Here is a 72089-nt window from a genome sequence, read left to right on the forward strand (position 1 = left end):
ACTGCAGCAATCCCAGACAACAACAGGGAGGAACAGCACAGCCATTTCCTGGTTTCCCAATGTGGTGATGTGATTGAGAGAAACTCTTGCACAGCTCCGCTCGTGCTTAATTAGACGTTTTGATAACATGTGTAACATTGACTTCAATCATGGCTTTTGAAAGAACGCATAAAAATACAGTACCTGTCAAAAGTTTGGACACACCTACTCATTCAAGGGTTTTTCTTTATTTTTTAAATGTTTCTACATTGTAGAATAATAGTGAAGACATCAAAACTATGAAATAACATCTATGAAATCATGTAGTAACCAAATAACTGCTAAACAAAAAGATTCTTCAAAGTAGCCACCCTTTGCCTTGACAGCTTTGCACACTCTTGGCATTCTCTCAACCAGCTTCATGGGGTAGTCACCTGGAATGCATTTCAATGAACAGGTGTGCCTTGTTAAAAGTTCATTTGTGGAATTTCTTTCCTTCTTAATGCGTTTGAGCCAGTCAGTTGTGGTGTGACAATGTAGGGGTGGTATACAGAAGATAGCCCTATTTGGTAAAAGACCAAGTCCATATTAATGGCAAGAACAGCTCAAATAAGCAAAGAGAAGCAACAGTTCATCATTACTATAAGACATGAAGGTCAGTCAATGTGGAACATTTCAAGAATTTTGAACGTTTCTTCAAGTGCAGTCACAAAAACCATCAAGCGCTATGATGAAACTGGCTCTCATGAGGACCGCCACAGGAAAGTAAGACCCAGAGTTACTTATGTTGCAGAGGATAAGTTCATTAGAGTTACTGCACCTCAGATTGCAGCCCAAATAAATGCTTCACATAGTTCAAGTAACAGACATCTCAACATCAACTGTTCAGAGGAGACTGCTTGAATCATGGTTGAATTGCTGCAAAGAAACCACTACTAAAGGACACCAATAAGAAGACACTTGCTTGGGCCAAGAAACATGAGCAATGGACATTAGACCGGTGGAAATCTGTCCTTTGGTCTGATAAATCCAAATGTGAGATTCTTGGTTCCAACCACGGTGTCTTTGTGAGACGCAGAGTAGGTGAAGATTATCTCTGCATGTGTGGTTCCCACCGTGAAACATGGAGGAGGTGGTGTGATGGTGTGCGGTTGCTTTGCTGGTGACAATGTCAGTGATTTATTTAGAATTCAAGGCACATTTAACCAGCATGGCTACCACAGCATTCTTCAGCAATTCTCCATCACATCTGGTTTGCACTTAGTCCCACTATCATTTGTTTTAAAACAAGCTGTGTAAGGGCTACACCTCCAGGCTGTGTAAGGGCTATTTGACCAATAAGGAGAGTGATGGAGTGCTGCATCCGATGACCCGGCCTCCACAATCACCCGACCTCAACCCAATTGAGATGCTTTAGGATGAGTTGGACCGCAGAGTGAAGGAGAAGCAGCCAACGAAGGCTAGAGCCAGGGATTTAAAACCCAACCCATGTCTCCGCACTATCACTTATCCAAACTGCAGCACGATAAAGAAGCCAATTTTTTCCATCACAGAGAGATTGTTAGCACTCAAAGTCACCGGATGAATATCATTTGGAGTGGGAGACATTAAGCTTGGTGAAACATTGTTAATGTTACTATAGGACATCCCTGCCAAACTCAGGCCTGACGCGCGAGACTCCGGGAGGGAGTCTCGTTGGACACGGAGAGGCGCTGGGAGAGACGAGGCTGTCGCTTCAGCTGTTTGTCTGTCCCTTGCGAGGAAGGCGAGAAGGGCGAGACTGGGTGCCCCTAACGAGCAGGTCCCTGAAGGCCCGCCGATTACCCTAATTAAGCCGTGTCTGATTCAGTTTACTAGGCCCACACTGACACGCCCACTGCACATCACATCACCCCCCCCCCCCCCAACATAGATACACACTCTCACTCCCAAACAAACTCACGCCCCAACCCCGCACCTTCACACATGTACATACACATTTCCCCACAGACACACACCCTAGTTCCATTGCAACCCCCACCCTCCAATAGATACAGAACATACACTCGCCCCCTCACCCCCGCCGCCTCCCTAAAGCTCACACAAACACGCCCAACCCTGTTACTCCTCCCATGAAGCAACCCAACTCATTAGAGCTATTGATTTAAGGCACCAGGCCTGTCGTTTTGTCTGAAGGACATCGTCACACACATAGCCTATACAGTAACCGTGAGGACACACACATACACACACACACATACAGAGTGCTCATCTAGTCCGTCCTGTTGTCTGGCTGTCACAACCCCATGGCTGGGCCTGCTGCTCAGTCAGACAAGCCCTCTCTGGGCAGATCAAGTTTAGCCAGATTAGAGAACCCACGTCCAGCTGTCTACATCAGCAAAACACTGCCTCTGTGATCTTTTAACCCGATACGACCCTTTCTCTCCCTTTCTCTCTGTCTCCCTCTCTTTCGCTCTCTGTCATCACATCCTGTCTTTATTTGTGTTGGCTTTACCATAAGAATGTAATTTGGTGTTGGATGTTTGTCGACTGCTGTCAGAGAGGATTTTGCTGCTGAATTAGATGAAGTTAAGGGACTCCCAGAGATCAGTAGGTTTTTCTGTGCACGCTGTATAAGCCTTTTTTCCCTCTTTCAAAAAGCATTGAAGAACACAAACCGTTTTTCATGTAAAGAGAGAGAGAGATTGATGATCTAAACCTATTTCCCTGTTATGGTAAATGACAACGTTTGTGCATCTGTGTGTGTGTGTGTGTGTGTGTGTGCTTATGCATGTACCTGAGCATGTTTGTGTCAGTATGTGTGTGTTGGTGTATGCCTCATGCTTGCCTATAATAAAACGTTTTCCCCAACCCACAAACTGTAAATGTACCATAAATATCTAATTATCTCTGCTTGTTTCTGTTTACATAAGACCACTTCCCCGTTGGAGCCAGAATTAAAGAAGATTTTACAGGTTACTATCCTCAGGGACTGCTGAATGGGAATGAGCCTCCTGTCAAAAGCCAAAAAGGCTGCCGTCTGCGCTGGTGAATGAAACAGATCCCCCCTGTCAGGGAAGTGTGTGATGGCTGAGGGCTATTCTAGTAAATGGAGCGAATCCCCCTTGCTTAAACCTTTGTCACAGTACCCCTCCTCCATAGAGTTCTAATGGCACAACAAGCGCTCTGAAGGGGGATTAGAGGTGCTTATAGTACATGGGTGCTCAATAGACCTCCACTTTGCACCCCCCCCCCCCCCCCCCCCCCGTCGTTATCTGCCTGTATGTATAGCAGGTGAAGAGATGGGGGAGGAGGGAAGCTTATAGGCCCCACGCTCCCTCCTCAGAGAGGAAGAGAGTGACAGAGTGCAGAGCGACAGGTCTGTGTAGGTTGAGCCCATTGAAAAGACGACGACATGAACAAAACACAGCCCTATGTAAGGCAGCATATGCATTTCTCTGCTGGAAATGTATTTTGGTAGTTTGTTTTCTCTCTTACTGTGTTGTTATTTACCTCACATGACAAGTAGGCGTATCCAAGATGACACAACTTACTTTTCATTAGGCAGAACACGGCACACACACACAAGCCTCCCAGGCTTTCTCAGAAAGAATGTTTTGATTTTCAGCCTGAAGTGAGAGGGAGGGAATGTGGTGAGAGAAGCAGAGGAGGGAAGGAGAGAAAAAAAGGTATGGACGAGTGGTCTGCACCCTCCAGTGCTGTTGAGAGAGAGACCTCCCACTGCGGGCGCCAGATTGGCAGGATATTCCCTGCAGAGAGGAGTGCCTCTACGGAGAGACACTCCTGCCACGGTTACCATTGTTGTGACTAATGTATGGATCTATATCTCCTTGTCCTGACACACTTAGTCACACTTAAATACAGTGCATTCGGAAAGTATTCATACCCCTTCTCCACATTTTGTTACATTACAGCCTTATTCTAAAATGGATTAAAAAACAACAACTCATCAATCTACACACAATACCCCATAAAGACACTCCAGAGTTCCTCTGTGTAGATGGGGGAACCTTGCAGAAGGACAACTATCTCTGCAGCACTCCACCAATCAGGCCTTTATGGTGGTGGCCAGACGGAAACCACTCCTCAGTAAAAGGCACATGACAGCCAGCTTGGAGTTTGCCAAAAGGCACCTAAAGGACTCTCAGACCAAACATGACATCATGGTCTCCAGGTCACCCTGAGCCTCCACACACATACAGTACTTCAGATAGAGAACGGCATCATGGCCTCCAGGTCACCCTGAGCCCGCACACACATACAGTACTTCAGATAGAGAACGGCATCATGGCCTCCAGGTCACCCTGAGCCCGCACACACATACAGTACTTCAGATAGAGAACGGCATCATGGCCTCCAGGTCACCCTGAGCCTCCACACACATACAGTACTTCAGATAGAGAACGGCATCATGGCCTCCAGGTCACCCTGAGCCCGCACACACATACAGTACTTCAGATAGAGAACGGCATCATGGCCTCCAGGTCACCCTGAGCCCGCACACACATACAGTACTTCAGATAGAGAACGGCATCATGGCCTCCAGGTCACCCTGAGCCCGCACACACATACAGTACTTCAGATAGAGAACGGCATCATGGCCTCCAGGTCACCCTGAGCCCGCACACACATACAGTACTTCAGATAGAGAACGGCATCATGGCCTCCAGGTCACCCTGAGCCCGCACGCACATACAGTACTTGCACACACACAAACACAAAGAAAATGTATCATACAGTCACATGGCCTCCACGTCATTGACTTCCTCAAGTCATTACCATCTCCTGCTAAGAGTTATTAAATAGTCCCCCGCCATCCCAACTGAGCCTCCTTGACATAACCTTAACCAAGCCTGTCACATAAATAATAGAGAAATGAACCGGCAATGCAATCCAAAGTGGAGTAACTCCTTTTAATATCTAAAGGACATGGACGGGCACCCACATACATACAGTACTTCAGATAGAGAACGGCATCATGGCCTCCAGGTCACCCTGAGCCCGCACGCACATACAGTACTTGCACACACACAAACACAAAGAAAATGTATCATACAGTCACATGGCCTCCACGTCATTGACTTCCTCAAGTCATTACCATCTCCTGCTAAGAGTTATTAAATAGTCCCCCGCCATCCCAACTGAGCCTCCTTGACATAACCTTAACCAAGCCTGTCACATAAATAATAGAGAAATGAACCGGCAATGCAATCCAAAGTGGAGTAACTCCTTTTAATATCTAAAGGACATGGACGGGCACTCACATACATACAGTACTTCAGATAGAGAACGGCATCATGGCCTCCAGGTCACCCTGAGCCCGCACGCACATACAGTACTTGCACACACACAAACACAAAGAAAATGTATCATACAGTCACATGGCCTCCACGTCATTGGCTTCCTCAAGTCATTACCATCTCCTGCTAAGAGTTATTAAATAGTCCCCCGCCATCCCAACTGAGCCTCCTTGACATAACCTTAACCAAGCCTGTCACATAAATAATAGAGAAATGAACCGGCAATGCAATCCAAAGTGGAGTAACTCCTTTTAATATCTAAAGGACATGGACGGGCACCGTATGTCCTAACACCTCTCATAGTTCCTAAAGGGAAATCTAAAGATAGAATGTTCCCATTGGGAAAGTTTTTCCTTTATTAATCAGAAGAATACATCTCAGCTTGGGAAGGAGGAAGAAGATGATGGTGAGGATGAGGGGGAAGAGGAGTAAAACAAAGCAGGAGACAGAGTACAGGATACAGTAGTACAGTAGCTATAGCGTGTGGAAGACGTATCAGATCGAGAGAGGTATCCATGTCTCTTATTATTCTACAAACAAACATAAAGTCATCACCGGGAGAGGAAACACTCCAACACCTGATGCTCCGGCTCGTCCCTTACCTCCCAGCTTAGGTTACCCAGCAGGCCATTCTGCTGTCCGCGAGACAATAGCCGCGCAAAAAGACGACACCTCTTCCCCCTCTGGGTGTTCCGAGGCGCCAAAAAAGAAGAAGCAACACTATTGTTTGCGGAGATTAAAACATGTCGCAGTCTCTACCTCCCTGTTCTTTCCCCGATGGTAACTGGATCTGGCGAGAGATGAAAAACAGTCAGTGAACTCGCTCTCTCTTTCTGTTCATGCTTTTTTTTTTTTTATGAATGTGATTTTTTTTTTTTGTCCCGTTTACTTTTGTTTTGGGGTGTTATTGTGTCTCGCGACGGTACGCTTAGCGGCTTAGTGCCTTAGTAGCTTGGCTCAGGCTGAATGGGGTAGCATGTCCTTTCCCTGCATGTCTATGTAATACAGGTATAAGGTTGGTGTTATGACCACCTCTGTGTCCCATCTCGATTGTTACTGTGTGAAAAGAAATAGCTTCAAGTTATAAAAGAATCACGGGTGTCCCTTCCTTGTGAACCTACACTGGGAAACCTTATGTGGACAATATCATGCTGTGGGGATGTTTTTCAGCTGCAGGGACTGGGAGACTAGTCAGGTTTGAGGGAAAGATGGACGCAGCAAAGTACAGAGAGATCCTTGATGAAAACCTGCTCCAGAGAGCTCAGGACCTCAGACTGGTGTGAAGGTTCACCTTCCAACAGGACAATGTCCTAAGCACACAGCCAAAACAACACAAGATTGGCTTCGAGACAAGTCTCAGAATGTCCTTGAGTGGCCCAGCCAGAGCCCGGACTTGAACCCGATCTAATATCTCGATAGAGACCTGAAAATATTTGTGCTGCAACACTCCCCATCCAACCTGACAGAGCTTGAGAGGATCTGCAGAGAATAATTCGAAAAACTCCCCAAATACAGGTGTGCCAAGCTTGTAGCGTCATACCAAGAAGACTCGAGGCTGTAATCGCTGCTAAAGGTGCTTCAACAAAGTACTGAGTAAAGGGTCTAAAGACTTATGTAAATGTGATATTTCAGTTCTAAATATGTTTTTGCTTTGTCATTCTGGGATATTGTGTGTATATTGATGAGGGAAAAAAAACAATTTAAGCAATTTTAGAATAAGGCTGTAACGTAACAAAATGTGGAAAAACTGAGGTGGCCGAATACTTTCTGAATACACTGTATAAACTAAAAGCATAACAACTGGTTATAAAGTGGCAGAATTGTCCTTAAATCAGCCCATCTCTATTTCAAATCAGTTTCTTCTGGGTCCACTGGCCCTGACTGCTGTGTCCTACAGAATCTAGATGTACAGATTCAGGCCTAGATTCAATCAGATCAAGCGTTAAACTTCGATAGCCGACTCCCACATAGCTGATGTTTTGGCGATGTTGGATGTATTACTGAGTTGGAGCTGTCAAATTGGTGAGCAAGTATTGTTGACCATTGTCGCAGAGCCACACCCGTAACACTTGCGTTAGAAGTCCATAAAAAGAAAGTGTAGGCTATATAGAAATAATGATGCTCAAATTCAAAATGATGGAATAAATGAATGAGGATTTCTGTCAGCCTAATCGAGGTGTAGATTAAGTCTCACATTCCAGTCTTTGAACTTGTAAACAAGGCTGCATGGGATTTCTCTTAGGGCGCTATTCAGTCTGTAACGCTGAAGAGTTCCAGATTCCGTTATAGAACGTTTAAAGGTCATTTCTGATTGAGCCGACATATTACCGGAAATGCAGTCTACGCCAAAGCGGGAACGTTGCCTTTAAATTTCAATCACACATGAACTTCCGCAATGCGGATTGAATAGGAGCCTTAATGCATTTCCGTGTTGCCAATGGCATTGTACTCTTTAGGTATAATTCCAGGAGCCGCTTGTGGATTTGACAGCTCTAACCCAGTTCCCACCCGACACTGCGGCTAAAGAGGATCTGATTGAATAGAGCCCCTAAAAATCCAGAGACAGGACTGTCACAGGTGTGACTTATTTTCATGTTTAACCTAACTAACAGTCCTATCGGTTCATTTTTGTCTTCTAGGCAGCCGCCCACAGGAAGTGAATGCAGTCCGGAGGCATGGTGGAACCCAGGTTGTGGTGGCGGTCCTCTGCTCGGACGTTGCGTGCATCAACTAATGGTTGCGTGCCATGTCATCGACAGTGCCGCCGGATTGATAACATATGATGTGCATAAATACCTATCCAGGCGTTGTAAGATCTGGCATGTGTCAGCAACGCCTGGGCACAGGAAGGCATCCTTTTTCTGAGCATGCAGCGGCTTCGTTTGGTGAGAGCAAATGGCGTTTGTGCTAAATGGAGATCTTGAAAAAATGGAAGGCTGCCTCCTGGGCTGCACCACTTCCTGCGCCACGTTTTTTTTTGTATGTTTGTCATTTTAACTATGATGGTTTTTAAAGTTACAAATGTACCCACCATAAATTCATGCCCTATTAAAATATGTTGTTTGTTGAAAATGTTGTCTTCGTCTACTTCACTAAGCCTTCTCAATCCAGATCACTTTTCCACCTCGTGACAGGTCCGCCACAAACTTGAGGTACAGCATACAGAGAATGTGAGCACGCCAGGGCAGATGATGGCCAATTAGGCTTGAACGCTGCAACCACTGGTTATATTTGTTTCCCATTCATCATGAACAAGATCACGGCTACTGTACACATCATTACAATGAGTGGGGGCTTGAGGTGCCTGGATAAACCTTTTATATCCCTCAAATTCAAATCTGGACCTCGGCAGACCTGGGACACCAGGTGGGTGCAATTAATTATCAGGTAAAATAGAAAACCAGTACTCCGGACCTCATATTGTAAAATGGGATGCAGGTAGCATAGCGGTTAGAGAGTTGGGCCAATAACAGAAAGGTCTCTAGTTCAAATCCCTGTAGCTGACTAGGTGAAAAATCTGTTGATGTGCCCTTGAGGAAAGCACTTAAACCTAATTGCTCCAGGGTTGCTGTTGATAATGGCTGGCAAGCGACCCCACTCTCAGAGGGAGTTGGGATATGCAATAAACAACATTTTCTTACCTTTATTTAACTATTTAAGTCAGTTCAGAACAAATTCTTATTTTCAAGGACAGCCTAGGAACAGTGGGTTAACTGCCATGTTCAGGGACAGAACGACATATTTTTACCTTGTCAGCTCAGGGATTTGATCTGGCAACCTTTCGGTTACTAGTCCAACGCTCTAACCACTGGGCTACCTGCCACCCCACAAGTCCAAATATAAGCACCCACCAAATCATTATCAGACTTAAATACCCCTGCTTTATATAAGACATTTTATGGACCCTGCTGTTGACTTTCGAAAGCGAGAAAAGTTTCACATTTACCTTTTAAGGTGTATTCATTTGAAAAACAATAGTTATACTGAAATGAAGAGGGACCTGAAAAAAAACAATGTCTTCATAGTGAGTAACAACAACTTGTTACCACACTATTACCAAGTTGGTATCGTGCTGTAACGTAAAGCGCTACCATTTTAAGAATGCAGAATGCCACCGTGGCTGTTACCTTATCTTGACGAACAATCACTGCACTCCTATGGCTAATCAGTGGAACCCATGCACTCAGGAAACCTTGACTGTGTATAGAGCTGAGACAGCAGATACTGTGACTGTGAGAACCAGAATCACAATGGCTGATCGGGATGTAATAGGGTTGGAGCCTGCCTTGCAGAACAGAGGCAGGAGCCACAGCAGGGCTCAGATTCTCATTAGCTAAGGCCTGAGGAGTAACCCTAGCCGTGGGGATGGATAAATACTGTAGCAGCAGTGGTGTCTTCCCTTCCCTCTGAGTTGGCTCTCTTACCATGTGGATGACAGTGCATACAGTGTGCAGCACAGATCACATGACTGTAGCGCCGATCTCAACATGATGTACATTCCGTTACTAGCCTCTCCAGCTAGGGTGATATCTCTTCTGGTGAGAGACAAGTGGCCCATGGAGGTCATCGAAGACAGACATTTCAGAATTGGGAGCATCACAGGATGGTCCAGTCCTACTGTTCACTGCTCACCCTAATTTTGGTAGTGCAGGCCTAGCTGGCGCTTTCTTCTTATTATATCTGACCATGTTCCATTTCAACTCTGCTACTTTACTGGAGGAATTTAAAGAGATTGATGCACAAAGTAAACAGCAGTATCGGTCCGACTTCCGCAACAACTAAGGGATGGATTCAATCGGTATCGCAGAAGTATTGCGGAAGATCCGGGTTATACCTCGATTGAAAAATAAAGGCAATGTCCCTGCGTTCCATGGAGACTGGATTCACTGCATATGTCGGCTCAATGGGAAATGACCTTTACATTTGAATGCATTTCAGAGACATGGACTGAATCTAGCCCTAAGAGAACAAAACTAAACTTATTGGCTTTTGTTGACTTGCAGTTATCACGTTGCAGCAGAGGTGAACCTGTGCACACGTGCAAATACTCTGTGTGAGTCAGTGGAGGCTGGTGGGAGGAGCTATAGCAGGACGGGCTCATTGTAGTGGCTGCAATGCAATAAATGGAACGGAGTGAAACGTGGTTTGATATCGTTCCATGATTTCCATTCCAGCCACTACTATGAGCCCGTCCTTCTATAGCTCCTCCCACCAGCCTTCACTAGTGTGAGTGCATCGTCGTGCATCGCGCTCACCTGCAATATCTTCGGTTCCTCCTGATGATTGTAGCAACATCATCACGCTGAGTTTCAGTTTAATCTTCAATTCACAACTTGGAATTTACCCATATTGGTTTCAATGAGTTGAAGTCAGATTGTACAGACCCCGGAATCTGTCCAGTGTGTAGTAAGAACAGCTGAACATATGCATTCAAGTAGAATCCTAAATTCCATAGTCATGCCACTTGAACAGTAGTAATTTTCATAAATAATCTGTACTCCCTGACAACATAATCAGTAGCTGTTTTTAGAGGCTGACTCTAATCTGCATGAATATCCCATTGAGAGACAAAATATAGCAGTGTGTCGGCGATAGCACCATACCTTCCACGAATGCACTTACGAAACAATACAAAAGGGAGACATGCTTGGTCTATGGCGATGTGTTCAGTACTGGGAGCTAGTATGCATAGTGAAGTACTACTGTAAAAAGTGATGGAAGCTGGTCTGTAGGGACAAATCCAATAAAGAGGGGCCTATAGAGTCCTTTCTGATGGGTGGAGATGTGACAAGCTGCCAGCTCATATGCTGTTGTGGTTGAGTCACTTCACTGTGGGTCGCGGGTCCCTCTCGCCCCCATCCCTGGCCTCACCCCACTTCGCTCACAGCCTCGTTTGAGCCATTAGGGCCATGGCAGAAGACGCCCCATGTTTTAACCCACCGCTCCACTCGCCCAAACCCCCACCCGCCTCTTCCCTCTGCTACTCCATCCCTTCACCCTCTCTGCATCTTATAGACAACCTGCCATGACACGTTGGCTGAGGGTTAACTGCACCACGCCACGGTGTTTAAGGGTGTGTTGTGAAAAGCCCTCGCTGACAATGTCATGATTACATGTCTGTCCATCAGCCAGCGCGGTAGGAGCTCCACGGCTCTACGAAGACACACCAGGAATTTGAAGGGGTTAGCTGCATTTGCATGAGTGATTGAACTGAAGTGATTCACCAGGAAACTCAGCCTCACATTGATAAAGCTCAAGGGAGTCGAATGAATAAGCATCTGTGAGTCGTGTCTTTGTGTTGTGCAACTTTGATGTATCCGTTTCAGTTTCAATACTTCCCAGAGAATCTAATATTTGATCGTGTTATGCCATGCCCTTTTAGCTGGCAAGGAAACAACATTTCTTGGCTGGTAGGACTGTTTTGTCTGGACTTTCTGCCTGCTTACCTACAATGCAGAGGCAGACAAGTGTTGGGTTTCCCCCATATCTGGCAAATAACACCTGTAGTAAATACAAGGATTACAACTGGTTTGAAACAGCCAAATTAGGCATTGTAATGCTCCAACAGTGTTGTAATCCTGCAGGAAACCTGAACACGGCACATGTAGTGATACCATCGCTCCAAGTTGAGTTTGAATTTAAAAGGGTCTTTTGTTTAGATGGTCATTCGCTTAGTTCTTGTTCTCAACACCTGTGTTTTCATTCTTCGACAGTGAGAGCCCAACATAATCAATGTGGGTTGAGAATGTCTATACCACCTGTGTTTTCTGAGAAATATCAATGCTGTAGCTGGAATGTGATGAGTGTGTTTCATGAAACAAGGGGAGCGGTATAGGAGGAGAGAGATGCAGGTTGACTTGGCTGAGGATTCACCCTTAGGGCAGATGTGCTAATGGGAGACGATGGGGTCTCTCTCTCTTTCTCGAACACACACACACACACACCAGAGCTATGGTTATCAGGAGGGCCCAGATGTAACGAGATCGTGATCCAAAGTGATATAGGGTGGATATATGGGAGGCGTGTGTGAGGAACTCCTAATTGTGTCCCAAGATTTGGCATGGTGAAATGGTTAGCCTAAATCCCATTCAGTCACTGGATATAAATGGGTATGATATACCGGTGTTACATTGATATTAAAGCTAGACTCCGCGAGTGCGGCGTCGCCTCGCTAAGTAACAGTGTCAATTTCCGCAACAACTAAGAATGTTGAAGCAGAGCTAAGCGCCGCAGCTGTTTTGGCCCCACAGCTACGTTGTAGCAGCGTGAAGCACACCCATGCACATCGCGCTCATCTAAACAGCATAGTCTACCTTTAATGTTATGCTTCCATCTTTACAGTTTACAGGTATTGACTGTGATTTCTTTTTAGACTGATGCCAAAGTACTGGTATTAAAAATGGGTAGGTTCAGGTAGATATTTTTTTTTTTTTTTTACAGGATATGACATTACTACAGTGACAAGCAGACATACACGGCGGCACGTAGACATTTGGGTAGCAGCTTTATTTTTGTGCAAGTCTCTCAGCACGTGTCAGAGACGGGGGGGGGGGGGGGGGGTGTGCTTTGCAACAAATGCTTTACATTAGAGTGGGCTTGGCTGCATTGGTCACAGTGACCATCGCTATTCATGCCAATTCATAACATGGCTGCTCTGGTTCTATGTCCCCATGGCTGTCCCTATCTGAAACCGCCTAGGTCCTGTGTCACCTCCCTGACCTGTCATCCCTGTGACTATCTGTTATATTATCATTCAGCCATCACAATGAGAGAGATGGTCATCAGAAGACAGACGGTATTCGATCGGTGTGAGGCATTGGCTGAGTATTTGCGTTGCTTTCCCAGTAGATGCCTCTCGCCTGTCCAATGAGCCGTTCGTAAACAAAAAGCAGGCACCACAATGTAAGTTGCTTCAGCAGGTGTATGTTTCAAGCCCACTAAAAAGTGATTCGATAAGGTGTGTGTAATTTTTAATGACTTTACACATAACAGAAGCAAGTAATATCAGCAGGTAGCTGAAAAACAAGCAGCAGTAGTCTATGTAACATAAAAAAATACGTGTTTTTCCCCCTCCAGAATCCATAAAAACAATACCTGAATCCATAAAAATAAAAAAAATCCATCCAATCCTTGATAACTTGCCACCATGCATTATGTAAGGCTTTAGTTCCCTAATTGCGCTAACAAACCTAGACTAGATGACGCTGTGTAATGGTTTAATCTAGCTATCTCTAATCAAAATCGTACTCGAGCTAGCAAATGTTGTACTATACAGCTCACTAGGCTTCTGCATGTGTTAAACAGAGGTAGTAGGGATTGGTAAACGTCGCCACAGAACTAGTGCAATGGCAAACTGATAAGACATATAGAACCTTCATCGCTGGTTCATCCCTGGATAAGTATTACTGCTGGCTTAAGTTTTATTGGTGGCTTGGCATATATGAAAATGCCTCAGATGGTATGTCCTCCAATAACCCCTGAACAGCTTTCCCCTATATTGCTATCCCTATCCCTTATGCTACTGATCCAATCCTTCAACTCCATACAACTACTCATCGGTGTCCTGGAAAAATCTCCAACCCCACACCCACCTTGTTAAACGACTCAACTGATCATCGACACCTCGAATAGCTTGATCAGACATGTTAGCACTGGGCAATTAAAAACTGCATGCACACAGTATTACTCTCAAAGACCAGGGGGTTGGGGACCACTGAGTGAGAGGGATTGTGTTGGCATGGATCATTGCTGGTTTGGATGGGGGGGTGCTAAAGCAGTTACATAAGGGGTGGTTGAGCTGTTGGGGAAGAGCTTGGGCTGTTCTTTCAGCTGTTCCCTGAGGGCCCCGGTATCCGTGGCCCTCCAGACGTGGAGGGCTGTACCGGCCGAGAGAACCAGGAAGAGGAGGAAGGCGGTGGGGTAACCCACCCAGTCCACCAGACCCCCCGCCAGGGCACTGAACATCAGCTTCCCCAGTACCTCCAGGGTGGACAAGAAACTGTAGTGGGTGGCCTGTCGGGAGAAGATGAGAGGGGAGAGAGGAGAGGGTTAAGTAGGGGCGAGGGCAGAGAGAGAAAAAAAAACTGGACTCGGGTGACGTCTCGGGTATGTGGTCATCTGCTTGTCTTTTAACTGGTGTTCGCAAGAAAAATCAGTGGGGAGACTAACTCCCACAAAAAAGGAGGAGGGACAGGAGACAGAGAAAATGAAGGAAATACTACAGAAGAAGAAAGGAACCAAAAGAAGAATTGAAGAGGGAGCCAGAATGATAAAGCTTGAGATTTGTGTCTCCAATGTGTGGATGGAGGCCAGCTCGTGAGGGGTATCTGGGTCCAGGCCTGCAGGCTCTTAGAGGGAGAGAGGAGAAAGAGAGAGAAATAGTGAGAGAAAGAGCAAGAGAGAGACAAGACCAACACAGATTACCTAACATCCCAGACTCTACCTCTCAGGCCCACAGCAACACAACATAACTAACGCAGATTCATGGGTCTCCACCCTCTACTGACACATACAGTGCCTTGCGAAAGTATTCGGCCCCCTTGAACTTTGCGACCTTTTGCCACATTTCAGGCTTCAAACATAAAGATATAAAACTGTATTTTTTTGTGAAGAATCAACAGCAAGTGGGACACAATCATGAAGTGGAACGACATTTATTGGACATTTCAAACTTTTTTAACAAATCAAAAACTGAAAAATTGGGCGTGCAAAATTATTCAGCCCCCTTAAGTTAATACTTTGTAGCGCCACGTTTTGCTGCGATTACAGCTGTAAGTCGCTTGGGGTATGTCTCTATCAGTTTTGCACATCGAGAGACTGACATTTTTTCCCATTCCTCCTTGCAAAACAGCTCGAGCTCAGTGAGGTTGGATGGAGAGCATTTGTGAACAGCAGTTTTCAGTTCTTTCCACAGATTCTCGATTGGATTCAGGTCTGGACTTTGACTTGGCAATTCTAACACCTGGATATGTTTATTTTTGAACCATTCCATTGTAGATTTTGCTTTATGTTTTGGATCATTGTCTTGTTGGAAGACAAATCTCCGTCCCAGTCTCAGGTCTTTTGCAGACTCCATCAGGGTTTCTTCCAGAATGGTCCTGTATTTGGCTCCATCCATCTTCCCATCAATTTTAACCATCTTCCCTGTCCCTGCTGAAGAAAAGCAGGCCCAAACCATGATGCTGCCACCACCATGTTTGACAGTGGGGATGGTGTGTTCAGCTGTGTTGCTTTTACGCCAAACATAACGTTTTGCATTGTTGCCAAAAAGTCTTGTTGTTGCCATCTGACCAGAGCACCTTCTTCCACATGTTTGGTGCGTCTCCCAGGTGGCTTGTGGCAAACTTTAAACGACACTTTTTATGGATATCTTTAAGAAATGGCTTTCTTCTTGCCACTCTTCCATAAAAGGCCAGATTTGTGCAATATACAACTGATTGTTGTCCTATGGACAGAGTCTCCCACCTCAGCTGTAGATCTCTGCAGTTCATCCAGAGTGATCATGGGCCTCTTGGCTGCATCTCTGATCAGTCTTCTCCTTGTATGAGCTGAAAGTTTAGAGGGACGGCCAGGTCTTGGTAGATTTGCAGTGGTCTGATACTCCTTCCATTTCATTATTATCGCTTGCACAGTGCTCCTTGGGATGTTTAAAGCTTGGGAAATCTTTTTGTATCCAAATCCGGCTTTAAACTTCTTCACAACAGTATCTCAGACCTGCCTGGTGTGTTCCTTGTTCTTTATGATGCTCTCTGCGCTTCTAACGGACCTCTGAGACTATCACAGTGCAGGTGCATTTATACGGAGACTTGATTACACACAGGTGGATTGTATTTATCATCATTAGTCGTTTAGGTCAACGTTGGATCATTCAGAGATCCTCACTGAACTTCTGGAGAGAGTTTGCTGCACTGAAAGTAAAGGGGCTGAATAATTTTGCACGCCCAATTTTTCAGTTTTTGATTTGTTAAAAAAGTTTGAAATATCCAATAAATGTCGTTCCACTTCATGATTGTGTCCCACTTGTTGTTGATTCTTCACTAAAAAAAATACAGTTTTATATGTTTATGTTTGAAGCCTGAAATGTGGCAAAAGATCGCAAAGTTCAAGGGGGCCGATTACTTTCGCAAGGCACTGTACACACGGTGCAACCCTATTCCATACACTCGTGTTTACGCCAACAGACATACAGACTTCAAGTGTGCCAATGTTGGTATTTCAAACCATTATTAGTATTTTCAAAAAGTGTAAAAAAAAAGAATGAATTTTAACCACTTTAAAAGTGGACATACGTGCCTCCCGGGTGGCGCAGTGGTTAAGGGCGCTGTACTGCAGCGCCAGCTGTGCCATCAGAGTCCCTGGGTTCGCGCCCAGGCTCTGTCGTAACCGGCCGCGACCGGGAGGTCTGTGGGGCGACGCACAATTGGCCTAGCGTCGTCCGGGTTAGGGAGGGCTTGGTCGGTAGGGATGTCCTTGTCTCATCGCGCACCAGCGACTCCTGTGGCGGGCGGGGCGCAGTGCGCGCTAACCAAGGTTGCCAGGTGCACGGTGTAGCCTCCGACACATTGGTGCGGCTGGCTTCCGGGTTGGATGCGCGCTGTGTTAAGAAGCAGTGCGGCTGGTTGGGTTGTGTATCGGAGGACGCATGACTTTCAACCTTCGTCTCTCCCGAGCCCGTACGGGAGTTGTAGCGAGGAGACAAGATAGTAGCTGCTACAACAATTGGATACGACGAAATTGGGGAGAAAAAAAAAATTATAATAATAATAATTTAAAATAAAATAAAAGTGCATTAAATACATTAAATTATACAATTTAAAAAGCCCATTTCATTGAGAATGTCACAAACTGGACTATCTTTAGCAACTTACTTGGAGGAGATGGTGATTGGGTCTAAATAGCTGTATGGTGTTTGGTAGTCTAGAGGTTAAGAGCATTGGGCCAGTAACCAAAAGGTTGATGGTTCGAATCCCTAGCCGACTAGGTAAAAAATCTGTTGATCTGCCCTGAGCAAGGCTCTTAAACTCTAACTACTCCTGTAAGTCGCTCTGGATAAGAGTGTGTACTACAATATAAATTCAGTAAATTCAGTGTAATTTCTCCCAAAAGTCAGACTCTTTTCGCATACAAAGACAATTTTCTCAGATACATCTGCATTCACCACATTTAGTGTGGTTATCCTTAGATATATTCTCCGTAATTGTTGATATTTTGTCAATTTTTTATTCTAGATAACATTTTCTTTGAAAAAAAGCACTTCAGCATTAAACAGATAGAAAGATGAAAAAAGTATTTATGGACAGGTCAGGTCCTGGCGTGTCTTAACAGAATGTAACAAAAATATTTAGGCATACTTCATCCAGCGTCCAGAATTTTTTTTGGGCGCGATATGCAAATATGTGCATATTTAATGAGACATTGCCTCATTTGCATATCTTAATAAAATATTTCAGAAAAAAATGGAAATACAAAAAAAGTATTGGTGTTTGTACATTCTGGTAAAAGTTGATTGTGATATCATTAAGGGTAAACAAGTACCCTATGAGTGTGGTGCCTGGCCTTAAACCACCTCCACAAACGAAACTATGCAAACTACTAACCACTTAACAAAATTGATTTATTTCAGCACAAAACACTAAAGCATCTGCTGTGGCATGCAGTGCTGGCTACGCCTAAATCCACATGATCAAAGTGAAAGGAACCTAACTCAATAAGAGGAGTAGGTTGCCATGGAAAACATTGTTGAGTGATTACGGTGAGCAGATGACTTAGATTATTCAAACTTTGTGCGGTGAAAAGGCCTTCGTTCGTTGTGCCTTTGACGCTGTGTAATATAGCTCCTGTGTGGCTATGAGAAACTTAGCCAGTTACCCGACTCGGACAAATGCCACTGGTGGCAAAATGGGTGAGCTGTAAAGGAGACATTTCCCAGGCATCTTTGCTGGGTCTCAGTAGAGTCCAGTGCTGGGTTGAACCGGGTTCACACAGTCGGAGCGCCTGTAGACCCGAGTTAAGTGAAGTGCTTTTATTCGAGCGAACTTGTTTAAGGGATTCCGTTTCTCTCTCCTGGGCCCTCGACAAGCACTCATGGTATCAGCTTTCCGTCACTGGATATGACCTTAAAATAACAGGCAGCTATATGTGTCATGAGAACATTTCAAATTAACCCCGGAGGTTATCGCCTGTCTTTATCATCAAGGATTTGTGATGAGCTTTGTTTCATTAGCTTTTTCTTCCTTAATTGCTCAGACACAGCCCTGTATCCTCCTTGGTGTAGCTTTCCTAGTCGCCGACTCCTTGGTAGAACCGAGGCAACTCATCACCTTCAGAATTGATTGAGTGATGTTTGAGAGGCTGCAAACGGATCACCTCCAGGCAGCGATGGCCCAGTTTGAGTGGGACAAAAAAAAAGTTATGTCAAAGAAGAAGGGGAGAGAGAGAGATGAAAAAGGAGAGAATGAGAAAAAGACAGAAAAAGGGAGAGAGGGAGTGAAAAAGAAAAGGGCTTGTCAGTCCCAGATGACAGGTGGGTGTTGTTGCTTTGAGGAGGGCTACCTGTCCTGCCTGTTGACACCACAGGATATGACCTAACTCCATAGAAGGAGCACTTTAAAAAGAGAACAGTGGGGAAAGCAGAGAGGGAAGAGAACAGAGCAGGTTAGCCTGGTCTCTTTGTTGCGTTTGTTCACAGCCAGGAGTTTCTGTTTCGATGGCTTACATAACAGAGCACCCCTGTGGCCGCGACGGGGTTCGGACAAACCCTCGTCTTCTTAGGTAGAAGCCTCTCCTCCAAGCTGAGGTAAATGGCTGAGAGCTCCACTCTGTAAATGTGTGCATGACCTTCAAAATGTGGGGCACCAACAAAAATGTAAACAATGGAGCAAATGCATCCCTATGACATTTTAACATTCCATGAGAATATCTTTATGTATTAAAACATGATGTCAAGCTGAATATAATTTGTTTCTCACACCTAGGACCTGACTTGGCCATGGGAAATGATGTTCTAGGTGTTACTTTTCTTTACATCTGAACGGTGTAGCTGGGAACAAACGCGTTACATTCATTTCTGGAACTAGGTATCTTTTATGTGTTTTCTTTAAAGATTCCACCTACGCCTCTGTGAAAATGTCGCCTTTCATCTAAACCAGCTTTGGCAAGGACTAAAGCATGAATATTCTATTGTTGTCCAACACCAAACTTGTCCTTGTCGTTATGAAAAAGTATAAACACTAAAAACGACAGACTAAGTCTGCATGACATCGCAGCAGCCTGGTCCAAATAGCATAGCTACCTGCTCCATCTTTTCACCCCCCCCCCCCCCCCAAAAAAAACTTGACTTTAAAAATGTCAATCTACCAAGCAAGGTAACTAAAAAAATAGGCAGAGCAAACCTGTTTTGGTTATTTCTGGTACACTATATGACCAAAAGAATGTAGACACTTGCTTGTCGAACATCTCATTCCAAAATCATTGCCATTAATATGGAGTTGGTCCCCCCTTTGTTGCTATAACAGCCTCCACTCGTCTGGGAAGGCTTTCCACTAGATGTTGGAAAACTGCTGCGGGGACTTGCTTCTATATAGCCACAAGAACATTATGCTTGGTTCGCAGTCGGCGTTCCAATTCATCCGAAAGGTATTTGATGGGGTGGAGGTCAGGGCTCTGTGCAGGCCAGTCAAGTTCTTCCACACCGATCTCGACCAACCATTTCTGTATGAACCTTGCACATGGGAGTATTGTCATGCTGAAACAAGAAAGGTTGCCACAAAGTTGGAAGCACAGAATCTTCGAGAATGTCATTGTATGCTGTAGCGTTAAGATTTTCCTTCACTGGAACTAAGGGGCCTAGCCAGAACCATGAAAAGCAGTCTCAGAGCATTATTCCTCCTCCACCAAACTTTACAGTTGGCACTACGCATTGGGGCAGATCTTGTTCTGTGGCATCCACCAGAACCCAGATTAGTCCGTCAGACTGCCAGATGGTGAAGTGTGATTCATCACTCAAGAGAACACATTTCTACTGCTACAGAGTCCAATGGCGGCAAGCTTTACACCACTCCAGCGTCGCTCTGCATTGCGCATGGTGATCTTAGGCTTGTGTGCGGCTGCTCGGCCATGGAAACCCATTTCATGAAGCTCCCGCCGAACAGTTCTTGTGCTGACGTTGCTTCTCGAGACAGTTTGGAACTCTGTAGTGAGTGTTGCAACCGAGGACAGACGATTGTTACACGTGCTTCAGTACTCGGTGGCATCCTATTACGGTGCCACATTGAAAGTCACTGAGCTCTTCAGTAAGGCCATTCTAATGCCAATGTTTGTCTATGGAGATTTGCATGGCTGTGTGTTCAATTTTATATACCTGTCAGCAACGGGTGTGGCTGAAATAGCTGAATCCACTAATTTGAAGGGATGTCCACATGGGGCGGCAGGGTAGCCTAGTGGTTAGAGCGTTGGACTAGTAACCGGAAGGTTGCAAGTTCAAACCCCTGAGCTGACAAGGTCGTTCTGCCCCTGGCAGTTAACCCACTGTTCCTAGGCCGTCATTGAAAATAAGAATTTGTTTTTAACTGACTTGCCTAGTTAAATAAAGGTAAAAAAATATATTTAAAAAATACCTTTGTATTTCGTGTATATCATTAAAAAAAAAATGTTGGACTCATTCAGCAGTTTTGACGTTTAACTACAATACCATTGGAAATTGCTGTTGAAAGTTCAATTTATATTCCTAAAACTTCAGTTGAAAATGATGACGTTGCTGCTTCCTGTTGATAAGACATATTGATAATGTAAAAACAGTTTTAATGTGTCCAAATTAATAAGCGATAAACGATGATTCCGTGAAGCTGCCATCAAGGAAAGGGAAACAAATCTCTTTTTCTTAGTTAACTTCAACAAATCAGGACCCGCCATAGGATATCACCAGTGTCAACGGTTGGCTCCTATTTAAGTGAGAGTTTAACTGTCAAGTCCGCTTATTGGTGTGTGGTCAGCAACTTTTATAGAGAGATCGTCCCAAATTAAACGTACCATTTGTGAAAGTCCTGCGACCCCCAGCTAATATGACAGAAATCAGCATTACAAAACCAAAGATATTGGTTTTGTTTTAAGCTACTGAACTTGTGTCATCGTGCTGACTATAAACTTTTATAATAGCATTACCCATCTGAGGTAAAAAGGATGTGGTTAAGACGTCAGCTTGTGTAATGTAGTAACACATACTGTCCACATGGAAAGCAGCGTCATTTACATTAATTAGACATGGCAAAATATTTCAATGTCTTAATTTAAGATCGTAAATGAAGCAAATTCACATTTGTTCACTGATCAAATATTTCTCACTAGTTTAACCATTGAGAGAAAAAAAAATTTCTCACAACTAAACCAGGCGCTCTAGACTAGAGCATCCATAGGATCTGTGCAGCAGCCAGAACCTTTGACGTCCCTACTACATTTTAAGCAACTTTCAATCTAGACAATGTTTTGGTTCGGATTCAATTGAGATTTTGTGCCACTGGTCTACACACAATACCGGACAATGTCAAAGTGTTTAGGCATTTCTTACAAATATATATTTAAAAAAAAGCTGAAATGTCTTGAGTCAAGAAGTATTCAAACCCTTTGTTATGGCAATCCTAAATACATTCAGGAGAAAATTACAGTGCATTCGGGAAAGCATTCAGACCTGTTGACTTTTTCCACATTTTGTTACGTTACAGCCTTATTCTAAAATGGATTCTTTTTAAATTCACCCTTATGAATCTACACACAATACTCCATAATGACAAAGCAAAAACTGGTTAAGAAATATTTGTAAAATGTACAACAAATATTACATTTACATAAATATTCCGACCCTTTACTCAGTACTTTGTTGAAGCATCTTTGGCAGTGATTAGTGCCTTGAGTCTTCTTGGGTGTGACGCTACAAACGTGGCACAAATGTATTTGGGCAGTTTCTCCCATTCTTCTCTGCAGATCCTTTCAAGCTCTGTCAGGTTGGATGGAGAGCGTCGCTGCACAGCTATTTTAAGTCTCTCCAGAGATGTTTGATCGCGTTCAAATCCAGGCTTTGGCTGGGTCACTCAAGGACATTCAGAGACCTGTCCCAAAGCCACTCCTGCATTGTCTTGGTTCGGTGCTTAGGGTGGTTGTCCTGTTGGAAGGTTAACCTTCGCCCCAGTATGAGATCCTGAGCGCTCTGGAGCAGGTTTTCATCAAGGATCTCTGTACTTTGCTCCGTTCATCTTTCCCTTGATCCTGACCAGTCTCCCAGTCCATGCTTCACTGTAAGGACGGTATTGGCCAGGTGATGAGCAGTGCCTGGTTTCCTCCAGACGTGACGCTTGGCATTCAGTCCAAAGAGTTCAATCTTGGTTTCATCAGACCAGAGAATCTTGTTTCTCATGGTCTGAGAATCCTTTAGGTGCTCTTTGGCAAAATCCAAGCAGGCTGTCATGTGCCTTTTATTGAGGAGTGGCTTCTGTCTGGCCACCATACCATAAAGGCCTGATTGGTGACCTGCTGCAGAGATGGTTGTCCTTCTGGAAGGTTCCTGGTCACCTCCCTGACCAAGGCCCTTCTGCCACGATTGCTCAGGTTGGCTGGGCAGCCAGCTCTAGGAAATGTCTTGGTGGTTCCAAACTTCTTCCATTTAAGGATTATGGAAGCCACTGTGTTCTTGGGGACTTTCAATGCTGCAGACATTTTTTGTACCCTGCCCTAGATCTGTGCCAAGATACAATCCTGTCTCAGAGAATTCCTTCGACCTCACGGCTTGGTTTTCGCTCTGACATGCACTGCCCACTGTGGGGCCTTACATAGACAGGTAGATGTCTTTCGAAATCATGTCCAATCAATTGAATTGACCATAGGTAGACTCCAATCCAGTTGTAGAAACATCAAGGATGTTCAATGTCTCAAAGCAAAGGGTCTGAATACTTTTTAAAATAAGGTATCTGTTTTTAATACATTTGCTAACATCTCTAAAAACCTGTTTTCGCTTTGTTATTATGGGGTAGTGTGTAGATTGATGAGGATTTTTTTTTTTGTATTCCATTTTAGAAAAAGGCTGTAACGTAACAAAATGTGGAAGTCAAGGGGTCTGAATACTTTCTGAATGCACTGTGTCTGCAATGTCCCTCAGTCGAGCAGTGAATTTCAAACACTGATTAAACCACAAAGACCAGGAAGATTTCCAATGCCTCACAAAGAAAGGCACCTATTGGTAGATGGGTAAAAATAAAAAGCAGACATTGAATATCCCTTTGAGCATGGTGAAGTTATTACACTTTGGATGGTGTCTCAATACACCCAGTCTCTACAAAGATGCAGGCGTCCTTCCTAACTCAGTTGCCAGAGAGGAAGGAAACCGCTCCGGGATTTCATCATGAGGCCAATGGTAACTTTAATACAATTGCCAGAGTTTAATGTATGTGATAGGAGAAAACTGAGGCTGGATCAACAACATTATTGTTACTCCACAATACTAACCTAAATAACAGTGTGAAAAGAAGGAAGCCTGTACAGAATAAAAATATTCCAAAACATGCATCCCGTTTGCAATAAGGCACTAAAGTAAAACTGCAGAAAATGTGGCAAAAAAAAGAATTTTATGTCCTGAATACAAAGCATTATGTTTGGGGAAAATCCAACATAACTAATCACCGAGTACCACTCTTCATATTTCCAAGCATGGTGGGGGCTGCATCATGTAATGGGTATGCTTGTCATCGGCAAGGACAGGAGTTTAGGATAAAAGGAAACAGCCAAGCACAGGCAAAAATCCTATCCTCAGTTGGCTTTCCAACAGACACTGGAAGACAAAATTACCTTTCAACAGGACAATAACCTAAAACACAAGGCCAAATATACACTGGAGTTGCTTACCAAGATGACATTGAATGTTCCGGAGTGGCCTAGTTACAGTTTTGACTAAAAATTGTCTTGAAAATCTATGGCAAGATTTGAAAATGGCTGTCTAGCAGTGATCAACAACCAACTTGATGTGAAATTACTGTATTGTACAATCCAGGTTAGAAAATCTCTTAAGAGATTTACCCAGAAAGACTCACAGCTAACATGTATTGACTCAGGGATGTGAATACTTATGTAAATGAGATATTTCTGTATTACATTTTTCAATAAATTTGCAAAAAAACTAATAAAAACTTGTTTACACTTTGTCATGGAGTATTGTGTGTAGATCTGTGTGGCTCTTACCTGTACACTCTCCTCCGCTCTCTGTGTGCAGTGCATCATGGTCGTGAAGGTGAGCGTGGTGATGAGGCCGCCCAGGAAGTGCTGAACGCTCAAACTCAACACAGCCATAACTGAGGGGCACAAACACAGCCTGAGAAACTTGACACGTCTCAATGTGAACACTGTAGCACAATGCTGCGAGACATTACGGCACATCCGGTTCTAATTTAGCGCCATTTAAATCTCCCTTTTCGCTCAGAAATTCCTACTGGATGGATGGTGTGAGGAGAGCTCTGTGGCACAACGTGCATCAGAGGAGACTGATTTGTTGCTGAACAAAGGTAGAAGTGTGGGGGGGGGGGGGGCGTCTCCTCGCGTTCCCCCAATCAAGTCGTTCCCTCTCAGGAGAAGAGAGCAGAACACAGGCAACACAGAGCATCTCTCAGCTCCCACTGACGGTGAATTATTCACCAGAGATGTCGAGTTTTGCTGAATAAGACTTCTCCATTTCATAAGATTCAGAGAGCGAGACACTAACTCAGCTCATCAGAGTGAGAGAAGGGGGCACTCATGTAATATTAAGAATTTTGCGGCAAAACATTGTCACATTTTTGGATCTTTGACATCACAAGAGGGAGGCCTCCACTTCGAGGTTTCCAGAGTGAACAGCTCAACAAAGGTTCAAACAGGTCACACAGACAGCTTCTGTTCTTCGTTCAGCTTTCCTTCATTTGCATGAGATTAAAACGGAGAGAGCAGAGAGGGGGGGATCTGAGATTTGTAGATCTACAAAGATATTCTAGTGTATCCTAGCAGTGAATCCATTTCATTCTTTTTTGACAACAATAATTATTTGAACCCATTTCTGCTTGGCTGGGGAGCACGCATGGCTTATGCAACAAACTGAATGGACTTTGGGACGGCAGGTAGCCTAGTGGTTAGAGCGTTGGGCCAGTAACCGAAAGGTTGCTGGATCGAATCCCCGAGCGGACTCTGTTCTTCTGCCCCTGAACAAGGCAGGGGCAGAAGAACACTGTTCCCCGATAGTCCGGCATTGTAAATAAGAATTTGTTCTTAACTGACTTGCCTACTAAAGGTTAAATAAAAAATAATATATAAAAAAATGGAGTATCAAATTTTATGTATAGACCTAAATGTGGATGGTCACACATGACACAACGTGTTATTTGTTTTGCCATGGGGACATGGCATGTGGGGTTAGAGGATGCAACCTGGACATCCATGAATCGACATATGCGAACGTGAGTAGGTTACCTTGAAAACAACGGTCGGACATCTTGGACGCAGTCCCCAGTTCTGTATACCCCAGTGGGTTAGAGTGCCGCAGTTGTGGACGCATGTATGGGTATCCGGTAAAGTCCATCCCATGCAGCTTTCATGTACAAAAGCGGATCGATCTGGGAGCCCTGTGGGTCTGTATATTCTGTGGGTCTAATATTTATAGCTAGCTACCTGTATGAGTCAGTGAGGTTACAGAGGTGCCTGCCTTCATTCATCAGTCCCACAGTCACCTGCTCACACATCGTAAAAGGAAAAAAAGATATTGAGCTACGGATGGACAAATAGATGTTGCTAGAGGGGGACCAGGGACGCGCGTGTAAGTCGAGATCAGTGGCTAAGGACAGGCTGGTTAGAGTCAATGATGTACTTGTATGTCCATGGTTAAGTGGGTGAACCGATGCCTATGCTGCCTAGTCAAGAGTGCGGCCGGGTCTTCTCTCACCTTTCATGAGTGGGGAGGGTTCCAGCACAGTCAGGAGGGAGCTCTGGAACACCATGCTGACCGTCCGCATTACAAACACCCGCCTCATCAGAGAGCCAATACTGTGGAGACACACAAGACAAACAACGAGTCACACTCTTAGAAATAAAAAGGTTCCAAAAGGGTTATTTGGATGTCCCCAAAGAGGAAACATTTTTGTTTCCTGGTAAAAAAAAACATTTTTGGCTCTGTGTGTGGAAAGGGTTGTACATGGGGAACCCAAAACGGTTCTACTTGGAACCAACAAGGGCTCTCCTATGGGGACAGCTGGAGAACCCTTTTAGGTTCTAGATAGAAAAAATTGTGCTAAGAGGAGACAAATGCAATTTGACACACACACACACACACACACACACTGATAAAGAATACTGTGAAGTATGTGCATGCTAACAAAAACAAACACAATATTTCCCCTCTACAGTAGCTCACACGAGTGAGCGCATGCACACACACGACGTGTCGCCAGACGCTAATCGATTCCCTGATAGTCTAAGAGCTTTGTCTCCCGGTGGGCATGGCTCATGTGGTAATCAATAACCTAAGGACCTCCCCAGCGTGGAAGTGAATTAATGACCATCAGGACACTCGCCCTCTTAGAGCAGTGTGCGTTGTGTGTGTGTGTGTATGTCACCTAGGGATTACCACAGTGGCAATCATTCTCCAAAAAGGTCCCTGTCAATCAGACGAACCTGGCCCGTGTCACTGTCTGATATCTGAAATCTATACAACCCATCTGACATTGACCTTACCACAGCTTAGTTTGAACTCAGGCTAATGTGAGCATACAGTCGGTTTCATAACAATTCACCCCCCTTTGGATTTCTTCACATTTGATTGTGTTACAAAGTGGGATTAAAATGGATTTAAATTGTCTTTTTTTTTGTCATCTACAAAAATACTTTGTAACTAACATGTAAAAATGTGTAAAATTAAACACTAATATAGTTTGATTAGATAAGTATTCACACTCCTGCGTCAATACAAGTTAGAATCACCTTTGTCAGCTGTGAGTCTTCTTGAGTAAGCCTCTAAGAGCTGTCCACACCTGGACTGGGCAATATTAGACTATTATTATTTACAAAACTATTCAAGCTCTGTCAAGGTGTTGGTGTCACGGTTAGAAAGTCACTTTCACGTCAAGCCATGGATCGTCAAGCAGATTTACGTCAAAACTGTAACTTGGCCACTCAGGAACATTCGTTGTGTTATAGGTTATTGTCCTGCTGAAAGGTGTATTCCTCTACCAATATCTGATTAAAAGTAGGTTTTCCTTGAGGATCTTGCCTGTGCTTAGCGCCATCTTGGTTTATTTTTGTCTAGCATCTACCAATCACTATCCTTCTTCATGAGGCTTCCGATATGCTCCCTGTTTTTTTTTAGTTGAATCTGTGCTGTATGTATGGGGGACAGAGGAAGGGGTAGTCATTAAAAATCATGCCAATCCCTGTTATTTCACACAAAGTGAGTCCATGTATATTATGTGGTTAGGCAAAATGTTACTCCTGAAACTAGTTTAGGCTTGCCTAAACAAAGGGTGTGAATAATTATACTATATTACAGTTATTTCATTTTTATTACATTTGTAAACGTTTGTAGAATTTTCTTTTCACTTTGACATCATGGAGTATTTTGTGTAGATCAACGGGGGAAAAAAGGCACAATTAAATACATTTCTATACCACTTCGTAATGCAACAAAATGTTAAAAAAGAAAGAAAAAAGGAGACAGGCCTACAAACTATCCCAAAATGGTATATCAAATAGAATCTGTCTCCTTCTGTCCATTCTCAGTCTGTAAGCCTACAGGACCTACAGGGTCCTTCCAACCTGAAAAACAATCTGCTATCATTCACATGCTAAAGACATTCTTTCCCTTCGTTCATTATTCCCTCCCTTCTCAATGACACTCTTTGAAATCTGGCTCTCTGGGGAGTTGCCGTAGTGATGGGGCGAGAGAGGAGAACCTGCCTCGCCACTGACACCTCACACTGGCTAGGCCCCGATACCATATAGGTTCTCAGGTTGCCGATGGCGATCTGTGTAAGGGGGTCAGTCTCTGGCCACTCAAGCGTTTCTGATGGGGCCCAGGATAAGCGTCCAAATGAGCTTTTAGAGCATTGAAACGGCCTGGTGGATAGGCTTTGTGTAATGGGTGTGTGTGTGTAATGTGTGTGTGTGTGTAATGTGTGTGTGTGTGTGTATGCGTGTTGGGACATGGGGGGAGAGGGATGGGAATCACTCTGTGGGAATCTGGACTGAGTGTACAGTGTCAGGTGAACGCACCTCCGTGTGTGAAAATGTGACAATTCTGCCGGAGTCCTTTACAAGAAAGAAAGACGGAAGAGAAAGACAGACAGAAAAGAAAGAAGTACCCTCAAAAATATGAGAGAACTTTGGTGAAAGAGATTTCAAACAAAAAGTATTTGGACTTATTTTACAGGTAGTAAAGGTAAAAAACCTCAGAGCAAGCTGTGCAGACTTCTTAATACAAAGACAATATATTGGTATTCTTTTCATATAGGGCATATTTCAGATCGACGCTAATGGTAGTATTAAGCAATAAGGCCAGAGGAGGTGTGGTATAGGGCCAATATACCACGGCCAAGGGCTGTTCTTAGGCACGACGCGGACACTAATAACGTAATTAAAGGAAATGTTTTGTCATACCCGTGGTATACGATCTGAAACACCATGGCCTTCAGCCAATCAAAATTCAGGGCTCAAACCACCCAGTTGATAATTATCATTAACCCATCTAGCTTTGTGAGTGCTATAGATGGACATGGTGCTGTGTGATCCACGCTAAAGCCTTGTGTGGGAAAATACATACGCAATGTTATTTATAGATTGCATTACATCTCATGTGCCGAGGGCGGAAGCTATAAAGTGAAGCTATGGGCAGATGTATGGTCTTATGCAATGCAGGATGAGTTAGGGTACTGTATGCGCTGTAATGGTACTTGCTGAAACTGTAAGGTTAAGTAGCAATTGAAAGGAGTACTCAAAGCTCTACAGCTGAGGCACGGTAGTGATATTGTGTGTACAGTGATAACCGCTTAATGACTTCAGCCCGGCTTTGATGTGCAGGTGCTTTATTTCAAAACGCACACCACATGGCCAAAAGTATGTGGACGACCCTTCAAATTAGTGGATTTGGCTATTTCTGCCCTGCTAGAGATGCCCCGGTCAACTGTAAGTGCTGTTATTGTGAAGTGGAAATGTCTAGGAGCAGTAACAGCTCAGTTGCGAAGTGATAGGCCACACAAGCTTACAGAACAAGACCACAGAGTACTGAAGCGCGTAAAACATTGTCAGTCCTGGGTTGCAAACACTCACTCCCGAGTTCCAAACTGAGCTTCATGAAATTGATTTCCATGGCAAAGCAGCCGCACAAAAGCCTAAGATCACCATGCAACAATGCCAATTGTCGGCTGGAGTGGTGTAAAGCTTACCGCCATTGGACTTTGGAGCAGTGGAAACATGTTCACTGGAGTGATGAATCACGCTTCACCATCTGGCAGTCCGACGGACAAATCTAGGTTTGGCAGATGCCAGGAGAACACTACCTGCCCCAATGCATAGTGCCAACTGTAAAGTTTGGTGGAGGAGGAATATTGGTCTGGGTCTGTTTTTCATAGTTCAGGGGAGGCCCTTTAGTTCCAATGAAGGAAAATCTTAAAAACTACAGCATACAATGACATTCTAGACAATTCTGTGCTTCCAACTTTGTGGCAACAGTTTTGGGAAATCCCTTTCTTGTGCACAAAGTGAGGTCTGTATAGAAATAGTTTGTTGAGATCAGTGTGGAAGAACTCTGGCCTGCACAGAGCCCTGACCTCAACCCCATCGGACACCTTTGAGATGAATTGGAACACCGACTGCAACCCAAGCCTAAGCTCGCAACATCAGTGCCCGACCTCACTAATGCTGTTGCGGCTGAATGGAAACAAGTCCCAGCAGCAATGTTCCAACATCTAGTAGAAAGCCTTCCCATATGTAGAATGATAGTGAAGACATCACAACGATGAAATAACACATATGGAATAATGTAGTAACCAAAAAATATATATCTTTAAAATATATCTTATTTTTGAGATTTTTTGCCTTAATGACAGCTTTGCAAACTCTTGGCATTCTCTCAACCAGCTTCACCTGGAATGCTTCTCCAATAGTCTTGAGTTCACACATATGCTGAGCACTTGTTGGCTGCTTTTGCTTCACTCCGCGATCCAACTCATCCCAAACCATCTCAATTAGGTTGAGGTCGGGTGATTGTGGAGGCAAGGTCATCTGATGCAGCACTCCATCACTCTCCTTCTTGGTCAAATAGCCCTTACACAGCCTGGAGGTGTGTTGAGTCATCGTCCTCTTGAAAAACAAATGATAGTCCCACTAAGAGCAAACCAGATGGGGTGGTGTATCGCTGCAGAATAATGTGGTAGCCATGCTGGTTAAGTCAGTGTCAAAAGCAAAGCACCTCTCCTCCATGCTTCACAGTGGGAACCACACATCTGGAACCAAAAATCTCAAATTTGGACTCATCAGAACAAAGGACAGATTTCCACCGGTCTAATGTCCATTTGCTTGTGTTTCTTGGCCTAAGCAAGTCTCTTCTTATTATTGGTGTTCTTTAGTAGTTTCTTTGCAGGAATTTGATCAGAATCCTGGAAAGCTTTGTAGTCTAGTCAGATCTGCTTGTGTGGAATCAGAACCTTAGGTCCTGCGATATGTGGACTGCTATACAGGGCATTCTGCCTGATTCATGCAGTCTTCTCTGAATAGTTCATGTTGAGATGTGTCTGATGCTTTAACTCTGTGAAGCATTTATTTGGGCTGCAATTTCTGAGGTGCAGTTAACTCAAGGCAAATGGTTGCTACTTTGAAGAATCTCAAATATATCATAGTTTTGATGTCTTCACTATTATTCTACAATGTAGATAAAATAAATAAATAAATAATAATAAATCCTTGAATGAGTAGGTGTGTCCAAACTTGTGACTGAACTTCAGGCTATTGGGAGAAAAAAAAGATGAGGTCAAAGAGAGTTCAACTTACACTGAGTGACATTTTGCAGAGTATATAAAAAAAAAAATCTATGAGTTTTTGATCTATGATCTCTTTAAATAAAAAATAAAAAAATACTATTTCTATTGACCTAAACAGAAGTTGTTGATTATTGGTGGATGGTTTTGCATTATCAGATGTAGAAGTTACAGGGCCTAGTGTTTCTGTTGGGGCCTGTCTCCTTACCTCTCTAAGAAATATTGGAGGCTACACAGCATCTCCCCATGCTACTATCATACCACACATCTCACACTGGGGGGCCACACACAGAGACAGAGAGAGAAAGAGAGCGAGAGAGAGGGGCTACACAGCTCTGAGGGCTGTGTTCACTTCCATTAAAACACACATACGCAAATGCACGCACACATATACACCCCAGTGTGTGAAGTGGAGGTGATGTGATATCTGTGCCACAGAAAGGGATGCTTCTGAGACATGTGAAGCTGAAATAGGCACTGTAGATAACAGACAGATGATTTGAAAACAGCTGGTGAGTATTTCAAATGAGTTACAAAACAAGTCATGGAAGCATGTGAGTTAGGTAAAGCTGAAATCAGAGTGTTGCCTCTGAACGCTACCTGAACTGGAAACGCTACCAGGGGCGTGTTGCCCCTGAACACTACCTGAACTGGGAGAGCAGCAGGCCGCCGAGGGAGGAGCCACAGATGGAGAAGCCCATGGCGATCACGCCGTTCCAGAACCCCAGCTCGCGTGCTGTCATGTGATTGTCTAACAGGAAAAGAGGGAACATGGTCACCGCTCCCTGCTCACCTATGGGTGGAGAGAGAGAAAGAGAGAGAGAGGACACCCGTTAGAGTTAAGGTTAGACAAGCGAGAGGCTTGTCGCAAATCAGTTCATCTGTAATTCTATCTACGACACAGTCCTGTGTCAACTACAATGGATTAGCCATTGTAGGGGGAAAAAAAACACACACAAACATCTACAATCCACCTTCCTGTGACAGAGCTATTCAAACGATAAGAGGAAGAAGACAATGGTGTATTCCTTCCATGTGAACGTAAGACAACTCCAATGTTCTTGAACACGGTGACAGTGCACAAATTAGTTAACCTGCTTAATAGACTGACTGGACACTGTTATATTAGTGCTAATGTCTTTTCTAAATGAAACAGCACACACTAATCCTAGATAGTGTCAACAATAGATGTTTAACAGGAAAAATAATATCCTCTGCCATTTTTCTAAAGGGGGGGGGGGGGGCGACAGAAAAACGCAAAACTTCCTCACACAACACAAGTCTCAGTCACAAGAGCTCTCGGTTGAAATAAAAGTTTTGCCAGGCAGACAATTGTCTTTCTGTCGCTGTGTGGCGTCAAAGACGGGATAATGTACTGCCGAGCGACAGCGTAAAATATTCAGCAACACCGCCATTATTAATGGAGAGTGACTTCACAGAGACAGGAAGACTGAGCACTGAGTGACAGCTCAGAGACTACTGTCAAAGAGACGACACACAGCCACAACTTGGCCAGGAGAAAAACAAAAATAGACGGAGAGAGAGAGAGAGAGAAAGCCCTTCACATGAAATGGAGAAGGAAATCAAAGAGTTCAGAGAAGCTGCTGAAAACCTCCCGGCGCGCGGGAACGCTGCGACGACGCACGCGTAAACGTTCTGACAATGCTGTGTGACAGCCCAGCTAAATGTGTGTCAGGAGAATGAGTGGGATAAACAGAGGTTGCGATGATGACATATTCATCACATTCAGCATCTACATCTCCTGTGTCTGTCTCTACGAGGCAGATCTAAGATCAACAGCTATTCATCTACATCTCCTGTGTGTCTCTACGAGGCAGATCTAACATCAACAGCTATTCATCTACATCTCCTGTGTCTGTCTCTACGAGGCAGATCTAAGATCAACAGCTATTCATCTACATCTCCTGTGTGTCTCTACGAGGCAGATCTAACATCAACAGCTATTCATCTACATCTCCTGTGTCTGTCTCTACGAGGCAGATCTAAGATCAACAGCTATTCATCTACATCTCCTGTGTGTCTCTACGAGGCAGATCTAAGATCAACAGCTATTCATCTACATCTCCTGTGTGTCTCTACGAGGCAGATCTAACATCAACAGCTATTCATCTACATCTCCTATGTCTGTCTCTACGAGGCAGGTCTAACAACAACAGCTATTCATCTACATCTCCTGTGTCTGTCTCTACGAGGCAGGTCTAACATCAACAGCTATTCATCTACATATCCTGTGTCTGTCTCTACGAGGCAGGTCTAACAACAACAGCTATTCATCTACATCTCCTGTGTCTGTCTCTACGAGGCAGCTCTAACATCAACAGCTATTCATCTACATCTCCTGTGTCTGTCTCTACGAGGCAGATCTAACATCAACAGCTATTCATCTACATCTCCTATGTCTGTCTCTACGAGGCAGATCTAACATCAACAGCTAGTCATCTACATCTCCTGTGTCTGTCTCTACGAGGCAGGTCTAACATCAACAGCTATTCATCTACATATCCTGTGTCTGTCTCTACGAGGCAGGTCTAACAACAACAGCTATTCATCTACATCTCCTGTGTCTGTCTCTACGAGGCAGGTCTAACATCAACAGCTATTCATCTACATCTCCTGTGTGTCTCTACGAGGCAGGTCTAACATCAACAGCTATTCATCTACATCGCCTATGTCTGTCTCTACGAGGCAGGTCTAACATCAACAGCTATTCATTTACATCTCCTGTGTCTGTCTCTACGAGGCAGGCCTAACAACAACAGCTATTCATCTACATCTCCTGTGTGTCTCTACGAGGCAGGTCTAACATCAACAGCTATTCATCTACATCTCCTATGTCTGTCTCTACGAGGCAGGTCTAACAACAACAGCTATTCATCTACATCTCCTGTGTGTCTCTACGAGGCAGCTCTAACATCAACAGCTATTCATCTACATCTCCTGTGTCTGTCTCTACGAGGCAGCTCTAACATCAACAGCTATTCATCTACATCTCCTGTGTGTCTCTACGAGGCAGATCTAACATCAACAGCTATTCATCTACATCTCCTGTGTGTGTCTCTACGAGGCAGCTCTAACAACAACAGCTATTCACCTCCAACTCTACGCAGACGACACCATTCTGTATACTTCTGGCCCTTCCTTGGACACTGTGCTATCTAACCACCAAACAAGCTTCAATGCCATACAACACTCCTTCCATGGCCTCCAACTGCTCTTAAACGCAAGTAAAACCAAATGCATGCTTTTCAACCGTTCGCTGCCTGCACCCGCACGCCCGACTAGCATCACCACCCTGGATGGTGCCGACCTAGAATATGTGGACATCTATAAGTACCTAGGTGTCTGGCTAGACTGTAAACTCTTCTTCCAGACTCATATCAAACATCTCCAATCTAAAATCAAATCTAGAGTTGGCTTTCTATTACGCAACAAAGCCTCCTTCACTAATGCCGCCAAACTTACCCTAGTAAAACTGACTATCCTACCGATCCTCGACTTCGGCGATGTCATCTACAAAATAGCTTCCAATACCCTACTCAGCAAACTGGATGCAGTTTATCACAGTGCCATCCGTTTTGTTACTAAAGCACCTTATGCCACCCACCACTGATGACCTGTATGCTCTAGTCGGCTGGTCCTCGCTACATATTCGTCGCCAGACCCACTGGCTACAGGTCATCTACAAGTCCATGCTAGGTAAAGCTCTGCCTTATCTCAGTTCACTGGTCACGGTGGCAACACCCACCCGTAGCACACGCTCCAGCAAGTGTATCTCACTGACCATCCCTAAAGTCAACACCTCATTTGGCCGCCTTTCCTGCCAGTTCTCTGCTGCCTGTGACTGGAACGAATTGCAAAAATCGCTGAAGTTGGAGACTTTTATCTCCCTCGCCAACTTTAAACATCTGCTATCTGAGCAGCTAACCGATCGCTGCAGCTGTACATAGTCCATCGGTAAATAGCCCACCCAATTTACCTACCTCATCCCCATACTGTTTTTATTTATTTGCTTTTCTGCTCTTTTGCACACCAATATCTCTACCTGCACATGACCATTTGATCATTTCACTCCATTGTTAATTTGCTAAATTGTAATTATTCGCCTACCTCCTCATGCCTTTTGCACACAATGTATATAGACTATTTTTTCATTTTTCTACTGTGTTATTGACTTGTTTATTGTTTAGTCCATGTGTAACTGTGTTGTTGTCTGTTCACACTGCTATGCTTTATCTTGGCCAGGTCGCAGTAAATGAGAACTTGTTCTCAACTAGCCTACCTGGTTAAATAAAGGTGAAATAAATAAATAAAATTTAAAAAAAATCTACATCTCCTATGTCTGTCTCTACGAGGCAGCTCTAACATCAACAGCTATTCATCTACATCTCCTGTGTCTGTCTCTACGAGGCAGCTCTAACATCAACAGCTATTCATCTACATCTCCTATGTCTGTCTCTACGAGGCAGCTCTAACATCAACAGCTATTCATCTACATCTCCTGTGTCTGTCTCTACGAGGCAGCTCTAACATCAACAGCTATTCATCTACATCTCCTATGTCTGTCTCTACGAGGCAGCTCTAACATCAACAGCTATTCATCTACATCTCCTATGTCTGTCTCTACGAGGCAGCTCTAACATCAACAGCTATTCATCTACATCTCCTATGTCTGTCTCTACGAGGCAGCTCTAACATCAACAGCTATTCATCTACATCTCCTATGTCTGTCTCTACGAGGCAGATCTAACATCAACAGCTATTCATCTACATCTCCTGTGTCTGTCTCTACGAGGCAGGTCTAACAACAACAGCTATTCATCTACATCTCCTGTGTCTGTCTCTCCGAGGCAGGTCTAACATCAACAGCTATTCATCTACTCTACTACTCACCATCATCAGTTTAAACCTGGGAAACGTTTTAACATCCAACGGTGTAGGTAGTTTGACCATTTGTAATTACGGCAAGACTTTACATAAATGGGCAGTCTGATTTCCTCATCCATTTTTTGACTTGTAAATGATTGATATACACCCATTGACTCCTGAAGAATATAACTGATAACTCATGGGCTTAGTTCAATTGTCGTACCCCATCAGATCCCAAAATATAAGCTTGATTGACTTCTTTGTTTGTAGGCAATGTAGGTCTTCAACACTGTTTAGCCTCAAAATATGGTTATAATTATAAATGTGGAGCTCATGGATGGTCAGTCCTTGTAATTCTATACATTTGAGAGTGACTACATTTCTCCGAACCCCATCGCTCAGCTATTTAACAAAACAGGGTGAACGCTTTACTGTTAATGGAACTGCAGATTGCCCTTAAAGAGCCTGCAGGTATAATGGTTTAAAAACACATTATAAGCCTTTATAATGTCTAATAAACCACAGACTACTGTTGCAGTTCATACTTCCTACACCCATGTCTTGATTCTTTACCGGTGGTTCGGTCTTCACAGTGTTCAGTGCTGAAAATCCATGCAGACAAACACAACAAGGCTGATTATTCATTTATATAAATACTCTCAAAAGCAACAATTGTCATTTTCAGAGGATATTTCGTTAGGCATCCACAAAGAAGAAACTAGTTGAGAGGGGGAGAAACAGACGGACAGAGACAGAGAGAGAAAGGGGGTAAGGCAGAAAGGGGGTAAGGGAGAAAGGGGGTAAGGGAGAAAGGGGGTAAGGGAGAAAGGGGGTAAGGGAGAAAGGGGGTAAGGGAGAAAGGGGGTAAGGGAGAAAGGGGGTAAGGGAGAAAGGGGGTAAGGGAGAAAGGGAGAAAGGGAGAAAGGGAGAAAGGGGGAAAGGGGGAAAGGGAGAAAGGGGGAAAGGGGGAAAGGGGGAAAGGGGGAAAGGGAGAAAGGGGGAAAGGGAGAAAGGGGGTAAGGGAGAAAGGGGGTAAGGGAGAAAGGGGGTAAGGGGGTAAGGGAGAAAGGGGGAAAGGGAGAAACATGGACAAACAGAGAGAAGGGGTAAGGGAGAGAAACAGACATGGTTTGAGAAAGGAAAGGGAGAAATAAAGAGTGAGAGATTCAAGCGAGAGAGGGTGAGGAATTTGGTGCAGGGGGGCGGGCAGAGGAGGGCTGACAGGTTGCTGATGGAAAATGAGAGGTGTTTGTGTGTGTACGAGCGAGCGAGAGAGAGAGGAGAGGAAACTGAGCTGCACTTCCTAACCTCCTGCCCAATGTATGACCATATTAGAGAGACATATTTCCCTCAGATTACACAGATCCACAAAGAATTCGAAAACAAATCCAATTTTGATAAACTCCCATATCTACTGGGTGAAATTCCAGTGTGCCATCACAGCAGCAAGATGTGACCTGTTGCCACAAGAAAAGGGCAACCAGTAAAGAACAAACAGCATTGTAAATACAACCCGTATTTATGCTTATTTATTTTCCCTTGTTTACTTGAAACGTTTGTACATTGTTACAACACTATATGACATTTGTAATGTCTTTATTGTTTTGAAACTTCTGTATGTGTAATGTTTACTGTTCATTTTTATTGTTTATTTCACTTTTGTATATTATCTTCCTCACTTGCTTTGGCAATGTTAACACATGTTTCCCATGCCAATAAAGCCCCTTGAATTTAATTGAGAGAAGAGGAGGGGGATCAGCATGAGAGGGGAGGGGGGGTTGAAGGGTCAATGAGGACACAGAAGGATCACAGAGTGGTCACATGAAGCTCAGACAGAAGAGGCCAGGATCAGAGGGGATCACAGACACTTGGGAGAAAACAACAAGCCACAACCCACCCTGGGGGCACGATACAGAGAGAACCAGTAAAACACTAAATCTACAGTACATAAACCATCCATAGGGAATAGAGACCCCACACACTCACATGACCAGCCCTACGGACACACTAACAGCTATCCCTACAGGTATGCAGGGTGTCACAGAGTTTGTTGACCCCCTAAAGGACTAGGGTGAAGCATGGGAAAAAATACTGTGTGTGGCTATTGACCAAGGGTAAAAGCAAGGCAACTTGAACCCCAACCCCCAGATGGGTCACTTTGCTACAATGCTCTTTTGTTACCAACTACATTTTACTCCCATAACCACATGAACTATAACCAAATGTTCCCTCTCATTTTCTTCAGCACGGGGGCAAATTTCAGGTCTGCTGAAAGCAAACTTGAACTTCATGAAAATGTTGTGCCACTTCCGGTGGGCATTTACTGTGAACACTGAGGCTGTACCCGCTTTAAGTTATACGTTTTAACAGTGGCCAAGTAGGCTATTTGATCATAATGTAGGTCGACCAGAGAGGCCAACCATCAAAAACAATGGAGAAAATGCATCCTATAACATTTTAACCTGGAAATAGCTGTTCTATCATTCAGCCTACAGTAGCAGCCAATGTGTGTTGTTCAATGTAGGCCTACAATTTACTTAGGGCTTGACAATTGCCAGGTCGCAGTTTTAAATGAGAACTTGTTCTCAACTAGCCTACCTGGTTAAATAAAGGTAAAATATATATATATATTTTTTAAATAACCTGTTTATCCACTTGTGTTTCAGACAAGGTGACTGGAAATGTGTTTGCTGCAAGATACCACTTTACAAAATAAAATGCATTATTATTCCCATACCATTATTACAGAGAATCAGACAAATGATGCAACGCTCTGCCTATTGGCTACTTAGCTTTTTCAAGATGTCTCAAAATACAACATTGCCCCTTTAAGAAACCAAAAAAAAAATCGCTTTCCGACTTGCTTTTCAACAACGACTAGAAATGCACAAATTTTGTGCTCTTGTTGGAAGCAACCACTCCCTCGTTATTGACTAGAAATTGGCTATAAGTGAGCTAATAACTCACTAACTAACAAAGAATATGAATAAATGTGCACGTGCCTACATGCATCTCTCACTTTGATCTCAGTTAGCCTAGTGGTTAGAGCGTTGGACTTGTAACTGAAAGATTGCAAGATCGAATCCATGAGCTGACAAGGTAAAAATCTGTCATTCTGTCCCTGAACAAGGCACTGTTCCTAGGCCGTCATTGAAAATAAGAATTTGTTCTTAACTGCCTTGCCTAGTTAAATATAAGGTAAAAAAAAACAAAAAAACAAGCACATCTACTCTCAACCCCTCATACTGTAGCCTAAACGCAGTCCAGTTCAAAGTGAATGGCACAGATACAGTGGGGCAAAAAAGTATTTAGTCAGCCACCAATTGTGCAAGTTCTCCACTTAAAAAGATGAGAGTGGCCTGTAATTTTAATCATAGGTACACTTCAACTATGACAGACAAAATGACGGAAAAAAAATCCAGAAAATCACATTGTAGGATTTTTAATGAATTTATTTGCAAATTATGGTGGAAAATAAGTATTTGGTCAATAACAAAAGTTTCTCAATACTTATTTCTTATATACCCTTTGTTGGCAATGACAGAGGTCAAACGTTTTCTGTAAGTCTTCAAGGTTTTCACACACTGTTGCTGGTATTTTGGCCCATTCCTCCATGCAGATCTCCTCTAGAGCAGTGATGTTTTGGGGCTGTTGCTGGGCAACACGGACTTTCAACTCTCTCCAAAGATTTTCTATGGGGTTGAGATCTGGAGACTGGCTAGGCCACTCCAGGACCTTGAAATGCTTCTTAGGAAGCCACTCCTTCGTTGCCGGGGTGGTGTGTTTGGGATCATTGTCATGCTGAAAGACCCAGCCACGTTTCATCTTCAATGCCCTTGCTGATGGAAGGAGGTTTTCACTCAAAATCTCACGATACATAGCCCCATTCATTTTTTCCTTTACACGGATCAGTCGTCCTGGTCCCTTTGCAGAAAAACAGCCCCAAAGCATGATGTTTCCACCCCCATGCTTCACAGTATGTATGGTGTTCTTTGGATGCAACTCAGCATTCTTTGTCCTCCAAACACAACGAGTTGAGTTTTTACCAAAAAGTTCTATTTTGGTTTCATCTGACCATATGACATTCTCCCAATCTTCTTCTGGATCATCCAAATGCTCTCTAGCAAACTTCAGACAGGCCTGGACATGTACTGGCTTAAGCAGGGGGACACGTCTGGCACTGCAGGATTTGAGTCCCTGGCGGCGTAGTGTGTTACTGATGGTAGGCTTTGTTACTTTGGTCCCAGCTCTCTGCAGGTCATTCACTAGGTCCCCCCGTGTGGTTCTGGGATTTTTGCTCACCGTTCTTGTGATCATTTTGACCCCACGGGGTGAGATCTTGCGTGGAGCCCCAGATCAAGGGAGATTATCAGTGGTCTTGTATGTCTTCCATTTCCTAATAATTGCTCCCACAGTTGATTTCTTCAAACCAAGCTGCTTACCTATTGCAGATTCAGTCTTCCCAGCCTGGTGCAGGTCTACAATTTTGTTTCTGGTGTCCTTTGACAGCTCTTTGGTCTTGGTGGCCATAGTGGAGTTTGGAGTGTGACTGAGGTTGTGGACAGGTGTCTTTTGTACTGATAACAAGTTCAAACAGGTGCCATTAATACAGGTAACGAGTGGAGGACAGAGGAGCCTCTTAAATAAGTTACAGGTCTGTGAGAGCCAGAAATCTTGCTTGTTTGTAGGTGACCAAATACTTATTTGCCACCATAATTTGCAAATAAATTCATTAAAAATCCTACAATGTGATTTTCTGGATTTTTTTTTCTCATTTTGTCTGTCATAGTTGAAGTGTACCTATGATGTGAATTACAGGCCTCTCTCATCTTTTTAAGTGGGAGAACTTGCACAATCGGTGGCTGACTAAATACTTGTTTGCCCCACTGTATATAGTGCATTCGGAATGTATTCAGACACCTTCACTTTTCCCATATTTTGTTATGTTACAGCCTTATTCTAAAATTGATTACATTGTCCTCCCCCCTCATCAATCTACACACAATACCCCATAATGACAAAGAAAAAACAGGTTAAGCATTTTTGAACATTTACTAAATTTAAAAAAATTAATTATCACATTTACATAAGTATTCAGACCCTTGACTCAGTACTTTATTGAAGCACATTTGGCATTGATTAAAGCTTCAGGTCTTCTTGGGTATGACGCTACAAGCCTGGCACACCTGTATTTGGGGAGTTTCTCCCATTCTTCTCTGCAGATCCTCTCAAGCGCTGTCAGGTTGGATGGGGATTGTTGCTGCACAGCTATTTTCAGATTGGATTCATGTCCGGGCTCTGGCTGGGCCACTCAAGGACATTCAGAAACTTGTTCCGAAGTCACTCCTGCGTTGTTTTGGCTGTGTGCTTATGGTCGTTGTCCTGTTGAAAGTTGAACCTTCGCCCCAGTGTGAGGTCCTGAGCGCTCTGGAGCAGGTTTTCATCAAAGATCTCTCTGTACTTTGCTCCATTCATCTTTCCCTCAATCCTGACTAGTCTCCCAGTCCCTGCCACTGAAAAACATCCCCACAGCATGATGCTGCCACCACCATGCGTCACCTTAGACATGGTGTCAGGTTTCCTCCAGATGTGACGCATGGCATTCAGGCCAAAAAGTTCAATCCTGACCAGAAAATATTTTTCTCATGGTTGGAGTACTTTAGGTGGAGTTTGGCAAACTCCAAGTGGGCTGTCATGTGTATTTTACTGGGGAGTGGCTTCCGTCGGGCCACTCTACAATTAAAGGCCTGATTGGTGGAGTGCTGCAGAAATGGTTGTCCTTCTGGAAGGTTCTCCCATCTCCACAGAGGAACTCTGGAGCTCTGTCAAAGTGACCAACAGGTTGTCACCTCCCTGACCAGGCCCTTCTCCCCTGATTCCTCAGTTTGGCCGGGCGGCCAGCTCTAGGAATAGTCTTGGTGGTTCCAAACTTCTTCCCTTTAAGAATGAGGAGGGCACTGTGTTCTTGGGGACCTTCAATACTGCAGAAATATTTTGGTATAATTCCCCAGATCTTTGCCTCGACCCAATCCTGTCTCGGAGCTCCATGAACAATTCCGTCGATCCCCATGGCTTGGTTTTTACTCTGACATGCATTGTCAACTGTGGGACTTTATATAGACAGGTGTGTGCCTTTCCAAATCATGTCCAATCAATTGAATTTACCACAGGTGAACTCCAATCAAGTTGTAGAAACATCTCAAGGATGATCAAAGGAAACAGGATGCACTAAATTTCGAGTCTCACAGCAAAGGGTCTGAATACTTATGCAAATAAGGTATTGGTTTTTAATACATTTGCAAAAATGTCTAAAAACCTGTTTTCGCTTTGTCAAATATAAAAAACATCAATTTTAGAGTAAGGCTGCACGCAACAAAATGTGGAAAAAGGGAAGGGGTCTGAATACTTTCCAAATGCACTGTATATATGGCAATGGTTATTTGCATATAGGCTTACTTGAGCTCTGATTGGTTTTGGCGCACAGGTCTGTGTAGAGTACGGGTCTGAGTCATGCCTGTCGATGCAATAGAACCCTACTTCAATGTCAAATTGGGTATCAAATGAAAGCTAAGAGACTATATTTTTGAGAAACGAAGGCATATAGTATATACATTTTTCAACCATTTTCATAACCAAAAATTAGGAATAAGCAACGGCTTTGATTTATGGTCAAACAGATGGAAAAGGGGTCTTGGACAACATCTACCAGAAAAAGTCATAAAAGGTATTATAAATACATAATAATGTTTAGAACCCCTGCCAACTAATATCAACACTTAGATTTAGTTTTGTAGAAATTATTTGCTTTTGGTAAGTTTAGTTAACATTGCCATATGCCTTGTAATTCTGTTTAAATACGTTTTTCCTATTTCTCTCCCTCATGAGAAAGCATAATGAAAGTTCACAGAAGTAAAAGGTAAACCTACCAATGAGTTGTGTTTTTACTGATAACAAGTTTGTTTATGAAGTGATTCAAAAGTAATAATTCTTAATAAAAAACAAACCAGTAACGGAATTACTGCAATTGGACAGAGTAGTCACAAACCACAGTTGGGTCACCTGCTATACAGTCCTCCCTTCCACTGGCATACTGCTATGTTCAGCTCATTACCGGTTTCTTTTCGCTTTTTGTCATCTGGTGGTCAAAGCATGTCACCTCTCCCGGCTCTTACTGATACCATGACACCTACCACCCATCCTCTTTCCATTTCTTGTAACAAGCATCCTCACCCACTGAGTAGCGACTGACACGGACGGCCATGGACGTTGAAAAGTAGTTGACATTTGGTCAGTCCACCCTGGGGGACCAAATCTGAACCAATCATAGACGTCTATGTTTCACAAGTTTGGACAGCACAGTAATGTACAGTATTATACAACGGGTGGTTCTAATCCTGAATGCCGATGGGTAAAAACCGCATTCCAGCCGGTGTATATTCCACAAGTTAATACCAGCTAAATCGATGACATTAAAAAGCCTATTTACTCGGTTTCATCTGACTGCGCAATCCATTGTCTCATCAGGGCAGCCAGGCACTTTATAAAATTGGTCCACAATAAAAAGCATCTAGACATGATCTCATTTCATTTAGACTAACATTTGGTTTTCAACAGTGGAGATTTGTATAAACGCTGCTGTCGGTCTGTCCGACGTTTGCAACACGGTTTCAAAATTCTAGATGGATCTCCAGGTGTCCCATAGTAATGAATGTTTCGGGAGTCGGGACGAGACAGGCAGGCAGCTTTTCTCAGCCAGTCGAAATCATGAATCAGCGCAGCTAGTTTGCGGTCTTTCCAGCTTCCGTTTGATGTGATTGTGTTCGTTGTGTTGTTAGCAAGCTCCTCTTAACAAAAGTGTCCTGATGAGTGAGCACATTTTCTATGCCGGGCGAAATCGTGCCCAACTAGCTCATTATTATGGATGTATCCAAATAAATGTCACTAGAAAACAGCTTAAACATGCAGCTACTGTTGTCATTCTGTCTGCACTGTTTGACGTGACTGTAAGTTAGCCGTAGTTGACTAGCTAGCAACCAAGGGATAAGAACGTTGCCAGCCAGCATGGCAATGGAACATTTAGAACAAACGACTGGGTCGCGTCCCTAGATACAGAACAAAAAGAAAACGACAGGGTCGCGTCCCTAGATACAGAACAAAAAGAAAACGACTGGGTCGCGTCCATAGATACAGAACAAAAAGAAAACGACAGGGTCGCGTCCCTAGATACAGAACAAAAAGAAAACGACAGGGTCGCGTCCCTAGATACAGAACAAAAAGAAAACGACAGGGTCGCGTCCATAGATACAGAACAAAAAGAAAACGACAGGGTCGCGTCCCTAGATACAGAACAAAAAGAAAACGACAGGGTCGCGTCCCTAGATACAGAACAAAAAGAAAACGACAGGGTCGCGTCCCTAGATACAGAACAAAAAGAAAACGACAGGGTCGCGTCCATAGATACAGAACAAAAAGAAAACGACAGGGTCGCGTCTGTGGCAAACGACCAGTAGGCTTAGGAAGCAACCCTAGATGTGTCGGGACTATACCTTGTGGAAGGATGAAATATATTTATTCAGACTATCAAATAAACGTTAATTAAAATGTCAAATCATTATTTGAACATGTTGGTAACCCGTTGTATAAAAGTGATAATAGCCTCCAAGCCAGTGTTTGCAGGAGATATTGGCAAGGTTTGCCGACCCGAGACAACACCATTGCCAATATATCCTCCAAACACCAGCTTCTCGGGCATTATCACTTAAGCAGAGCACAGTCGAGAACAGTACAGTACTGCGGGGGAGGGGGGGGGGACCCCTGCAGTAGAGCACAGTAAATAAAAGTACAGTACTGTACAGTAGAGATCACTGTACAGTAAGGCATTGAGTATACAACATAATGTAGGGAAGGGAGTTTGAAATAATTTCACTATTCGAATAGTATCATGAATTTTTGTTGGATATCCGAAACGCATGTAGTTTGAAACGTATGTTTTTAACCTATTAACCTAAGCACTGCTGCGCGAGGGCTAGAGGCTGGAGCTCTATTGCTGCAGCTGCAGTGTGTGAGAGATGGGAGTGAGCAGACGGGGAGAGACGCCAAGGTAACTTGGCTACAGCCGAGACGAGCTAACTTTTAGCAGCCACAATGTTGTTTATCATCCCAGTGCCCGTCTTGACTGGAGTAGCCTAGAGAAGCTAATTGAGGCCACATGCTGCGCTTTCTCTCAAACCCCCTTCATATAAAACAGTCATTTTATTCCATCTTGCATTGCATTAGTGAACTCTCACTCCACTTCCAAAACATTGAGCCCATTTATCCCTTTGATTGGCCAACATAAGCAACAAGCTACACACATCTACTGGTCGGCTACTGATTTTTTAAAATAAAAAAATATGTATATCATTTTTTTTAATGGGGCGCACTGTGCACGTCATAAAAACTACACTGAAAAGTTTTTTTATTAAATCAAATCATTTGAAATGTCATGGCATATCTTTGTGTGTAACAATGTCACATGGATGTTTTAATTTAGAAAAAGCCTTTGTGTTAAAAATAGGCCTATAATTGTATTGGAAAACAAACGCCTGTTTGATATTCGACTAACCGTACCCATCCCGTAGTATAATGTACTGTATTGTACTGTAAAGTACACATCTACTTTACTGAACTCCACTGTGATGTCCAAACTTGTGAAACACAGACGTACGTCTATGATTGTTTCAGATTTGATCTGGTCCGGACCAACCAAAAGCCAGTGAGTATAATAACAGTCAAATATGCAAAATAAGGATATTGCCGATTTCTACCTTTGTGTACCTATTCAGGATACATCACCATGAAGAGAATGATATTCATAATTATGCATTTCTATAAAGTACAGATCAGAGACCCATGATGTAATTCTGTTACCGGATGTAAATCCACTTCACCTACTGTAGTTCAATAACCAAAACAAAAAAATATCAAATTCGAAGTGTCATAGCTTACACCCCATTCTTCCTACAGGCATTTTTTAAAATCTTAATTCAGAGCAGATGGATAACAGTTTTCTGGAAACGTGGTCGCATAAACGTAGGGAGACATTACCGTAATTCTGTAATCAAACATTGCATCTGCAAAGTTCTTACAGTAAATGTGTTTTTGTGAAATGTGTGTAAATTGTTCAACATAATCTTTGTGCATAGAGTTGTATGGTTTGTTAAACTTTGAAATCAATGGTTTTTGTTTGGCAGCCCTACTAATGTACTGACCAATAATGTACAGTACCAGTCAAGTTTTTTTTATTTTAATTTGACTAATTTTCTACATTGTAGAATAATAATGAACACATCAAAACTTTGAAATAAACACACATGGAATCTATGTCCCTAGAATTTCTAAGCAAACAGCTGGAGGCAGGGCTTTCTCCTAGAGCTCCATTTTTATGGAATGGTCTGCCTACCCATGTGAGAGACGCAGACTCGGTCTCAACCTTTAAGTCTTTACTGAAGACTCATCTCTTCAGTGGGTCATATGATTGAGTGTAGTCTGGCCCAGGAGTGTGAAGGTGAACGGAATGGCTCTGGAGCAACAAACTGCCCTTGCTGTCTCTGCCTGGCCAGTTCCCCTCTTTCCACTGGGATTCTCTGCCTCTAACACGATTACAGGGGCTGAGTCACTGGCTTACTGGTGCTCTTCCATGCCGTCCCTAGGAGGGGTGCATCACTTGAGTGGGTTGAGTCACTGACGTGATCTTCCTGTCTGGGTTGGCGCCCCCCCTCTTACAATCTCCACCCGGCACAGCCAGAAGAGGACTGGCCACCCCTCATAGCCTGGTTCCTCTCTCGGTTCCTTCCTAGATTTTGGCCTTTCCAGGGAGTTTTTCCTAGACACAGTGCTTCTACGCCTGCATTGCTTGCTATATGGGGTTTTAGGCTGGGTTTCTGTACAGCACTTTGAGATAGCAGCTGATGTAAGAAGGGCTATTTAAATACATTTGATTTGATGTAGTAACCAAAAAAAAAGTGTTAAACAAATCAAAATATATTTTATATTTGAGATTCTTCAAAGTAGCCACCCTTTGCCTTGATGAGAGCTTTGCACACTCTTGGCATTCTCTCAACCAGCTTCATGAGGTCGTCACCTAGAATGCATTTCAATTAACAGGTGTGCCTTGTTAAAAGTTAATTTGTGGAATTTCTGTCCTTCTTAATGCGTTTGAGCCAATCAGTTGTGTTGTGACAAGGTAGGGGTGGTATACAGAAGTTAGCCTTCTTTGGTAAAAGACCAAGTCCATATTATGGCAAGAACAGCTAAAATAAGCAAAGGGAAATGACAGTCCATCATTACTTTAAAACATGAAGGTCAGTCGATGTGGAAAATCTCAAGAACTTTCTTCAGGTGCAGTCGCAAAAACCATCAAGCGCTATGATGAAACTGGCTCTCATGAGGACCGGCACAGGAAAGGAAGGCCCAGAGTTACCTCTGCTGCAGAGGATAAGTTCATCAGAGTTAAATGCACCTAAGAAATTTCAGCCCAAATAAATGCTTCACAGAGTTCAAGTAACAAACACATCTCAACATCAACTGTTCAGAGGAGAATGTGTGAATCAGGCCTTCACAGTCTAATTCCTGCAAAGAAACCACTACTAAAGGACACCAATAAGAAGAGACTTGCTTGGGCAAAGAAACACGAGCAATGGACATTAGATCGGTGGAAATCTGTCCTTGGTCTGATGAGACCAAATTTGTGATTTTTGGTTCCAACCGCCGTGTCTTTGTGAGACGCAAAGTAGGCGAACAGATTATCTGCACGTGTGGTTCACACAGTGAAGCATGGAGGAGGTGGTGTGGGGGTGCTTTGCTCGTGACACTGTCTGTGATTTATTTAGAATTCAAGCAATATTTAACCAGCATGGCTACCACAGCATTCTGCAGCGATAAGCCATCCCATCTGGTTTGCTCGTAGTGGGACTATCATTTGTTTTTCAACAGGACAATGACCCAACACACCTTCAGGCTGTGTAAGGGCTATTTGACCAAGAAGGAGATTGATGGAGTGCTGCATCAGATGACCTGGCCTCCACAATTGGTTACTACATGATTCCATATGTGTAACAATAAAGAAAAACCCTTGAATGAGTGAGTAGGTGTGTCCAAACTTTTGACTGGTATTGTCAACAAGATGGGTTGACAAAGCAAGCGAACACTGAGAAGGCAATCCAGGGGAGCAGTGTTATGGACAACCAAACATGGCCACTGGTGGGATTGCTTTACAAATAAAACCTCTGGGGGAACCCCACCCACAGTATTGGAAAAGTAATGTTATACCATCCTAATACTGTCCTCTCTCTTTAGGCCTCTTTGCCTTTATCCACCCCTTTCTATGTATCTCTCTGGGCACCATGTGGTGGTTCTTCATTAATTCATCGCCCCCTCCAGCCTCCCTGCAGTCCTCTTTCTCTCTGGAAATTAAACCCCACACCCTGCACTACTCTCTCCCCCACTTACCAACCTCAAACCCTCCTCTCGCCCCCTCATCACGCTCTGCCATCATCTCTCCTGTGTCACACAGGCGATCCTCCTAATCCAACCTACGGCTGTGTATGGCGGGGAGAGGACGGGACGGGGGCAGTCTCATCTAATCCCACCCCCCCATCCCATCCACCCGGTCACTTCCCAGAGGAATCGCCCATGCTGTCTTCTCACAGACACACGCAAAAGACTGATTCCCTGACCTATCAATGTTTTTAATTTGCTGTTTTTGATTTTGTTATACTCTTGTGAATTCTATGGTTTTTACTAGATAGAAGCTTTTCATGTTGTTTGTCTGTAATTTTTGTAATGACTTGGTGCTGCCTATCTTGCCCAGGACGCTCTTGAAAAAGAGATTTTAAATCCCATTGAGCCATTCCTGGTTAAATAAAGAAAATTAAAAAACACACTGTCTCTCACCATCACTCACATCTCCTCATGCCATCCCAGCACCAGTCCTGCCTCCACACTACAACATCCATCCACAGAAAACTCACTGTGTTCATTAAGAGTGTGTGGGAGAGAGGGGTCTGAGAGGTGTGTGTGTGTTGGGGGGGGGGGGGGGGGGGGGGGGGGGCATGTAGTTAGACACACGAACACACCCTTGCACATACATAATACCATCTCACGTTCACACGCATTGTCGAGTCTCACTCGAAAGTCGCACACAAACACAAAACAGTCTGACCTTTCAGTCTGAATAGAAGAGCGAACAACTAAACTAATATGATGATTACTAGGGCTGTGACAATACCAATATCACAATATTTTTTCCATGGCAAAAAATTTAAATACGAAGCAGACCAAATTCTTTGAACCTGCATGATTTAAAATATGTGTTACAGCTTGTAAAATAAATACATGTGACTCTGGATGACAACATGTTTGTTTCCAACATTAGAGCTGTTCTCCTAAAGAAGTTAAATACGCTTTGTGTTTTCTTTCCTTGACACGATACTAATGACTATTGTGATGATGGTATCATCCTGGGCCTAATGATGACGTTAACGATAATGGCGATGATTGCGATGGAGAAGTTGACAGTGGTGATAACGATGATATGGAACTGATGCTGGTGAACCCTCATATGGATTAGTGTCATGGAGGGGTCCTGTCTAGAGTCTGCCTGGGCACATCTGATTACCATGCCAACCCTACCACACTCTCTCGCTCGCTCAAACACACACACACACACACACACACACACAGGAAAAAAACAAACAATTGCACACACAAGCAAATGTAAAATAGCATGTTTTCCCACCACCCACACAAACACCAGTGTGATGCTGCGTCTTCCATTTCATTTTCCGTGAACAAAAAAAAAATGAGCCACAGACACAAAGACACTCCAGGCCTAATCCTTACATAATCTCCTTCTGTTACCAAACACCAAACTCTGTTTACCATAAATATTTGTATCTTGCAAATATGAACTACAAAACGACTGGTTTAAAAAGGACAACATTCCTAACATCTCACTAGGTCTAATACATACCTGTTGATTTGTACATAAATGCTATTCACACAGCTAAAAGTGTCATATTTTCTAAGAACAGGACTTTTAGTAGGTTCTGGACTCACTACCAAATCCCTGGTAATAACCCCATTCCCTTCATTCATCAACAAGATGAGCAGAGCTCTCTAGTCTGATATGGAAACAGAGACATCTGGTGGTAAGAAATGAGACCACGGCTGAATGGAGAAAAGGCCTCTCTCAAGTCTTCCTTACCTCACAAAAGCGGCTATGGGACTTGCGTAGTGTTCATTTAGGCAACTAAATGTAGAAAACTGACTGAAACAGCGAGGGGATTACTTGGATTGGACCAATGTAAAACGCATAATTGTGTTCACCATTGCAAACCGTCTAAAAATGTGTTCTGTTGCCTGCCTTAGTAAATACTACACAGGAAGGGATTATCAGAGCTTGTCCAATAAGAAATGCTTGTTCTGTTTTCAGTTGCAAAAGGCTTTGTGACGTAGTGCACTAATGAATACAACCCGGAAGGTTGTCATGTTCTCTCATAGAACTCAAACAGATACTGCCCGATCAATACGCTCCAAACCTCACTTACCTAAAGAATGAGTTGAGAATGTGTTAAGTCATTTAAATGAAAAATGTCATCCTTAAATGGTATGAAACTTTGGCTATACTATAGTCGGTAAAGCTTTTCAAAGTGGAGATAGATTATGACGTGACAGGACTATTCAACATAGATATAGTAAAACAATAAATACAACATATAAAGTGCTGGTCCAATGTTTCATGAGCTGAAATAAAATATTACAGAAATGTTCCATATGCACAAAAAGTTTCTCTCTCAAATGCTGTGCACAAATTTGTTTACATCCTTGTTAGTGAGCATCTCAAGAAGTGAGCATCCCTGATTAAGCAGCATGATCATTACACAGGTGCACCTTGCGCTGGGGAAAATAAAAAGCCACTGAAACGTTGTCACACAACACAATGTCACAGATGACTCAAGTTGAGGGAGTGTGCAATTGGCATGCTGACTGCAGGAATGTTCACTAGAGCTGTTGCCAGAGAATTTAATGTTCACTTCTCTACCATAAGCCGCCTCCAACATCGTTTTAGAGAATTTGGCAGGACGCCCAACCGGCCTCACAACTGCAGACCACGTGTAACCATACCAGCCTAGAACCTCCACATCCGGCTTCTTCATCTGCGGGATCGTCTGAGACCAGCCACCCGGACAGCTGATGAAACTGGGGGTTTGCACAACTGAAGAATTTCTGCACAAACTGTCAGAAACCGTCTCAGGGAAGCTCATATGCATGCTCGTCGTCCTCACCAGGGTCTTGACCTGACTGAAGTTCAGCGTCGTACCAGACTTCAGTGGGCAAATGCTCACCTTCGATGGCCACTGGAACCCTGGAGAAGTGTGCTCTTCAGGGATGAATCCCGGTTTCAACTGTACCGGGCAGATGGCGTGTGGGCGAGCGGTGTGCAGATATCAACGTGGTGAACAGAGTGCCCCATGGTAGTGGTGGGGTTATGGTATATGCAGGCTTAAGTTACAGACAACGAATACATTTGCATTTTATCGATGGCAATTTTAATGCACAGAGATACCGTGACCTGATCCTGAGGCTCATTGTCGTGTCATTCATCCACCGCCATCACCTCATGTTTCAACATGATAATGCATGGTCCCATGTTACACAGATCTGTACACAATTCCTGGGAGCTGAACATGTCCCAGTTCTTTCATGGCCTGCATACTCACCAGACGTGTCACCAATTGATCATGTTCGGGATGCTCTGAATCGACATGTAAAAGAGCGTGTTCCAGTTCCTGCCAACATCCAGCAAATTCACACAGCCATTGAAGAGGAGTGGGACAACATTCTACAGGCCACAATCAACAGCCTGATCAACTCCATGCGAAGGAGATGTGTTGCGCTGCATGAGGCAAATGGTGGCCACACCAGATACTGACTGGTTCTCTCATCCACGCCCCTGCCTTTTTAGGCATCTTTATTCCCAGTCATGTGAAATCCAAAGATCAGGGCCTAATGAATTTATTTCAATTGACTGATTTCCTTATATGAACTGTAACTCAGTAAAATCAAACATTTTTGCATGATGCGTTTATATTTTTGTTCAATGTAGATTTATCTCTGTGCTTTTCAACTCGGGCACCGCACATAAATGAGATGGTAGCCTAGATCTCTTGGACTACTACGAGAAAACATGTTTTGGCATACGGTCTAGTCATTTATGACATAGTGGGTTTCTTATGTATGTAGTAGCCTCACAGTGGATTAGGTTTAGTCTGTAGGCTGAGAGTTGAGGTTTAGTGTTAGGACTTTTAGCTACTTCTCCAGTTGGTACAATAGGCAAGTGTGCATGGTTGTCAGACAGACTAGCAGACTTACCCAGTTTGTATGTGAGAACATAGATTATGGTCCAGGGCGTCCCAGGTACTGACAGCAACTTCCGCCACACCCTCCAGGGATGCACAGCGTCCGACTGGACACCCCTCCTCCCCTCTGCCTGGCCCCTCAACAGCTCATCATCCAGCACGGGGGCCCCCCACACAAACAGCGCCACACCGAAGTACACAAAGGCCAACAGCATGAACATAGGGCCCCACCCGACCACGTCGATCACAGCCAGGAGCCCGCCCCCGGCAAACACCGAGCCGGCCTTGTAGCCCACCACCTGGGCCGTGTTGCCCAGGCCCAGCTCGCTACGGCTCTTCAGCAGTCCCACAGCGGCCCCGTCCACCGCGATGTCCTGAACCGACGCCAGGGCATTCATGGCCAGTAGTGTCCCCGCCACGCCCCAGATGTGGGCCTCTGGGGACAGGGTGGCGCTGGAGAGGCAGGTGAACGCCAGGCCAGAGACAGTAGCCACAAGCCAGAGCCGCTTGGTGCCCACACGGTCCACCAGAGGCGCCCAGAGGACTTTGAGCACCCAGGGGAAGTAGAGGATTTTGGTCAGGCCGATGCGTGTGAGGGAATGGCCCGCCCCGCGGAGGTAGACGGGGAGCAGCGAGGACTGGAGCCCATAGGGGATTCCCTGGACAAAGTACAGGAGGCCCAGGAAAACCAGCTTGTCATTCATGATTCAATGGGAACGGGACAGTTCTTCAAGTCATGATGATGGTCCGGCAGGAGCTGATCGAATGGGTCGATCAGGCTAGGAGAGATGGGGAAGAGAGAGAGGGGATCATTTCACTGACAAAAAGTTCAAACATAAGCAAATGGGTGCCGGAGTCTGGTGTAGTGGTAGAACTGCTGACTCCAGATCACACATGCCACCTGGAAATGGGGTTACAAATCCCACCTCGTTCCCTACTCTCTGTATCTCCTTCTCTACCTGTCACTATCCTTAAAAGAATACATGAGAAAACGGAATTGAACTAGCAAAAAACATCGTTTGGGGTTTTATTATGCAAGTGAAATAAACACATTATTGATTATTGCAGACTGATGCATCAGACAGCTGTCGAACGTTTGCTTTTTCACCAGCAGGAATGAACCTTAACTAGTTAATTTTCCTTTTGAATTAAATGTATGACATAATGGGATAATGTCTAGATACAATATTACGCCCCAAACTTGACCTTTAGATAGTAGCAAGCTAAAGGTAGGCTAGACATACCACTTACAAACAATACGCATGCATGGCCAATAATCAAGCTAACGCTGTGATACCAAATCCAATTCAGAACAAGTATCAGCGCGTGCCAATAGTTAGCAATTTCGGTGGTAATTTTTCAAATATTATAAAACGTTTGTCTCACTGCAATCTGTTTTCAACGTTGTGTTGTTACATACTGGAATAGGTGAATCTGTTAGACGAAGCCGATCAGCTTCCGCCCTGCCCTTGAAAAACTACTTCCGGGGCGTTTGGCTCTGTTGACCTAAAATAGCCGTTCATTTGACTCCCAAACGGATAGTTTAAAAACTATGCAAAATATAACATTTCTACCGTAAAACCTAAAAGGTTGCCTACCACTATGTCCACTAGATCTTTTACATTAATACTCTCTTCTCACTATCTATTGCCCCTGCAGTGAGGAATAACCATCTTCAGAGAATGTTTTTTTAATAACTTTACTTATCTCCAGATAATCATTGTATTGAGCTCAAAAAGCAGTAGCTGCAGTATACAAATCTGGGAGCGAAATGAATGTTTTTTTCACAGATTCTTCTTCTTCTTTGGAATATTGACGATTGCACAATTTAGTGTGCATTCCCGCCACCTACTGTGTGGGATGGAAACAGGATTCCCCAAAATTTAACAAAATATATATAGAAAAAACGACCAAGCTACCAAAAACGAAATAAATAAACTAAATCAAACAACTTTTCTGTTTAAAAAAAAAAACTATAATAAAACAGATCTGATATCTCCTTCAGATGCTCAAGGGGAACCTGGGAGGGCGGGTCTTCCTGCGGCAGTACCCCTTGTAAGTATTCACATGTAAAATCCTTAAGTCACAAACACTTTTCTGCCGCAGCCACAATAATGTCAATTGTCTTAGATTTATTTGAGACCTGTGCCAATGAACGCCACAAATCCACAGGTTATCTTTTGACTGGGAGCAAACATTTACTACAGGGTGCGTCTGTAACGGATGTGAAACGGCTAGCTTAGTTAGCGGTGCGCGCTAAATGGTGTTTCAATCGGTGACGTCACTTGCTCTGAGACCTTATTTAGCGATGGGTAATGATGCTTCGTGGGTGACTGTTGTTGATATGTGCAGAGTTCCCTGGTTCGCGCCCGGGTATGGGCGAGGGACGGTCTAAAGTTATACTGTTACACGTCCACTACCACAACTTCACTAGTTTTCTCAATTATTTGAATCGCCTCCGCATAGGAGATTCGATTGACCGCTCTAACTTTTGCCACCTGAATTTCCTTCACCCTTACAGGGCACTCACGGAACTCGGGATCTATGATCGGCACCACAAATGCAACACTGTCGTCCTTCTACACACCGTTCTTCAATATACTCTGTCCATCTGTACACACTTGAAACATGGCCAAATTATTTTAAATTCTTACACTGCAATGGTTTCGGGACAGAAGCTTTTACAGCATATATTACATAACCAAGCTTCACATGCGTTGGTATTTGCTTTTTACCAAAAAACAACAGGGCCCGACAGACTTTCTTATTTTTCCCCATTCACCCAGCGGGGTACCAACCACACCAGGAATTCTATTCAGGGGTTCCATCGTCACCCCTGAGAGAACTCCTTTGACGGGTGCTCTACTCCAAAGTTCAAAACACAAGACTTATGTTGTTCAGATTGTTTTTAGGCTCACGGAAATCTTCCTCTGTTCTTCAGAAATACAATGAATCAAAATAAGACCACACCTGGTCACTCTGACAGACTCCACTTTTCCCATCGCATACTTCACCATTTTCGACACATAAACAGGTCTCCCACATATGCATCCCAATAAGAAGTGATTCATTATCATTCATACACGTCTCCTCCACTCCAATTTTAGACTATTTCCTTTTTGTTCCAGTTTTCAATACTGCTGTTGCCCATTCTGAACATTCGTCTTCACCAACTTTTTTCGAAGCGCTGCTGGATTCGAACTCATCATCCACTTCCGCCATCTTTCCCAAGCACCACCACAGTTGCGATTCGGCCACAACGCTTCTTCTTATATATTATTACGGCGGTCCGCAAACATTCGTTAGAGGTGCATGCCGCCACTTATTGTGTGGGCTGTGTCTACCTACTGTTCTGTAGTGTGAATTCATTACATTTTGTGACACAAAGAGGGAAAAGAAAAGAGGAGAAAAATTGCCCTACCAACTAGCCCTACATCCATTAAAACCACTACTTGGCCGTATTTTATCCTACACCAGGCCGGCAGCATCTTCACTGCCTCAGCATAGGACACCTTCTGTACTACTCTGATCCTGTCAACCTCAACCTGCCATTCTCTCACCAGACACTTCTGATCTCCAACACTATGGGTACCCTTACTGTTAACAAACACAGCTTTTTCCAGGGATACTGCACATTCCTTTGTCTCATGCCCTCCTGCACACTTCTCACATTTAGGAATCTCCTTCCTACACACTGCTGCAACATGACCATAAGCTTGGCACCTAAAACACTGTAATGAGTTCGGGACAAAAGCTCTCAGACTCTGCATCAAAACTCAGCAGGACATAGTGGGCGTGTTCGAGCTGATCACTTTTGTCAAGTCAGTGACCATCATTGGTCACCACCTTTCAAAGTGTGTTGCATCATGGTGATAAAAATTGTCAGACTTGACCCTTAATTACTTTATAAAAATCATGTGATCAAAGTTAATGAAGTTTGACTGCAGTCGATTGCAAGTTTCAGCAGTTCCTCTTCAACAATTTCATCCTGCAGCCATCGCCTGCCTGCATTGTGGGAGGCTTTATTGTCAACCAATCATTAGGGTGTTTTTGTGCCAAACAGGAACCAACTTTGCCGTAATTCACGTAGGCCTATACAGTGGATATGTAAAAATGAAGTGATATTTGAGGCTCTCTCACCAAATGATTGTAAAATGTACACACTTATTTTGGCCACCCCTCAGAGCCTGGTTCCTCTCTATGTTTCTTCCTAGGTTCCTGCCTTTCTAGGGAGTTTTTCCTAGCCTACGCACTTCTACATCTGCATTGCTTGCTGTTTGGTGTTTCAGGCTTTGTTTCTGTGTAAGCACTTTGTGACATCTGCTGATGTAAAAAGGGCTTTATAAATCAATTTGATTGATAGATTTTCCGTTTTTGATATCGAGGTTGGAGACATTTTTATTTCAACATTATAAAGAACAACTGGCAACACTGGCATGTTGCACTGAGCCTTGCTGCTGGAGAACCACATAGGTTTTCGCAGATGCACCTCCCCCGACTTCGATCCTCAACTTTTGTCTTCAGTCGGTTGCATTCGCCTTACCACTCAAACGAGCCCAGTGTCTTCTCTATTTCAGCAGGCTCTCCACCAGGTCTGTGTGGCACCAAACCATGGGTGTCACAGACACTGGGAATCTTCAATTTCAGATAATCCTTCTTAACACTTAGTTCCACCCCAGTTATCACTCCTTTCAATGGCGCCCTGCTCCGGAGAGCAAAGCAAGTCACATGTCTTGTCCCAAGGCGTGTGGTACAGAGCGCCCTGTCCCTCTGGACAGAAGACACACCAAAAAAATCAGCACAAGTCCACTTCGAGTGACTTTTACCGATTCAACAGTCCCCAACCTCTTCTCCACTCAACCTGACACCACATTTGGATTAGCCAGAAGGTAAGGGTCCATTCTCTCCAAAAATCTCACTCCCACTGGACGAGGCTCAAACTCGACGTTCTTCACTGCACCTGCCACCACAGGTACTGTAATTCATCCTCAGTCTCATCAGGGTACATTTCTGAGCTACTGGAGTACGTTATTTTTTTTATTTTTGTACTTAACGCCTATCTTCCTCACCACACTGCTTCCCTCTACACTCAGCTCCTTTCCTTCTTCCTAGCTGTCCATTTCCACATCTCCACGCTCTTTCCTGTCCTTCAAACTCTGTAGTAGAAAGCTGTTCAAATGGTTCTTCCCATTGGACACAAACTGTTTGAATCAATGTTTTTTCAATTTCATTTGTCAACGTATTGTGATGTGAAAGCTATGTGGAAAATAAATTGGATTTCAAGAAATCATGGTCTCCCATCCAGGGTTTTAATCAAGCCCAGTCCTACTTAGCTTTGATATATGTCACTGACTACTACCAATGTGCTATTGTGAGAAATCTCTTGATAACTAAATATATTCATTGTTGCTGTCGAAGTCATTCCAGGAAAATATTTACATTTTTTTTTTAAGTATATAAAAAAATTATTGGAAGTAACTCAATAAAATAACGAGGCTATTTACAGGGAGTACCAGTACCGAGTCAATGTACGGGATACAGATTAGTCGAGGTAATTTGTACATGTAGGTAGGGGTAAAGTGACTATGTATAGATAAACGGCGAGTAGCAGCAGTGAAAAACTAACTTGCTCTACTGCAGTCCGGTTGATGTGGAGGATGTGTTGTTACCGTCAGGAACTCCAGGATCCAGTTGCAAAGGGTGGTGTTCAGATCCAGAGCTTGGTGTCAAGCTTAAAGGAACAATGCTGAATGCTGAACTGTAGTTAATGAACAGCATACACACGTAGATGTTCCTCTTGTCCAGATGTGTTACGGCTGTGTGAAAATCAATGTAAATGGTATCTTCCATGAATCAGTTGGAGTGGGTCCAGTGTGCCTGGCCTGCTGGCCTTAATGTGGGCCATGACCAGCCTTCAAAGAACTTCATTATGACCGAGGTGAGCACGACAGTCAAGTTATTGAAATTAGGCCCGCCTTACATAAGATTTAGAAGTCTGTTTGTTCCTCTTCCGGTCTTCTTCTTCAAAAAAATGGCCTTACTATAGAGGAAGCTGTTATAGGATGGTCTTATTTTAATGGACTGAATAAGTGGAACGGTGTCAAACATGTGGTGTCCGTATGCTTGATAACGTTTCCTTTATTCTATTACAATGAGCCCATCCTCCAAAAACTCCCCCACCCCCCCCCCCCCACACGCCAGCCTCTTCTGCTTTACATGCACTAACATCATGTGACCATCCTTCTAAAGCCAGTTTAGCTACTGTAGATTTAATACAATTAAAGCCATTTACAAATCGAGAGCAAGAGCCGTAATTTGTATTAATCACACATACCATGTCTGCCTGTGTTTTACAATGTTGTGAATTGAGCTCACGGCATGGTCTTAAGTTGTCGATTCTCAAATTAAAACCTTAAGCTATATGTTGCATTTTTGAAAATAATAAACATGCAATGTTGCAGAGACTTAAATACACACAGATCAAGTCAGACAATTTGGAGCAACAAAACACTTTATTTGCACAAAGGACCAGTTATCCAGGGCACAACGCCACTGCATATTCTTGCCACACAAATGGTGTCTGGTATATTGCACTATAGATCCTCAAGTCTGCTGAAGCTTGGCTAAATATTTGTCAATGCTGCTTACCATGTTTACTGTGCTCATTGCTGTTAGCAGGTAGAGAAAAATGCATCATGACTGCTATTTCAGACAGTTGTCATGAACCATAATATTTTGCATGGGGGGGGGACCATTTATTCATGTACATTATTCTCCATTGGCACTCATGCACTGTGGTAATTGGCTCCAGGTGAGATCTGAGAGAAAGTTAGTTGTCACTTCCACACAGGGCCAGTAGGATCTTCTCATAGTCTCCCTTGGTGTCATCCTAAGGAGGTAAGAGACAGAGCACAGAGTTACTCTGCAAAATGTAAAGGTCAATCATGTTTAGACATGTCACATCATTATAACATTTTAGTTCAATTATTTTCAGATGCCATATTTCCCAAATGGTTTGTCTTTTGTCCAGATGCCGATTGGACCTAGTAATCAGAATGCCTTATACAATGTGATGCATTACTTAACTCGGAGGGGGTGGTGTCAGTTCCCCAGACCCCGATTAAGTCTAGTCCTGGATATAAAACATTCTCAATGGAGGATCTGTTTAATTAGATTTTTAGTCCAGTACTAGGCTTAATCTGGGAAAACAGTCCCTTGTCTTTTATTGCCACTAAAGGCAGTGGAGAGGTTTGCTCACCAGAATTTCCTGGGAGAGGGTTTTCCCAAACGTCTTCTTGTACTCCTGTTTAATCCGGGCCAGGTCGACTTCAGACCTGCTCACCATGACCCGGGTCAGAATATTGGTCCTGGTTCCTTTACCCTGGGGTATGGCACAGACACACAAACTGAAGATGTATAACCGGATAGTGGAAACTCCTTAGCCTGAATCCAGATCTATTTGTGCTGTCTTGTACAGTATGTGCATAACCAGTGTTCTTGTGTAGAATGTCACATCTTAAAACAAGGTTGTATTCCTTAAGTAGAAAAATGTACTACAGGGAGAAACTACCAGGATTTTTCCAACAAGAAATGCTAATTTGTTTTTAATATGCATTTCTGTTACGCACCATAATGATCAGGACCCAGAGCAACCTCTCATTTGGTACATAAAACCTAACAATGTTTAACAGTTAACACACCTTCATTGCCAAGTTGAGCTTCTCAGCAAAGAAAGCAGGCTTGCTTCCAGCACACTTCACTGAAAGACAAAGGAAAAACAGTCAAGTGACAGCATCGACAAGGGGCATTCTCCAAAACTGTCTCAAGGTAGGGACTTGCTTAAGGCCCCCAAAAGGCTAAGGCCCTGACTGGACAAGAGGGATAGGTAGAGGGGATTCAATCAAATGTTAATTACACATGCTTTGTAAACAGGTGTAGACATAGTGAAATGCTTACTTACAGGCCCTTCCCAACGATGCAGCGAAAAATAGACAAGGAATAAATAAACAATGAGTAACAATAACTTGGCTATATACACAGGGTACAAGGACTGCGGTGATGTGCAGTGGTATGAGGTAATTGAGGTAGATATGTACATACAAGTATGGGTAAAGTGACTCGGCAACAGGATAGATATGCCTCTAATGTTTATGTGAGGAGTCAGAAGAGTTTGAGCAAAAAGGGTCAATGCAGTTAACCAAATAGCTACCCCGGACTAACTATTTAGCAGTCTTATGGCTTAGGGGTAGAAGCTGCAGAGGATCCTGTTGGTTCCAGACTTTGTGCATCAGTAACGCTTTCCGTGTGGTAGCAGAGAGAACAGTCTATGACTTGGGTGTCTGATGTCTAACAATTTGTAGAGCCTTCCTCTGACACAGCCTGGCATAGAGGTCCTGGGTGGCAGGGACCTCTGCCTCAGTGATGTACTGGGCCGCACACACTACTCTGTGGCGCCTTGCGGTCAGATGCCAAGCAGTTGCCATACCAAGTCGTGATGCAGCCAGTCAAGGCATTCGATGGTACAGCTGTAGAACTTTGAGGATCTGAGGGCCCATGCCAAATATTTTCAGCCTCCTAAGGGGGAAGAAGCGTTGTTGTGCCTTTTAACAACTGTTGGTGTGTGTGGACAATGACAATTCCTTAGCGACGTGGACATAGCAACTTGAAGCTCTCAATCCGCTCAACTACAGCCGCGTTGATATAGCTGGAAGCGTGCTCCGCCCTCTGTTTCCTGTAGTCCACAATCCGTTCCTTTGCCTTGCTGACGTTGAGGAGAGGTTGTCCTGGCATCACACTGCCAGACCTCTATCCTCCCTATAGGCTGTCTCATCATCGTAGGTGATCAGGCCTACCACAGTTGGGTTGTCAGCAAAGTTAACGATGGTGTTGGAGTCGTGAGCGGCCTCGTAGTCGTGGGTGAACAGGGAGTACAGGAGGGAACTAAGCACGCATCCCTGAGGGGCCCCCGTGTTGAGGGTCAGTGTGGCGGATGTATCGTCTACCCTCACCACCTGGAGGCTGCCCTTCCGGGAAGTCCAGGACCCAGTTGCAGAGGGAGGTGTTTAGTCCCAAGGTCCTGAGATTAGTGATGACCGTTGAGGGCACTATGGTGTTGAACACTGAGCTGTAGTCAATGAATAGCATTCTCATAGGTGTTCCTTTTGTCAAGGTGGGAAAGGGCAGTGTTAAGTGCAAAAAAGACTGCATCATCTGTGGATCCTTTGGGGTGGTATGCAAATTGGAGTGGGTCCGGGGTGTCTGGGATGGTGGTGATGTGAGCCATGACCAGCCTTGCAAAGCATTTCATGGCTACAGATGCCATTTAGACAGGTTACCTTGGCATTCTTGGGCACAGTGACTATGTTGGTCTGCTTGAAACATGTAGGCATTATAGACTGGGTCAGGGAGAGGTTGAAAATGTCAGCTAAGATACTTTCCAGCTGTTCCTATGGTATTTTCTTAAGTCAGACAGAGCTCCATTGTCCTCACAAAACAGAAGACGCATGAAATGACAGGCATTTGCAAACAGTAATTGGATAATATGAATATGCCACCACCAAGACTTATTTTGCTCAGTGTGGCCTTATTTGAATGAAGAAAATGGAGCCCATGATGTAATGTTACAGGACTAAGGACTAGTGAAGGGTGTGATGCAGCAGAAGACATGGATTGAGGGTGATGTCCTCAAATAATCTGTGTATTGGAATATTACTAGGCTTGGACCTGGCTGTGTTTGCTCACCTACGGCAGTCAGACAGTTCTCAATGTCTCCCTTCAGTTCCAGGTCAATAGCCTTTGCCACATCCACCTTACTGTACTTGGAGTACCTCTCAAACGCTGAGAGAAAGAGAGAGTGGGAAAGGATTATGTACTCAAAATGATTATACAGTATCAACCATGTGTTTGCACATGCAGTGTATGAAAAGGGGAGAAAAAAAAAACACATCTAGATTCTATTAGTATTTGTGGTGTGTTGACCAAAATTAACATTCAATGATACATTTAAGTCCACACTCAGGTATTTGCAGTGAAAAGAAATGTATGAAGTGTCTAAAATACATTTTGGACAAATGTGTCGCCTGACTTCAACGGAAGGGTGTCAGACTAATTTTGTGGGCTGCATTCGGTCTTCACTGAGGTTCGGAGGGCCACACTTAAAATATACTATGCATCTTCGCAGTAAAAATAAGGTCCTATTTCACTTCCAATGCTCCCTGACTGTTAAGCTTTCGTTTCAATGACTGTTAGTCCCGTCACTCTGGCCAGCTTACTATGAATGTAGGTCCATTATCATTGGTACAGTTTTGATTTCATTTGTCATTTAAAATGTTGACTGAATATATAAAATAACACCCCCCACCAAAGCACCCGCAGGCCGGACTGAATGTGCTCGTGGGCCACACGTTTGACACCCCTGGTCTAACTGATGACAGAAACAAAATCACACTATAGGGCTACGACATAATGAACAGGTGGTGAGAGAATAAATAGTGTAAGCTTATTGGGCAATGTCTTCTTTACCAAATGTGTGTATACATGTGCAGTTTGTGTGTATATTCACCTTGGCGGAGCTGAGGAGCACTTCTGGTGGTCAGAATGTCAATGAAGACAGAGCAGTCTGTTCCCTTCCTCTTCTCTCCAGCCTCATACAGGGCCTATAGACAGATACAGTAGGCACGGGCATCACACACACACAGGGTTTGCATTACACATTGACTCTTTGCGGTGCCCAACCTTGATTCTGACACATTCACTCTCTTCCTCTCCTCCATACCCTGGCATCACTGTCAGCAAGTTCCTGGTTCACCATGGTGTCCTCATTCCTAGTAGCCTACAGTAAGCGAGTGAGAGAGGGTGAGTGATGTTAATTGTGCCAAACTATTTAGCTTTAAACAAACTATAAACACAAAGAATAAAACACACCTTGCAGAGCGAGAGCAGAGCATTCCTGAAGTCTGCGCCTGTGTCAGATTTGATGTCATCCTCTAGCTCCTTTTTGTATTCTAGCAATGAAAATGCCATGATTGGTTAATTGTAAATATCACATACAGGACATCTACATAGACATATTTACATATTGCGGACACACCTCCCTTATAGACTTTCTTTATCTCTCGGATCTCCTTATTGGTCCTGGAGGCCAGAATCTCAACCAGAGTATCCTCGTCTGTGCCCAATCCCTGAGAGAGAAGTCGAGGGGTGTGAACAGTCAACAAGGACAAAAGGGTCAGGTCACATCAGTCGTAAAGCTAAGAAAAGTCCAGGATCGGATAACACAAACAAAGTGCAGGGCAGTGTTAATTATGCCCCAAACACAAAACATGGAGGGACTACCTGCACTTGTTCAATAATAGCTCATTTTCAGGTCTACCGCTATACCAGACACGTCACACACACTGCACATCATGAAATCTAAAGTACAGTAGATACTCGTCAGCACCGTCTCCTCACATTTTAAAACAGTCCCACCAGTTGTAAAAGTCCCATCTTTTTGCCTCTCACAACAGTGTAATAATACATCAGAATGAGTCACTCTGGGCTGAATGTGAGGAAGTGGGTGGGTGTGACTAAGCAGCAGACCAAGAATACTGAATGACGACATCGCATCTCCTTCAGAACTGATTCATTACTCAGTGGTGTAAAGTACTTAAGTATTACTTTGAAGTACTTTTACTGAAGTCGTTTTTTGGGGTATTTATATTTGACAACTTGTACTATTACTTCCCTAAATATTTTTTTTTTTTTTTTTAATCCATACATTTTCCCTGACACCCAAAAGTACTCGTTACATTTTGAATGCTTAGCAGGGCAAGAAAATGGTCCAATTCACGCACTTATCAACAGAACACTTGACCCTGGTCATCCCTACTGCCTTTGATCTGGCGGACTCACTAAACACAGGCTTCGTTTGTAAATTATGTCTGAATGTTGGTGTGCCCCTGGCTATCTGTAATAAAAAATAATAAAAAGTGCCATCTGGTTTGATTAATAAAATTATTTATACTTTCGATACTTAAATATATTTTAAACCAAATACTTTCACTCAAGTAGAATTTCACTGGGTGTCTTACTTGAGTCCTTTTCTATTGAGGTATCTTTACGGTTACTCAAGTTGAAAATTGGGTACTTTTCCCCACCACTGATTATTCTTTAAATATTTGTATTCTGTTACCGTCTCTAGGCTTACCCAAACAAGAGGGAATCTGCACAGTTGTTTGTAATCTAAGTAGTAGTATATTCAGAGTTAGTGAGTGACTAGCTGCGTGCACGTTTACCTTCATGGCCAGTTTGAGCTGTTGGGCGTCATATTGGGCTGGGGTCTTGAGCAGAGCCAGAACCACATCCTCCAGGTCTCCCTTTAGGGCCGACTTCAGGGCAGTCTCCAGAGGCTGCAGAGAGAGGGGTGACACTCTTCCACAGTCATACACAAGTGTGTGTGTTAGGCTGGAGTTTGCACAATTTGTATCATTCCATCGGTTCTAAAGTGCAAACTCCACCCACCCGCTGCATATCCTAAACCAAACTACTGTGCTGGTAAGTGTGTCACAGCTTACCTTGCCACTAGCCTTCTCATAGGTAGCTTTGATCTGCTGTCTCTGGGCGTTGCTCCTCCTCACCAGCACATCAATGATGGTGTTCTCATCCACACCTACATCACAAGATGGAGGACCTTGTTCAATAAGAAAGGCTGTTGCCTAATCCATGAGCCCTTTGTTTTACTAATACAAAATCTCTGAATGGCCCTGGCCAAATGGTGAAGCAACCCTGACTACTCACCAGCAAGAAACAATGAACACTGACCCGGACATGCTCACACTAGTGTTGTCATGATACTCAATTTTGTACTTTGCTACCAGGGTTAGTATCACGATATTCAATACAGAAACGATACTCGTATGGCTCAGTTGGTAGAGCATGGCGCTTGCAACGCCAGGGTTGTGGGTTTGAAAATGTATGTCACTACTGTAAGTTCTTATTTACAGAGGGTATACACATTTGTTAAGGCACACGAAAGTTCACATGTTCCAGAAGGCATTTCTACCAAAAAACAATTTTATTAAAAAAAAACACTTTAAAAAAAACATTCAAATGGCTCTCCTGTGAAGTAGGTACACGAGACATACACTTAGTGTCCTAACACGAGTCAAGTATTTCCAACTTGACAGAGTAAATGGGGCGATTAAGGAAGTGTGTGATTGATATATATATCAATGTGTAAGGTGCTGTTAAACAAATTCTGTGCTCGTCTCAGCCAAAGCTGGAAATATCTAACAATTAATGATAATGCTGCTGGAAATGTGTTGTTTAATTATATTATTTATGTCTGCCACATGTGAATTGTTTTGTTTGTTGACTGAGAAACAAAAGGTAATAAAACTTTAAATTGAAAACAAAAAGTGCATGGAGAGACATTTTGTGGTACGGGGACCTAGCTAGGGGTGAAAGTAGATATGTAACACACAGACATAGAGTATGTCAATCTCACCTTTGGCCTTGATGGCCTTATCCAAGATGCCTACATCCCCATCCACACTGAAATGCGGGTCAGGAGTCACAGTGCCCTGATTGGGTAAGGTCTGAGAGAGATTCGAGAGAGAACACTTAGTTTCCATGCAGTGAATTAATGTATATCGTCACAAAATACAGAACAATGATATAGAAGCAAAGAAATGAACAGCTCATACCACAGAGTATGTGAACAATCATACAAAGAATATGTTACTAACAGGGGAAAGTGCAGGAATTGTGCAGTTTTCCCCCGGTTTCAACTGTTTCTGAAGGGAAGGGCTCCTAAATTCCTTTTATGAGTCACAAGTATGCTCCTCCCATTATTTTGTATCTCAGACTGACCCCCTTTCTTTATCTTTAACAGCCATCCCTTTTGGTCTCACTTCTCTGTCCTACCTCCCCGGTCCCCCTCCTTTCTATCCAGCTACAAATGTACAAACACTGCCTGGTAACTTTCCACACATGCATACCACAAGAGGGGGGGGAAACAAATTTGGGAGTTCCCTCTAGAAAGTGGAGCAGAACCTTACCGAGTCATCGGGCAGGCCCAGATAGACAGTCTGCTGCAAGAAGGCTGCGATGAAGGACATGGTGGTACGGGTCTGAAGAGAAAGGACAAGGGGGATTCAATAATAACCACAGTATTAATAACATCCTTTGTATTGAACACCAAGGCCTTTTGCATTTATGAGTGTTAAATGGAGGGATGAAAGGCTCTTTCTTTGTTTCCAGAATATGCTACAGTACAAGACCAAATTGGTCAAATTACATTTCAGTGGACTCAGCCAACAACCTCGTACACTTTATGCCTCATTGAATCTGGTACAAAAATAAATATTTGGCTATGACTGCCACTTACATAGGATAATCATCATTACATAGAATAAAATTAAAACATGCCTTTAACATGTGGATATAATTCGTGTTTATGCACAAATTATGCATTTGTCACCGCAGAACAAATTGCCCCCATCTATTTCACAATGGTATGGCAAAAGTGGTGTGATGACCACGCCTAGAATTAGAATCATGTAGAACTCGCCCAAAACGTTAACCGTTTCGTCAATTTTACTCAATTAGTTCAATGGTTTTCAAGACACAACAGGATCCCCTATATAAAAGTATTCTTTAAGAATAATTATGAAAAAGTCACTACTACGCCAGCCACGCACACACGCCTACCTAAACGACAAACAAACAAGGATGTAGGCGAAGTACAGTAAAGTTCCTTGACAACGTAGCCGTATTTAGAATGTAGGCTAGCGGGGAAGTTAGTTTCCCAGTTTAACACGGTTCAAACAAATTACTGTTACCTGGGCTCGATGTCGCGGTGTTCAATTTCCTGGAGTAGGTTTATCGAATCAAAAATAGGATAAAGAGAGGGACTGGAAAACTTTCTCAGACTGAGCTTGCAGAGGCGTTGTGAAGTTGCGCTCATGTATTTATACAGCCACACGATAAACCCCACCTAGCAATGTGCATCCCACAATCGCGCTTCACTACCATGACTGGTACTACGGAAAAGTTTCCATGAAGTCCAGTAAGGAAAATTGAAAATCCTGACACAATTTGGTTAAATGAAAACAGATGTGGAATGTCCAATTGCCCTCTTGAGTTGATGTTAACAAATTACATATTTAATATATACACTACAAATTGAGAGGTAAAAATAGATTTCTTAAACCACGTTTCCATTCCAGTTTTGTATGTGAGTAAATCAAAACAGCTCTAATGGAAACAGGGAGTTAAGGTAAAATGTTAAATGCCGACAAATCATTTGTTTGTTCAACATGGTGGGATCTGTTTGTATCAGTAAAATGAATTATGCGAGAAATGTCGGTGGAAAGGACTTGATGCGCAACTATAAATAATATCAAAATAAACTTGGAGTCACGAGATGATATGGTGTGTGGTCCTTCCACGAGGACTCGAGAAACCATGAAGTTTATTAGGCTTCAAATGAAACAAGTTATGATGAACATTGGAGACTGCTGGTGGGAGGATAATAATGGCTTGAACGCAGCAAATTGAATGGCATCCAACACGTGGAAATAATGTGTTTGATGTATGTGATACCATTCCACTTATTCCGCTCAAGCCGTTACCATGAGCCCGTCCTCCCCAATTAAGGTGCCACCAACCTCCTGGTGAAAGTGCAGAGTGATCTTGATGCGCCTTTCTAATAAACATCAAGGGTCTTATTCTGGTGACATGATGCTTGACTGCTGTTTGAGAAATACAAGTATTATCGCTCTTATCAATAATAATCTCATCATCTAGACTAGTCTACCGACACAGCCTACCCCATATGCACTACACAGGACGCACTGCAACTGCCTCTGCAACGCAATACAGCAAGGCAAACCCAGCGTTCTATTGGAAATGTATGTACTTCGGGGCCCAGATTCACAAAACACTTCTTACGCAAAAATGTAAGAAGCTTCTTAAGAAACAAATAAAGAAGTTCATAAAATGCTTCGTAAGTCAAATTACTCAACAATATCTCAAGATTTAATGATTTTCTTCTCAAAAATCTTATTACAAATATTATTAAGATGTTTGTTGCCAGGCAACCGTTTTTGCTAGCTATCTAGCTAAACATGTTCAATTGCTTTTTCTCTCACTGACCTGAGTTTAAGACAACGGGTTAGCTGTCTTGGAATTAAGAACATTTCCAATAACTTTATTTTCAATAATCTAATTTCTTCTTAATTTTTTGCTTAAGAAGAAACATAAGACATTTGCTTAACTTTCTTCTTTAGGAAAAATGGCAGTTAAGAAGACATTTCTTCTTAAGAAGGTTTTGTGAACCTGGTCCCAGGTGTACCAAAATGAAATAACTACAAAGATTTTTATAACTAAACCAAGATAGACCACAACCTGTCGTTTCCAATGGGAATAAATGAGTCATAGTGGGCAGAACAAGCAAGGAAGTGGGCATAGCCAAGCACGAACTAGCAAGATCCAATTGACGCGTTCTAGCCTGCATCCGCATATTTCCGTTAGGGAACGCCACCTCTGAAGTGCACGTGTGCAATAACTCCATTCGCCTTTGTACTCCTTCTAAACAACGTGCTTTTTAAAAGATTTTGCAAAGGGTAAACTCTACAAAACGTAGTCCAGTTTGTTGATAACTGTATTGAGATCAAATGTGTCATCAGTGAGAAAATCTGCAGAATGTCTGCCCAAATCCACTCCCACAGCTGGCCAGTAGGCTTCCTCTCACTACCATATTTGGTATATTTGGTAGTGAGTGGAAACGCAAAATGGATGCTTCAAATTTATACATCCGGTGAAATAACTGTCTCATTGTTCTATCTGCGAAGCCAATGTTGGTGGGATCGAGGCGTTAGGTTATGAACATTTTGCCTCTGGGAGTGTAATTTAGGGATTCCCTTAAAGGTGCAATATGCAGAAATCACTACACCATTTCCTGGTTGCTAACATAGTTTGTCTACTTTCCGTTTATTTGACAAAACAAGCAATATATAGTGTAAGTAATCATTGCCCCATCCAAACCACTGTGAAATATATTTTCAATAACCAAAAATATTGTATTTTCAGCTATTTAAAGCTGGTGTACAAAACTGAAAGTAAAAGACGCAAAAAACGAAACATAAGAATGGGAAGCATAGAAATTACGCACATACAGTTGAACATATCTACTGCTTCTTAGACTTGCTTTCAATGAAAATGACATATCTATAACACACATTTCTATGTGAATTTGGTCAGATCGCCCAAAAAGTTACATATTGCAGCTTTCAGAAGTCGAAACAGCAGCTGCCGTAGAGAGAGAGAGAGAGAGTCAAAAACAGCAGGTTAGCACAAACTCCCCCTGACCTGTGGGAGCTGTTTCCGGATAGGTTGCTAGGAAGGTTGTTAGGGGGCCGGACATCTGCTCATCCTCTTGACCATACAGGTCACACAATACTTGCAGTCTCCCTCAAGCAGTGGTAGAGAACAACATCTTTGTCTCTGCCCATCAACAACTGGACCCACTCATATCGTTGGACTTCTAGGATGGTGTGCATGCCCAAAGTGAGTTGTGTGAAGTGTAGATTGTTCTTAACAGTTAGTTGTTACTAATGTTTTATGCTGCCGTGGTGTATAGCTGTATTGCAATATGTGCAGGTAGAAGAAGTGGGGGTCCTGGGCTACATGGTTACACGTGGTCTGCGGTTGTGAGGCCAGTTGGACATACTGCCAAATTCTCTAGAATGACATTGGAGGTGGCTTATGGTAGAGAATTGAACATTCAATTCTATGGTAACAGCTCTGGTAGACATTCCTTCAGTCAGCATGTCAATTGCACGCTCCCTCAAATCTTGAGACATCTGTGCCATTGTGTTGTGTGACAAAACTGCACATTTTAGAGTTGCCTTTTATTGTCCTCAGCACAAGGTGTACCTGTGTAATGATAATGCTGTTTAATCAGCTAATTGATGTGACACACCTGTCAAGTGGATGGATTTCTTGACAAAGGAGAAATGCTCACTAACGAAGATGTAAACAAATTTGTGTCCAACATTTGAGAGAAATAAGCTTTTTGTGCATATAGAACATTTCTGGGATCTTTTACTTCAGCTCATGAAACATGGGACCAACTGTCATGTCTAGTCCCACTCCTCCCCTCCGACATTCCACGTCGCCGGTCAACTAACCACTGGTCCTGGCAACCCATATTTACACACACCTGGCAACCACCATTACGCATACCTGCGTCTCATCATCACTCACACCTGGACCTCATTACTCCCTGATTACTTACCCTTCTTATATCACTCTTTATCATTAGTTTTCAGGTAGTATTGCTTGTGTTTTCATGCCAGGTGCTGCTCTTGTTTTGGTCCATGTTATTGAACTCACTAACTGCATCCTGATTACCTGTGTCTATGTTACAAAATACTACCTCACCAAATGGAATCAGCAGTCAAGTTACGCAGGACATCTCCCAGATGGTCAGCAAATAGAGACACTTACTTCTCCAACACCACGACCAGCTGGCACAACTGGGGATGGCTATGAAAGAGGTCCTCCGGGTTCTTCGACATTTCCAGAGGGGTGTCACCTCCAACCACTGGAGGATTCTACACCACGGGTCGAGCCAGCCTGTCCAATAGTCCGCCCATGTCAACGATGCCCGTTTGTCCCTCCCAGACAAATGACGGGTCTCCATCCAAATCACGTGGCTTCCTACTCCAGTGCTCCCTCTTTCACTCATCAGATGAGAGCCCACACCACTGAGAGGTCTAAGGTTGCCACGGTTATTTCCCTGCAGACCAGGTGAGCGTTGGAGTGGGCTACGGTTGTCTGGCGGATCTTGGTTCCTATGAGGGGTTCGCCGGGGTCTTCGACCATCCACCAGAGGGGGGTGAGCGCCTACTCCAACTACAGCAGGAAGGCCAGACCACGGTGGCATAAGCACTCACCTTTCAGACAGTAGCAGCATCCAGCGGATGGAATGAACCGGGCGCTCTGCACCCTATTCAGAAGAGGGTTGCGCGAAGAGGTCAAGCTGCAGTTGGCATGCTGAGATGACACTTTAACCTTCGACTCACTCAATCCAATGGTCATCCGTCTGGATAACCTTTGGGAGCGTCTGTACCCCCATTGCCTCTCTCCCTCCTTGTTGACCATTCTGAACCCCATAGAGGTAGGGGCAACACCTCTCCGTGGCATCGCCAGAGACAGCTGGGGCTCTGTCCCTATTGCGGCCAGGAGGGTTACCGGCGTCAGTGGTGTCCGGTACGCCCTAACCTCCATGGTTAGGGCATCCACCGGTATGTTCCACTAGTGCAGAGGGGCGGCCACGTGACCTTCCATATCCCAGGGTTGGCATGAGTACTCAATTTTCATTTTTTTCTGCCAAACCCTTTACGGTTCCTATTTCGCTGGCTGTTGTTCAAGTGTTGTATCTAGCTCTAGTGGAACTTCATCGACTCCTCCCTGAACTTAACCTCATACCCGTTCTCCTCTCCTTTTCCTATCCA

At 43.6% G+C, this 72089-nt stretch overlaps 2 protein-coding genes and 1 long non-coding RNA gene across 7 annotated transcripts in view; 1 reads left to right on the plus strand and 2 right to left on the minus strand.

The window, feature by feature from the left end:
* Positions 1–12769: 12769 nt before the first annotated feature.
* mfsd3 (major facilitator superfamily domain containing 3) lies at positions 12770–54296 on the minus strand. 4 transcript variants are annotated; one of them, XM_021621082.2, is made up of 6 exons: positions 54008–54296; positions 52601–53366; positions 31946–32093; positions 26221–26321; positions 24498–24607; positions 12770–14291 (listed from the first exon to the last, which is right to left on the minus strand). In XM_021621082.2, exons 2-6 carry the CDS (start codon positions 53289–53291, stop codon positions 14022–14024), a joined length of 1320 nt encoding a protein of 439 aa, XP_021476757.1. In that variant the 5' UTR covers positions 53292–53366; positions 54008–54296; the 3' UTR covers positions 12770–14021. The 4 variants fall into 4 exon arrangements, with proteins under 4 accessions (XP_021476757.1, XP_021476754.1, XP_021476756.1 ...); XM_021621079.2 differs by having other exon boundaries at positions 53974–54289; XM_021621081.2 differs by lacking the exon at positions 54008–54296 and adding an exon at positions 53839–53977.
* A 4784-nt stretch (positions 54297–59080) lies between these two features.
* Positions 59081–67501, minus strand: LOC100136258 (annexin A1a). The gene is given in 13 exon segments (NM_001124522.1): positions 59081–59476; positions 59846–59968; positions 60288–60346; positions 62329–62424; positions 63149–63242; positions 63362–63418; positions 63511–63590; positions 63677–63767; positions 64863–64976; positions 65142–65236; positions 66074–66164; positions 66627–66698; positions 67410–67501. Coding segments are annotated over 12 exon segments (1020 nt in total). The 5' UTR covers positions 66687–66698; positions 67410–67501; the 3' UTR covers positions 59081–59416.
* A 2391-nt stretch (positions 67502–69892) lies between these two features.
* Positions 69893–72089, plus strand: part of LOC110536626 — a 4842-nt gene continuing 2645 nt past the window's right edge. For both annotated transcript variants that reach the window (XR_005034648.1, XR_002475493.2), the window contains exon 1: positions 69893–70137. This is a non-coding gene — a long non-coding RNA (uncharacterized LOC110536626). The remainder of the gene's footprint in view (positions 70138–72089) is intronic.

Source organism: Oncorhynchus mykiss, chromosome 11 (assembly GCF_013265735.2).
Source record: "Oncorhynchus mykiss isolate Arlee chromosome 11, USDA_OmykA_1.1, whole genome shotgun sequence".
Classification (NCBI taxonomy): domain Eukaryota; kingdom Metazoa; phylum Chordata; class Actinopteri; order Salmoniformes; family Salmonidae; genus Oncorhynchus; species Oncorhynchus mykiss.

Coding starts and splice junctions, on each gene's coding strand:
- mfsd3 (XM_021621082.2), bottom strand. CDS start 53,291: ATGAATGACAAGCTGGTTTTCCTGGGCCTCCTGTACTTTGTCCAGGGA. Junction 26,322..31,945: donor CTGCTGCTCTCCCAGTTCAG/GTAGTGTTCAGG, acceptor GTGTCTCCACAG/TATTGGCTCTCTGATGAGGC. Junction 14,292..24,497: donor GAGCGGAGGAGAGTGTACAG/GTAAGAGCCACA, acceptor TTCTCCCGACAG/GCCACCCACTACAGTTTCTT.